Below are 72,089 nucleotides of genomic sequence, written 5' to 3'. Positions count from 1 at the left end.
CTGGATGCCCAGAATCAAGGACATGGGACCTGGACTGGTGCTGTGGACCTGCCACTTCCTATCTGGCAGGAGAGCCTTTGGAAGAGTCTGTAGTAATTAGGTACCTGGCCAGGCATTTATTCACCTAGGGCTGGGCTGGTATTGCTCTTGTTTGTGCCCCTCCCAGGGAAGGTGTGATCTCATCCCATTCTGTGAAGACCACCCTATTGTAAGCTGTAACATGCTTTAATCACTGCCTATCGGTTCAGATCGGTTCAGTCAGAATCCACTGAGAGTAATGTTGGGCATCACTGTGTTAACAGTGCTGCCCGGATGCTGTCAGCAAACTTGAGCAAGCCTTTCCTCCTTGAATTTCCTTCCCCTTTCTCCATGCATGGTACCCTGTGGGCTTGGCCTGGTCCCATGGAAGACAGCTTGCTAAGCTTCGAGCCCACTGACACACCCACAATTGAGTCTAGACCTAGCTCCACCTGAACTTCAGGAGGATTTCTAGAGGTTAAATAATTTCTCAGGGACTAATGAAGCTGTTTCTCATTTGCCAAAAGGAGTCAGTTCTCTTACCTCTAGCAAAAGGGACCCATGGCTTTCAAATTAACCCGTAGCTCCCATGAACCTATCAAGGTCCATGCTAGCCTCCAAACTCCCTCAGACACTACTCACAAGTACTTGTTATACACGTTATACACTTCAAAGTCCATTCTAGCATCCAAGTCCCTCTCACCTCCTCCTTCAGCCTAAACTTCCTTGACTCATGGGCTTCCCTTCCCGAAGCTACTCGTTCTTGGCTCCTGCTGTTCTTACTGTGTTCTCTGTTCTCCATCCCCTGCTCTTCTCCTCTCTCTTGCAGAGAGCCCTGGCTCTGTCCAGTCTCCTGGCCACATTCAGTCTATTTCTTTCTCTCTCTGCTCTGGACTATCCCAGATGCCTTGGGATATTTTCTCCCTTCCCCTTAACCATACCATGGAGCAGTCACATCGCAGTTTCTTGACTGCATAGATCCGGTGCCGAAACCCTCACACACAATGACTCTTTTGGATATAGGTGCTCCTCTGCAGTTGCCTGCTGAGTGCTGAGCTGGGGAGTGAGACTCTGTCTGATCTGGCAATCACTAAAATCCTGGTTTTACATTGATGCTCTGGTTTCTAGGCACTTAGTCTTGATTCTTCTAGATAAACTTGGAATGAGTTTACTACCCCTGCCAAGTGAGGGGCAGTTGGGAGTATTTAAGTGCCTGCCTACCATTGAGCCAAGTAGGGAAATCTGCTCTTTGGGAGGTGTGATTGTGTCCACTGCTGGGACTGGAAGTTATCATTAAATAAGGTGAGACTGGGTGCATTCAAGGTGTTACGGTCCTAGATTAGAAGGTTATGATAACGTTAAAGTAAGCTCTGAAAAACCACTATTCTTTGCACAGGGTCTCCTGGGAACCACTAAAAATGTTTAGTATTTCAAAAAGCATGATGGGAAAAGCTTGTGTTCATGATAAATCTGCATAGCAAGGAAGTTGGGTTTCTGTGTGTGGAGCTGAACTTTTATCAGGATTTGTGTTAACAATGACCGTCTCCTTGGTAGACCTCTTATGGGGAGCAATGCCTGCCTATTTAACAGCACGAAAGGACTGAGATTCTTGGCTAACAACAGCTGTTAAAATCTAGGGATTATGTCAGGTTACAATGAAATACAAAAGATACTGGCTTTGACTAATTGGAGCTCTTGTTAGTTTGAGGTGCTGGTGAAATGCTGGGCGACAGAAAGATAAAGGGTCTGCAATTGATCAGTCAGATCATGTTCTTAGGTTGGTAGAAACAAATAAGCCTCCAGGCTGTTTTTACGGGGTGGCTCTAACAGGGTAATGCTAGTTGCTACAACAAACAAACTAATGAGACAACGTGGGCTGTACAACAGGCTTCTGAATTGTCTTGACCCAGAAGTGACCAATTTTATTTTGGATAACATTTGAAGACAACTAATAAAATGATTAAGGAGACGGAAATCAGGACAAGGTGGTAGCAGCCCAAATGAATGGGCTGAGCCGACAGGCATGCATGCATGGAAACACAGCCAATGTTTGTGTTAGAAAAAAGTAGCTTACTCCATTTGGGCTACCATGGTGTTGTATGAGAGACTTTTTATTTCTTTTTCTTTCTGGAAATAGGGTTTCTCTGTGTAGCTCTGGCTGTCCTGGAAGTCACTCTGTAGACTAGAACTAGACCAGGCTGGCCTTGAACTCAGAGATCTACCTGCTTTTGCCTCCAAGGGCAGGGATTAAAGGTGTGTGCCACCACTGCCTGGCTAGAGAGAAACAGCCTTTTTCTGGAGAGACATAGCACTCCAGAAAGAGAGCCCACAACAAACCAAAGTCATGCTTGCACCGAAGTCCAACTTGGTGAACTAATGGGTGTTTATTGGGCTTACTAGCCAGAGTTTGTGGGAGGAGTTACTTACAGGAGCAGGGATGACTCACATGCAGCTGTATCACTGAAATGCCCAGCCTGGGCAAAGACACAGGAAATCTGCAGTTCTGGAGCGCTACATAGTTGCCAGACAGCTCAAGATACTCCTATTAGCAGATCAAATGGTCATTCTGTAGCCCTGGGGAGGGGGGGGGGACATCTCAGACCTGTTTATCTGATGATAATGTTCCAATTTGGAGGAAACACCTTAAAATGATGACATAAACTCTGAACCTTATTTCTTCACTAAAGAAGATGCTTATCAGTACCCTGACTCCTAGGATGATAAGGTCAATTTTGTTAGCACACAGTAGGATCTCAGTTAAGAAGTCTATGTGTTTTCTATGTGCTACAGTCTATAAGCTGTAATGGCAACTCCTCCTCCTCCCCTTCCTCCTCCATCCTCTTCTTTAATACCACCCCCCCCACCTTCTTTGTTTTGCTTTTTGAGACAGGATCTCACACTGTTGCTCATTCTGGACTTAAGCTTTCTATCCTCTGCCTCAGCTTTCCTGAGATTGAGGTTGTAGGCATGAGTCACTAGACTCATCTACTGTGGGAGTAGCTTCTTGGGACGCCTTTCTCTTGTCCATTCTCCTTGTCTGCTGCCTGCTGTAGCTGGAGTGAGCCTTCTCAAACATGTGACCCAGGGAAAGCCAAAATTCTCATGTCAGTCTAAAACCCCACACGGTCGGATGTCTCTCAGGACCCAGCTCTCTGCGCGCACCCCCTGCTCCAGGCCTTGCATTGTTCTGGAAGCATGACAGATTTGTCCCTGTCTGGGAATCCTTCCTTATATATAGAACCCTCTTCTCTCAAAAGACTGCATGGCCCCACCTTGTACCTGCCCCCAGTCTGTGAAGATGCCCTCTTTTCAATGGCCTTTCACACAGCCCATCTCTTTGCCCACTCCCATAGCATGCAAAAAAGTTATCTCTTTCCAAAGTGTCACCTGCACATGTATTTGCTTGGCTTCTTTATTTCTTCCAACTACATGGTGAATGTTAGGGCCAGAACTCTCTGGCTCCTTTTAGGATTTCAGTCTTCATTGGTTGAATGTGCAACTGTGAGCACTGGACTTGTGTTTCCTCCATACTCTGGGACCACTGCAAAGTAGAAGAACCTCCCCCACTCCCTACTCCCATGCTCTTAGATGGTAGGACTTTGATCTTTTTTAGACACACAATCAAAGCAACAATGAGGAAAACCATGAGAATTGTTGAACTTGAAATGGTTGGTTATCAATTCAAGGTTTGAAATCTAGCACTCATTTTGCAGGACTTCAGAACCGGAAGAATGTCAATCATACCAGGGAGAAGCCATCTTTAAGAAAACAAGTTCTATAGGAAGCTCTTCGAGGGTGCATTCTCTGTTGTCCTAAGGATGACAGCAACAGTTAAGTTCTAGATCTCTGTTAATGAACTTACACATCATAAACAAAGAATGCTTTAGGGTGTTTGGACTCCGTTTCATCATAGAACCTGTAAGGAGCATATAAAGAGACAGGCAGAAGAAGCCTGGCTGGAAAGAGATTGGGAAAGTGAGCATAGGCCAATTACCTGACTACTAGAGATAAGAATGAATGAAGGTGTGCATTTGTGGCAGAGTGTGATAAGCAAGGTATTTAAGGACCAGCTCAGGACAGAGAAGCAGAGTCCATCATGACTGAGTGAACTCTCCTCCACCTGAGAAGCCAGTCCACTAAGCTGAGAACTGCTCAATCTGGTACCAGACATCAAAGACCGGCGACCTCGGTGGACTTGAAGCTTGAATCCAGAGGAATCTTGAGACATCACGAGCCATGGCCCTACACCAGACAGGTACCCTGGTTGTGAGCCTAGTGGCTATGGTCCCTAGGACTTTCCTTCTGCTTGTGTGTATTGCTCTGATATAAGTGTGAAATATATACTTAAAACCAACTCGCTGAGTCTGTCATCATTCCTCCAGGGTTAAAGCCTGGTACGTGCTCATGACATTACCCCAGCTGAGAAAAGCTGTAGGGGTGGGGAAGTGTTATGAAACCTTAAAGCACTAGAGGAGAAAAAATATATATGTATATGGTGGGGACAGAGACGATCAGAAGGAAGTGAAACAGTTCCTCTTCCTGGTGTGGAGACAGATCTAGTTTTCTATTTTTCTGAAGCCTAGGGGTGTGGTGCAGTGTAGGCAGGAGTGGAGAAAAAGGTGGATATGTTGTTAAGCAGTATGGTGTTTGTTCAGTCCTCTTTATAGGCTCTTTCTGTGCCTTCCTCCTCTGCTTATTCCCTTTGATTATGGAGCGGAGCGCAGATTGGTCTTTGGTGTGGTAAGACTCGGGGAGATGCCTTCTGGGGGTATGGCATGTACCACTTGCCCTGGGGAGAGGGTGTTACATAGAAGGAGAGCTAATGGGGTGTGAAGGGCTGCTTTTTTTCATCGAGAACCTGTGTAATGGGCTGGCAAACATTTGCTGCTTTGCCTGTAGGGTACAAGGCTGAAGACAGCAAATGGCCAGGAGGTGTTTTATTTGTTTAGATTAACTGGTTTTGGTCAGGGACTACAGCTAAGGGATCAGTGCTCCCATCCCACACAAGGTCTGTTCTGTAGGCTGTTGATGACCTCTGTGGGAATATACTCCCGTGTGTCGGAAGACTTGGCATCTTTTCCATCATTGTCTGCCAGGCCGGAGATACACCAGATCCCTGGTAAGAGAGCCCTTTAGAAGCCTGAACCTTTCAGAAAGCCCCTTTATCCTCAAAGCTTTGATCTGGGCAGGATTCCTCCCTCCCCCCACCCCAACCCTAGCCTTATTAAGCTTGGTTTTTGGGTAAACATTACAAAGGCTGCTGCCCCTCCAACAGCAAATGGCTCAGGACTTCCTAAACTTACTTTTCAGATTCCCTAGCTACCACTCCCTTTCCTGTTGCTTATCATATGTCCTTGCTAGCAAAATAATGACTTGTTGGAAGTGTTTTGGCGGAAATTTTGGTCTTGACCCACTCAGGCTTCCAGTTTAGGAGAAGTTTTAATCTTGACCTATGGAGATTTCCAACTTTAGGAGCTTGGGTGTTGGAATCAGACAGTTCCCAGTTGCTAAGTGTATTCCTTCAGGAATCACGCTGGCTGCAGTCATGAAGTGAGCCCCACCACATCTCAGGCGCACACAGATGGCACTCAAGTGTCATTGTCTGGAGAATGTGAGGCAATGTGACAAAAACATGTCATTGAATAATTACCATATCTGGTACAAGTGAACTTCTAATGTGTGTCTTGCAGATGAAGTGCGTGGCTCATCAAACTTGGTTCACTGGCTTAGGGTCATAAAACAGACAGGTAGAAAAGCCAGGATTTCAGTCTGGAGTTTTGAAACAATGGCTCTGTTTCCTCTATTGTATCTTCAACACCTGAGATTCTCTCTTCCATCTCCTGTATTCTGTTGGTTAGTTCCTGATAATTTATCCAGATTTTCCATTTTCAGCATTCCCTCAATTTGTGTTTTTTGTCTTTTTTTTTATTCTATTTTAGTTTTCAAGTCTTGAACTGTTTGAATTGTTTCCTTCACCTGCTTGCTTGTTCTTGGCTTTCCTTGCTTTCTTTAAGGGACTTGTTGATTTCTTTCATTTTTTTCTGTTTGTCTTTTCCTCCATTCCATTTTTTATTTGTGTTTTTCTTCCATTTCTTTAAGGGAGTTTCTCATTTCCTCTTTAAAGTTATTTTTAAGGTCATTTTCTTCTCCTTCATCTGCGTTGGGATGTTCGGTTCTTGCTAGTATAGAACTCCCAGTGTCTGGTGGTGTCATATAACTCCTTATGTTGTTGAATGTATTCTTATACTGTTAACTACCCATCTCTTCCTCCAGTGGGTGCAGGTGGGTCCTGTGATTCAGGGGGGGGTCTCTCTTTTTCCGATTGGTATAGGTGGGGTCTGTGGCTTAGGTGGTAGTTCTCCCTGTCCTGATGGGGGCAGTTCCAAGGCTCCAATGGCGGCAAATGTGGTGCTGGATGGTTTGGGGTGTGGGAAGGCTGCCCCAAGGTCTCTGGAGCTTTGGTGGGTGGGGATGGCATGTACGACATGCCTCAGGTAATTAGGGCCTAGAGGTTAGGATCATGGTGATTCTTAAATGCATGTTGCTCGTCCCTAGCATGGACTATTTAGATCAGAATGATTATGACCGAATTTAGGAAGCTACATCTTAACAGGACATTTTGCTCACTTTCTGGAGAACCATTGTTCTCTGCAATACTGCCTCCATGGGTAATGGATGAGAGGGTGGGTAGTGAGGCTGCCACAGGTGATTCTAGCTCCCCTATTGCCACCCTGCTCTCTTTATTCCTGTGCCCCCTCCACCTCTCTAACAGAACGTACTTTGGTGTATTTTGGTGAACATGTTTGGAGTGCAAGCTGCCTTCTGCGTAGAGGGAGCTCAGACAATGAGATGCACATAGCTAGCGGAGAGTGAGTCCCCAACCTAGGGCATTTCAGTGCAGACAGATGGGGGGATGAGGAGGAGCCAGCTACAGACTGCTGGGGTGTGTGTCACATATAGGGGGACCAATAAGATGGAGAAAACCCAGGAGGGTAAAGGATGTGTGTCAAGAAGGAGGATGTACACATGCTGATGGCTGAATGAAAGAAAGAAGGTGTAGACTGTGTGGTTGGCAACATGGAGGCCTCAGTACCTCTAACAAGAGCAGGTTCAAGAAGCTGGGGGATTTTCAAGTGAGAATGGGAAGATGGGAATTGGGGTACAATGACTATAGACTGTATCTCAGAGAGTTTTACTACAAAGGATAACAGGGCCAGGACTAGGAGGTGAAATGGGGTTGAGAGACGGAGGGAGGGGGGCATACACTGGATTTATTCAGAACCATACAGTGGGTTACCTTTTGTAAAGTTGTATCTCACTTGACAGTTACTTCCTTCAGCAAAAGAACCGTTACCTGTTATAACCTTTCCTTAAAGTTTTAAAAGCTTCCCACTTGCACATCATATTCATTGGTCAAGAAGAAAAGAATTTGTAGATCAGTCTTGTTCCTTATATAGTTCAATGCAAATATATTTGAAAACTTTTTCCCCCATGTATGCTTTATCCATGGTTTGGTTTTGCCTGAAGCATTTTGAAAGAAAAACACCCACTACATATACAAGTAATTCCATTTCTCCTCAAAGATTTTCTTTTGTTCAAATTAAGGTTCAAACAAGGTCTAATTACATATTATTATTGTACCTTAAGGATAATTGATTTTCATATGTCTATTGATTTGCTGATAAAAGCAGTTCAGTTGTCATATAGAAATCTTTTTTGTGAATTAGTAAATAGAAATGTCTGTAAACTTCCTTATTTACTATCTTAAGTTACCACCCCTGCCCATATTTCCTGATAACTGGAATTGCAGTTGAAGCCCTGGCAATATATAGATTAAACATTTGTGGTAAGGGTATTCATAGGTGATGCTATGTGCTCTGTGTTGTCTTGCATTGCTGTCCATGTGCTCCATTATTCATGATGCCAAGACTCCGCTGTTCATGGGGGATGACTCGTGGTTTTTTTTTTTGTTGTTGTTTTTTGTTTCTTTTTGATAAGAGAATCATAGTGTGTTTATCTAAAGATGGGTCATCCTTAAGAAAGGGACACTTATTAGTGTCGAAGAAAAGGGGAGAACTTCATGACACAGTTTCCTTAAGTAGGCAGGAGTATATAGGATAAGCGCTGCAGCTCAGATAAAGGTATCCTGGTAGCCGGGAGTCAAGGAATACCACAAATATCACACTTCACAACAAACCTCATGCAAGAGAGTTATTGGAAGGGGGAAAAAACCAGGAGGGTGGCTGCCTCTGCTTGGGCCAGAAACAGCAGCAAACTGAACAGGATACAGAACTTACATAGAATTTCTTGGGAAGGGGATGGAACTTTTCACCTTGGAGCTTTCCAGGGTGGAGATTGGTGGGATTTCATGTCCAGAGATTAGGCTTTTTACTCTGTGGGGTAGGGTCCAGCAGTTAGGGTAGTTAGAGTGTTTTGTGGGTGGTATAGGGTAAAAAGGCCAGCCAAAGAAATATATCCTCACCCTGAGACGAGAGCCAATTCACTGGCCCTGAAACCAGAGCCAAAAATTTTAAAAGGGCCAGTGAAAGAAACACTTTGACTCTGAAACCAGAGTCAAAGAAACACATTCTGCTCTTGACCAACTCAGCAGGAAAATCACCCAATCCCTAAGCAGGAAAACCAACCAATCATTAAGCACAAAACCAACCAATCCCTGAGCTTGAAATCCGACCAATTCCCACCCTAGAAATCTTCACCCTGGAAAAACTCTGCCCCTAACAAGCCCTGTGCCTGTTCAGTTGGGAGCTGCCTCTTTCCACCCTGCCAGAGGCAGCCACCCTCCTGGATTCTTCCCTCCTAATAAATCTCTTGAATGAGGTTTGGGTGAGACCTTCACCAGAGTGGAGCAGGGCAGAGAAGTTGGAGCAGAGCAGATCCATATCTAACACCCCCCCCCAAACCTTCCCCTAGCAGAGTGAGTGGTTACACTCCAGGGGGGACCTGAGCAGAGTTGTTTACATTGGGGAAACCATTCGCTGGAGCAGGCTTGTAAGCTGCTTTGCTTGTGATATTCCTTGGCTCCCGACTGCCAGGGTACCTTTGCATCCAGGGTTCAATGCTTACAGGTGGAACTGGCGGTTAGAGGTCCTTCGGGGAGGGGTCTGGACACTCTTGTGGCCTGAGGGCCTTACAAATGGAATCTAGTAGATAAGTAGTAGTCACTGTAGGTGTTGAACGTGGCCAGTTCATTTGAAATAACAAGAGCAATATGAGTGAACTCAGGTAGCGTGGGCTATGACTGCAGCAGAGAAAGGTCTGTACTGGGACACTCTGCTTTTCTAGTGAACAAGGAGCAAGTTTATCAGCGTGGAGTGAGACTAGGAGGGGAGATGAAGCAGAAGACGGCAGACTGGCAGTTGTGTACTTTGGAAAGGACTGTCATTGCTGGACAGCATAGGCCATCAATGATCAATAATGGGAAATGAAATCAACCAAGATCATGTATGTGACTGGTGAGAGACAGAGCATGGCCCCTTGCCCCAGATCAAAATGATAACAAATCATGTGCTTTGGTTTATAAACTCAGGTCAGTGCTTAGCATGTATCCAGCACTAATTGAGTCATGGCTTTCTTTATCATAGTAGTTAGTTGTTGTCCAGAACCAAGGGTCCTGCTCTCACTTTCGTAGCTGGTTGAAGATCATCAGACTAGCCGTCTTGTCAGGGACAGTGACTACTTTTGGAGGACCCTTCTGACCCATGGTAGATTTTCATAAACAGTCTCAACTGGTTTGCTTTTGACATCAAGTTAGGTATGGCTTTTAATCCTCTTAGGAGACTAGAATTTCTGAGGAAATGCAGTTGACATGAGAAAAGCTGGGGTAGGAGGCTTCTTCTGATGTCTGAGGGTGTTACCAATAAAAAAAAAAAATCTCATGTTCCAACAGCTCATGTGTTAAGATTGGCAGGGACCTTTTATCTGCAGGCAAGAGGTTCATCCAAGGGTCAGGGCTTTCTGTGGGGGTTATGAAAGAGCCTCTTCCATCAACAATGCCTGGAATAAGAAAAAGTGTTTAAAGAACTGCCTCATCCAGCAAATATTTACTGAGTTCCTACTATGTGCTCAACACTCACTAAGTGTCTGGAGTTACTCCCTGACAATAGCACTGGAGAAGACTCTCGTATATCTCTTCTATCTGTAGTGAAAAGAGGCAGCAATCAGTTAGTAGGCATGCACATAAAGGAAACTTATGAATAGAGGGGGACCTGTCAGAGACATTTTCTCATTCTCATAGGAGACTGCCACAAATCCAGTTATTCCCTGAATTGGTAAAGAAAGCCCCAAACTTTTTATCCCTCCCCTGAGCTGAGGACTCAACCCAGGGCCTTGAACTTACTAAGCAAGCACTCTATCACTGAGTTAAATCCCCAACTCAGCCCTGTACTCTTTGGTAAAGGATGAAGTGACATCTTCTGCATGTGTTTCTGTCATGCCTGGAGCCTGCTTTCTGTCATGCTCCTACTCATGACAACAGCATCTTCTTTCAGCCAGAGTCTGTGATCTTCAATGGAGCATCTTCTCCATTTTGCTGGCAAAGCTGGTGGTCAGGGTACCATGGTAAACCCTTTGGGTGTGGCTAGTTCTCTGTGGCTAGTTTCAGTTTCCATTTTACAGGAAAACTAGCTGTCTTAGGAGACTCTGTAGTCCAAGGTTATGCCAGCATGCTTGCTTTTTGGTTTAGAATGCTAGATCCCCTGAAATAGGCTTTAAGGCCAGCTCAATATTATGCAGCCAGTTGAAGCACAGGGTGAAGTGTATTTTCACTATTGTCCCCAAGAGTTTGCCTTAGTTACCCAACAGACAGAATCAGAATAAGAAAGAATCCCAGCTCCTCATCAACTTTCCCAGCCTGACTTGTGACTGCACTCGTGGTATAGATAATATATTCTGTCTCCATTAAAATATTCTAATTGTTTTCTTCTTTGAAGCTACCAAAGTTCACATGTATTTATATTCATTCATGTGGATGTAACTTTAAGGGGTGTTTAGAAGTTAAGTCAATAGATTTTCACCGTTATATATAGGTTTGAGATTAAAACCCTTTTCTTTTTATACATATATTGCTTTGTAGAGTTCCCACTCTTTCCTCATTAATTCTTTTTTAATCAGCACAACTGTAGGAGGCAGGAACTCATTTTACACTTGAGGAGACTGAAATGCATATTTGCTCCTTTTTGTTTACCCAGCCCTAGATTTATGGCAGTTTGATCAATAGTCAGAAGACCTCAGTGCTCGAGTACTTTCTAGAAGGGTTAAGCTATGTACTTCTCCTTCAGTGATCTGACAACTTTATTGTGATCTGCCCAGCAATGCATAAGGCTGTTTTCAAGACTGCCAAGTGCTGTCAAGTCTCCAAACCATTATTTTTAATGCACCTCCCTTAAGATCAACCTTAAATATCATACATGTCTCAACTGTTGTTTTTAATTTATGATTTATCTGTTCGAGGTGCTTGCCTCTTTCTTTTGGGAGGCTTTTTGCCATATTAGTCCTTTATTTTTATGTTTTCTTGCAATTAAAATCATTTAGCTTTCCAATTCAATAAGTACAGAGTGAGTTCTGCTTTTAACTTTTAAAACATTATATATGTTATGCTAAAAATAAAGCTTGGCTTTTTTTAAATGCACTGGAGATCAAACCCAGAGCCATATGTTTACCATACAGATATCCTACCATTGAGCTATATTCCTTTTTTCCTCTTGAGCTATATTCCTTATTTTTTTAATTATAAAGAGTAATTCATATCTATTTTAGATATTGTTGAATGGCCATAAAACTTCAAAGATGGAAATGGTCCTTATTCCACAGTCCTAGGCACCATATTTTCCTAGTGCTTTATTTTCTTTTAAAGTATTATTTCTGAATCTGAATAGTATTTACAGCTCAGTAACCCATATCATTAAATATTCTGCTACAAATAAATAATTTTTAAAAATCATTCTGGAGTGTTTTTGGAGGGGTGAACCTTTTTGCTATTTATTCTTAAGGGGAATTGAATCGAATACTTCTTCCCAGATGGTTTTGTAGTGCCCACTTTATCTTTCTAAAGCATCCCTATCTGGCATGGTTCTTTTTCTAGGCTCTCTACATGGTACACGTATCTGGGGCGTTGCATCTGTAATTGGTTTTTACTCTTTCCAGCATACTCAGGGCTTCCTGGGATATGCCATAGCCCATAGCTGCAAAAGCGCCTGTCCATCCTGTTAATATTTAACACCACTCTGCTAGAAAAATCTCTCTAATCTCCCCCTTTATTTGTATTTCAGATGGTTTTTGATCATCCTGAGAAAAATGAGCCTTGGCCTCCAGACCTAATCAAGTAAATCTCTTTCCCATGGAGAATAATACCAGGGTTCCTGGGGACCTGGAGGGCCTGCAGCCCCAGAGGGATTAGCCAGAAGCAGGTAAGGAGCTCCTAGAAGTTTGAGAAAGTGGAGGGTGATTTCCTGAGTAAAACGGCATGGGCCTGACTCTGCTAGCAAGTGGCTTGGGTCTTCCTCATCTCACTATAGCTTCACCACTTTGCCTCTGTTTCTTCCTTTCCTAGTCTTCTAAGAACTTAGTCTGTGAGGGCCAAAGAGGTGGGGATAGCAGGCTTCTCCAACTCTATGCTACAGATAGAAGGTCTGAATTTTCTATAACTGACAGCCTTTTATGAGAGCATTTATGTGCCAACCATTGCATTTGACAGTAAACACGCTTCCAGTAGATAGAGCAGAGCTCTTTACTTACAGATATTTTCTTTATTGTTTATCTAGTGTTGGCTTGGTCTCTGTGGGTGGTAATGTGCATGGCTGCAGTATTCTTTTTTTAGAAGTTTCTTCCTGGTATAAGGATTCATTGGATTCAGCTTTGCTGGCTCACCAATCTCTTACTTAGCATGACTCTGTTCTGGGTTTGGTTCTGGGGCAAATTATTCAGACATGATACCAGGAAGCATTCTCCTCTGAATCAGGGCTTAGGCTCAAAACCCAAGCTTTGTAAACATGGCTTGTTAACAAGCAGGGGTGTGGTGAAAGCCAAGGGCAGTGAATTCATCAGCTGCAAAACCTGGAAGCTTACAGAGTAAGTCTGGAGATAGGAAAAATCAAATCATATACTGTTTTCCAAAAGCTTTTGGGGAAAAAGTCAGTCACCACTCTTTTCCCTGAGGTAGGTGTTAGGTGAGGCCTTCCCCTGTGTCTATCTTGCTCAAAGAGTTGGCAAGTGAGAATGGGCCCCCTCAGCTCTGAGTGGCCATGACTAGAAACCCCAGCTGGCCTCAGGTGAAGATAATATGGAGGGACCACACAAGCACTGATGGAAGGTTCCAGATGCATGTGGTCAGGAGGTGAAGGGCCTGTCAAGGGCCATGAGAAATACAGCAGGATAACTAATATTCAATAGACCGACCTACCACATGAGTGATAGGGAACTGGCAAGGCTGTGAAGTCAATGGTTGTGGAAATCAGTCGCTTCTGTCTGTAATTTCTCTCATGAGCCACTTCATCTCTTCCCTAAGAATAGCTTGAGTATTTCCCTGCGTGTGTGTGTGTTTATCTCCTATGTCTGTCAGGAGAATAACTTTTCATGTGGCTCTATAATCTTGATATACAGAATATATACTGGGTATCTTATATTCATGAATAGGCCCCCGAGAAAGGAATTTCTTCTCACTCAGGCATCAGCGGTAAGAACGCCCCACTTCTTATCTTGAGGCTGGAAGCAGCAGCCTCCGGATCTCACACTACATAGCCTTAGCTTTTCCTTTTGATATAACACTGAGAAGTCCCCTTTAATCAGCTAACATTTGTCGAAATGCTAATGTAGATAAAATGCTACCATTTTTCCTTCCACAGCTTATGCAAGTTGCCATGGCTACTGTGCCATTGCGTACCTAGCTGCTTGGAAAGCAAAAGCCAGCACATAGAAAGCACAGAGCTACAGTACCCCCCCCCTTCTTTTACATTTATCAATTACAAACTTCTAGCTTAACTAACCACACAAATTAGTTTTACACTCTAACTCCCTTTCTCCCGTCTTAGAAATTGTAGCCCCTTACTGCAGTAACCCTGGACACCTCTTAAGCTATGCCCAGATGTTTTACAAGTCATTTCTCCTCTGAGACTTAAGATGCCAGGTCTCATCTGCCTTCCTGGCCGTGAGGTATACATGCCTGGTATACTTGCTATTTCTGGAGAACTGCTAATTGTGTTTGTGTGGGTACAGAAACTAGAAACCTTGTGGGATCTAGGAGAGCTTCTAGAGATAACTTTTGGAGAAAACTTTTGAAGAGAACTTTAGGGGAACAGCTTTTTTTTTTTTTTTTTTTTTTAAGAATAAAGAGTCATGACAAGAATGATATGCGTATGAAGTGGTTCCTTCATCCTCAGACCCTTTCAATCAGCTCTACCCTCTTGTTGTGTGCGTCTGGCCTGAACCCTGAGAGAACACCAATACAGGCCAACTGAGGGCTCTGAGACTATCATTGGGGTCATCTGTGAAAACTCCTTTTCCCCAAGCATCCCAGGGAAGGCAATGGTGGCCTCCCCTGAGCCTCCAGTCTCATAAGTGAATTGGGGCCCTCGCTGCCATCGTCCCTCCCTGAGAACTGTAAGTCACATTCCAAGTCACCATTTCCGTGTCCCTCAGATCCGAGTTCAGAATTGCATGCACTTCCCAAAACTACACACGGAGCCTTTGGGAACATCATACTGGACATTATAACACTTAATTTGTCTGAAAGAGCCCCTGGTAAATGGAGCCCAGCAGTGATGCCTGATGGAGGGTGCTTTGCTATGGCTGAGAGTTTCATCTATGGGCACTCTAGTTTCTGAGTTCCCACGGTCAGTGCTTAATGTTCACTGATATTGATGAAAGCTATCAGTCCTTCAGTGCAAAGACTACACCAGTGGTTCTCAACCTTCCTAATGCTGTGCGACCCTTTAATACACATCCTCATGTTGTGCTGACCCACAACCTGCAAACGTGCTATTATTATGAATCATAATATAAATATCTGATGCTCAGGATATCTGGTATGCAACTCCCAAAGGGGTTTTGACCCACAAGGTGAGATGACTTGGATTAACCAATACAGACTTACCCTGAATTGGAATCTTGGTTCAAGCAGTATGGTGAGCTGATGATATTAGAGAAGACTACTCATGCCTTACTGTCTTCATTATAACACAGAGTTGTAAAAATTTACTTTGTAGTGTTGGTGTGGTGAGACATTGAAGGTAAAGTACCTAGGTAGTAGAGTTTCTTTTTCTGTCTATCCTGGAACTCACTCTGTAGACCAGGCTGGCCTTAACTCACAGAGATCTGCCTGCCTCTGCCTTCTGAGTACCACCGCTGCCAAGCTGTAGTAGGGTTTCTTTTCTTTTTTTAATTTATATGGTTTTCCTGCATGCATGCATGTGTGAGGGTGTCAGATTCCCTGGAACTGGAGTTATAGATAGTTGTGAGCTGCCATGTGGGTGCTTGGGAATTGAACCCAGGTCCTCTGGAAGAGCAGACCGTGGTCTTAACCTCTGAGCCATCTCTCTAGGCCCTGTAGTAGGGTTTCTTAAATGCTATCTCTCCTCTAGTTACTCTTGAGCTGTCATATGGTCATATGGTTAGTGCTAATGAATGAATGGGGAAATTTACTTTTTTTTTTTTCAGTGATATGACAAGCCCTCAGTCCCACCTTATGATGTTGCATCTGAATTCTTATCCCTCTGAGTACATTATTATCACTTCCAAAATATCCTCCATTTCACCTTTCACTCACCTGCAGCATCACTGCCCACATGGCCCTCTTGTCAAAGGGCTGCTCTCCTTTTTCTGCTCAGTCACTCTCCTGCCTTTGCTCTTAGGTAGTTCCAGCTGTCTAGCCACCCTTTCATTTAATGCTTCCAACACACCACAGACAATGGGGCAGAGATGACTATCTGTAGATGCTTAGGGACAGATATATTGACCTGGTCAAGGTCACTAAGAAAGGAATCAAGAACCCAGGCTTTATAAATTTCCCTCAAAAATCTCAAACATCCTTGGGAACAAGCTTGGTGGGAAAGGACTTCAGACTTCCCATGTTAGCAACACCCCAGGGGCAATTGCTTTCATCGTAGTGAGTATACTCAGGAGAAGAAAGAATTTAGTGTTTTCCAAAGGATACAGACTTTGTTTGAGTTCAAAGTGCTCCCATCTTCCATTTAGTCACACAGTGGATTTTGAAACAACAAAGTAGCCCTTTACCCAGATAGGAAGGGACTCTCTTGGCTATCTTACCAGGATTTCCTATCCACTGTCACAGAATGATCTAGCTACTTGAGTACACTGAATGCTGGACTGAGGCTAATTCTTGTCTAGAAGTACCAGACCATAGGCCTTCCAGAACTGTGCCACCATGCATAGGGGATTTCTCTGGCTCTTTTAACTGACAGAGGACTTCCGAGAATCTGGGTCTTGTGTATAGACTAGTCTCTCTGTTTCACAGAGAGCTTGGGCTGTAAGAGTGGAAGATGTGACAGGCTCTGCTCTAAGCTTCTTGAGTGAGCTAGAGCAGAACACTAGAGGTCAAGAGTCATGGTGCATAGACTAAGCGGGGAAAGATGCATAAACGTTCAGGGCTCAATGAGGAGTTCGGAGGAATGCTGTCAATATTCAGAGCCTAAACTAAGGCTCTTTATTCTTTTCCCCCTGGCTTTCTCAAGGCTGCGTCTCTGTTGGGAGGCAGTTGGGGCTGGACTTCAAGTCTGTTTATGCTACATCCTTGGCTTGGCTCATCACCACACTGCATGGCACTCTGGATATCCTCTCCTTCATCGTTCTTCCCTTTGTTCTACTTCTCTTAGGCTTGGTTCCTGCACGCAACCGTGGCTCTCCTGCTCGTACCTTTCATTATGATTCACACCAACTTGAAGAAAAAATTCAGCTACTTCATCCTGGCCTTTCTCCTGTTTGCACTCATCTGTGTGTGGAAGAAAGGGAGCTATGAGGCTCTTAAATTGCAAGCCAAGGAATTTCAGGTGACCAGGAGCCTGGAGAAGCTGGCCATGCGGTCTGGTTCCCAGTCCATGTCTTCAAGCAGCAAACAAGACCCTAAGCAGGACAGTCAAGTTCTCAGTCATGCCAGGGTCACAGCCAAGGTCAAACCACAGCCCTCCTACCAGGTGTGGGACAAGAACTCCTCATCCAAAAACCTCAACCCCAGGCTGCAAAAGATCCTGAAAAACTATCTGAACATGAACAAATATAAAGTGTCCTACAAGGGGCCAGGGCCAGGAGTCAAGTTCAGTGCTGAGGCCCTGCGCTGCCGCCTTCGAGACCGTGTGAACGTATCCATGATAGAGGCCACAGATTTTCCCTTCAACACTACTGAATGGGCGGGTTACCTGCCTAAGGAGAACATTAGGACCAAGGCTGGGCCATGGCACAGGTGTGCCGTCGTCTCCTCCGCAGGATCTCTGAAATCCTCTCAGCTGGGCAGAGAGATTGGTATGTAGAGTGTTCTCCGAGCAGCTGATGCTTCTGGGTCTGGTTGGGGAATTTCAAGGCCCTTGAACAAGAACCCGTGCATAGCTTAGAGGAACAGCAGAGTTGTCCCAAGGCTGTGTTTTCAGCTGTCTTTCTTGGAGTGAAAATGCCCCCAAAGATGTCTAAAAAGACGGGGACCACAGCTTAAACCTTTTTTTTTCCTTTTAATATAGTTTTAAGAATTGAGAATTTCACATGTGTATACAGTATATTTATTTTAACCATATGCAACCTGTTCCTTCCTTTTCATTCTTCTACATCCCCTTCCCAGTTTCATGTCCCTCCCCCCCTTTTCTTTTAATAACCCACTTAGTCAAATGAGTGCTGCCCGTATGCACATGGATGTGGTCTTCCACTGTAGCTCCATCAACCTACCAGGTTCCACACCCCTAAAGAAATCTGAGTCCTTCACATGGAAGCCATGAGCTTCCCCTAGGGGTGGGATCTCAAGTGTCATTGTGTTTGTCACTCCCCCCCTCTCCCCATGCTGACTTGAGGTTATTGATGGTTTGTAGGTCTTGGGTAAGTAATTGCAGACTCTGGGAGCATATGAGTGCAGTGACTGCCAATATCTGGAGGTTACTGCTTTTCCCCAGTCCTCCCTGGCCTCTGGCTCTTACAATCTTTCTATTCTCTCTTCCATGACATCCCTTGGAGGTCTACTGTATTTTCTCCATTAGAATATTTTTCTATCTGTTTCAAAAACTGGTGCTCAATGGAGTGTTCCATTAAAAAAAAAAAAAGTTGTGCTGCAAAAAACAAAAACCCTACAGCTGACCTTTGAAAATGTTTGTAGCATAGAACTTGACTTTGTTTTCAGTATCTAAGTGTCTGTTTGTTTGTCTAAAATCGTGTGGAGAGCAGGCAGCCATGTGCCACAGAGTTTCACTTCAGGCTTTGGCCATCACCATCTATCAGACAGGGTCTTTCTGTGGTTTGCCCCTGCTGGGTACCCCAGGCTAGCTGGCCTCCTAGCTACTGGTGATTCTCCTATCTCCGTGTCTGGCTTCAGGTGGGTACTGAGAATTTGGCCTCATGTCCACAGGCTTGCATTTTACCCCCTGAGCTGTCTCGTTAGGTGTGATTCTGATATGTGGCAAATTCTTTTAAGTCTCACCTGGCTTAAAAAGAAAACAGGATATATATATGTTTCAGCAGAATTTTTGTGTGTGTGTGTGTGTGTGTGTGTACATGTACTGGGTATGGTATGGAGGTTAGAAAACAGCTTTGTGGAGTTAGTTCTCTCTGCCACCTTTATGTGTATTCTGCAGATCAGACTCAGGTTACCAGACATGGGCACTACGTGCTGTTAGCTGATGAGCCTTCCAACTGGAACTTTTAAATTGCGTGCTATAGGCTAACACCAGGTGTTGTATGAATCCTTAAAGTTGCCTGCAAAGCTACCAGGAGGTACTTGCAAGCCTGTCTGCCTTTTTTCTGGTCATGGTCCTGATGCTCAGAGCATTCTGTGATTGAAAGAGACCACAGGTCCAAATACACTTCTTTGCTATTCATGAAACTGCTAACAGCTAATAAAGAGCCAAAGTCTGTTCACATTACAAACCTGCAACTGAGAGCTAACTAACGTGTACACAGCCATTTACTTCTGTTATTTTGAGAGAACTCTGGCTGTAGAGAAAGCCTTGCCATCAGACTGGGGGCCTGGAGAAAGTGAGGTCATATACTCCTTTTAATTTCCTCTGGTGACTGCCAGGGCCTGAAACCAGACATAACTTTCAGAGAAGGAATGCAGACCCAAACAGGTTACTCTGAATCCCTAAGTCCATTGTGATTCTAACGAGGCCCCCCAAATGGCCAGCCCTACCCCAACTTTAGCTTTTGCCCTTTTGGTTTCTTTGGACTTATTTCCAGAAAGTAAATGTGATTGGATTCTGTTGTGTGTAATAGAATCAATTTCCCATTTCTCCTCTTCGTTTGCTATAGAATAGTGGCATGGCTAGGATGGTTAGATGACTGAAGTTCTTTCCATCAAGTTATTGTCTGGCTAAAGTTGTGTTCAGGGTTAAAGCAGAAGCAAAAGTCCTTGTAAACTGGAGCCGCAGCTTCATTCACAAACTCATCAACACCACAGAATAGCAGCCAGAAATACTAAGGCTTGAGACTTGCTGTAGAATTGAAGCTATTGGGCATGTTATGACTGTTCAGCCTAATGATGCTTCATTCATGATACTTCTAACAATATAGCCCAGGTCATCTGAGAGGCTACCACTTTTATCCAGTGGAGGAATATCCCCAGGAACTGGATTAAACCCTTGTCCAGGACTTTGGCGAAGTGGTTCTTAACCTGTGGGTGGTGACGCCCACAGGGTTGCATATTAGATCTCCTTCATATCAGTTTACATTACAATTCATGATAGTAGCAAAATGACAGCTATGAAGTAGCAATGAAAATAATGTTATGGTTGGGGGTCCCCACAACATGAGGAACTGTATTAAAGGGTCAAAGCACTAGGAAGGCGGAGACACAGCTTTGGTTGTTCACCAGAGAGACGCCTCAATGTCTTTTGCCTCCAGTAGTCCCATAAATCAAATTACGGTGGCTCCATCATCACGGGTGCCTTTTATTGTTGCTGATAGTGGATTTGCATGTATAAGCTATGTAGATAAGTTAGGAATTTTATTCTAAATAATAGCATGTTTTTCACATACTATCACCAATAAGTATGATATATTGTGTACTCACTGTGTGCTTGGCATACCTGCTTTCCTTTGTTTGTTTGTTTGTTTGTTTGTTTGTTTGTTTTTTGAGACAGGGTTTCTCTGTGGCTTTGCAGGCTGACCTGGAACTAGCTCTTGTAGACCTGGCTGGTCTCGAACTCACAGAGATCCACCTGCCTCTGCCTATGAGTGCTGGGATTAAAGGCGTGCGCCACCACTGCCTGGCTTGCTTTCTTCTTTTTAAATTTCATTTTTGTGTATGGGTGTTTTGCCCACATGTATGCCTATGTACTGTGTGCATAATTAGTGCCCATGGAGGCTAAAAGTGGGGCATCAGATCCCCGGAACTGGGGTTACACACATAGTTGTGAACTGCCATGTGGGTGATAGAAATTGAACCTGGGCCTTCTGGAAGAGCATCCATTGTTCTTAACTGTGGAGCCATGTCTCCAGCCCCTCAGTTTCAAAAACACGTTTTTGTTGATTGAGAATTCCTGCATGCACACAGTTTATTTTGATCATATTTACACACACACCCTCTCCTCTCAGATCTATCTCTGGCTCCTCCTAACTTCTAGTGCTCTTTTTGTTTTAATAACTTGCTGAGTTCAGTTTGTGTTGCTCATATGCTCATGGGTGTGGGGTCATCCACTGCAGCTGGTCTACCCACTAGGGGCTACACCCTTAAAGAAAACTGATTCATTCTTCCCTATAAGCTCAGCTAGGGGTAACCTCACACCCTCCACCCAAGACTTCCCCAACTCCTCTCAGGCCCCAAGCTGGGATGTGGGGCCCAGTGTCTGGAGAAGGGTAAAGGGTTAGGCCAGAAAGATCCCCAGGAATCAGTGCGGACCTATATATCTCGTTTCTTCTCTTCGTCTCCCTGTCCCTAGCCCACTGGTTCTCAACTTGTGGGTCACGATCCCTTGAGGGGGGAGTGTGAATGACCCTATCACAGGGGTCACCTAAGATCATCGGAAAACACAGATATTTGCGTTATGATTCATAAGAGTAGCAAAATAACAGTTATGAAACAGCAATGAAAATATGGTTGGGGATCCCCACAACACGAGGAACTGTATTAAAGGGTCGTGTCATTAGGGAGGTTGAGAAGCACTGCCCTAGCCAGTTCCCTGCCTATGCTGGACTATGCAGTAGCAGTGCTTTCTCCTGGCTGGGCCTGACTGTTCTTCCAGTCTCAGTTCTGAACCGCCACATTATCAAAAGCCTGGGTGTCTGCGGAACGTACAATAGTCTGTGATAGACATAAATTGCAATGTGTACCTTTTCACGCAGTAAGACACAAGGTCCTTGTGTGTTTTGTCCATATCACTGTCTGCAGTGTCTAGATCTGTGCCCAGCATAGCATGGTCTTCAGTCGGTATTTTCTGCATGAAGCAATGATCATCTTTTCCAATGCTCAACATCAAGGTCCTATCCAAAACTTTCTATGATGAGGATCCTCCGTCTTTCCCACCAATCCCAGCTCCTGTCCCCTTCCCACTTGCCTCTGGGGGTTGAAGTTCTGGACTGTGTCAATGGGTACGTCCTGCCTTCTGACTTATTTGAAACCAGCTCAGGGGAGCATTGGCTTGCATCTGAGAAGGAGGAAGGTGGAATTCAGCTCAGTTTCACTTAGTGCCCCTAGGATGACCTGTGATTGTGGTTTTTCTGGGATCAAAAATCTCAGCTCCTGTCAGACGGTGGGACTTCCTGACTCTGGTGTTGCTGTTTCCCTGCAGTCCTGGGAGATCAGGGCATGAAGCAGAATGGAGGGGAGCCATTGACTGCCCCCCTTAGTCTTTGCTGGCGGGATGTTAGCAGAGGTGGCGCTCCTCTCCTGCAGGGTACAGCTGGTGACAGTGTCCTTCCTGGGATCCTGAGTCCCTGCTCCTGCTGGTGGCATGCCTTGGGGTAGAAACAGCTCCAGGAAGGCCTGGGTGTTGGATTCATTTCTCAAACTCAGCCTTGTAAACAGCACTTTCATTGCTCCTGGGATGTGTGATTGGGAAAGTAGCCAAAGTGCAGTTTCTGACAGGTCTGTGTCTCCTGTGGTTTCTACTGTTTACTTTTGACCCTGTGCCTGGTTCTAAGGAACCTATCTGTTCTATCTTGTGGAAGGGTGGACCTGCTGCCCTCCTGGCAGAGTACTGTCTGGAAGCTGATAAGATTTGGACTCTGCTCATCTTGTGTCATTCCCAACCATTCCAAAGGCATGTTGTCTAGGAATTAAGCTCTGTTGTTCCTGTGAATAAGGTGTCTGGATTCCTGTGGTTTCAAAAAAATAGATATGAACTGAAATAAAGAGGAAGACTTTCATTGCTTAATTCTGGAGGCACCCTCCTTCGCGGTCATTTGCCATGGATCTGAATGCATTTGTTCTTCTCATTTTATCTCAGTAGATATTGAACAGCTGTAACCAAATCCTCATACACAATAGAGGGTGTCCAATCTGGTGCAGATTTTGCTAGTGAACCCTAAACTTGTCTGAGCAAGCGAGGATGGGGTGGGCTTTCATAGGATCCAGAGGCTTGGGGTTAGGATAGCACCTAAACGCCATTGCTTCTCACCCCATCAGTTTGGTCAAATGTTAGGTTCAGAAACTTGTGCAAACCTTGCAAATTATGCTTAAAGAAGGTAGGGACCAAGTTATGTGTTTTTGAGGTGGTCTGTCTGACTTTGACTAGAGTTAACAAAATATATTATTTCTAACAAAGCACTTAATTAAAAAGCAAAGCACAGCTGCCCTGCAGTTTGGGAATTGAAGTTGCACTATGACTTGCTTGACTCATTTCTACCTCAGCAGATTTGTGGCTTTGTGGGTCTCAGGTTTCAAAATGGGACAGATACTTCATGGCTGTCCTGGGTGACATAGTGTGTCCCACCCAGGCACTTAGCTAAGCACTGTAAGCTTCTCAGAGTGCAATGGCTATGTTGCACATGTGAAACAAAGTCAGCACAATGTAGCAGGGCTAGAAACATGATTTATGGGTGATAGGTAGGGTGTGTGTAGTCTGTTCCTTTGATACCCGAGAAAGCATTCTGTTATAAATGGCGTGTTGGTCCCATTCATTTTTCTGTTGCATCTCAGCACACTGGTGCCAGTGAATGGCCCTCAAAATTAATACACATTGTAGCTCTTGCAATGGCTGGCAGACAGGTGATCATCTTTGTGAGCTTCTCTGAGTCCCACACTCACACTATAATATCACAAGATAAAAACGGCGTGTATTTTGGTCGCCCCTGTGCCTTCCTTCCTCTTCTCTGTCTCTCTTCCTACATATCGCTAGCACTCACCCCCTATTTCCGTTTCCTGTGGTTTACAGATAATCATGATGCAGTCCTGAGGTTTAATGGGGCACCAGTAGCCAACTTCCAACAGGATGTGGGCACGAAAACAACCATTCGCCTGATGAATTCTCAGGTAAGAAAGCGTTCTTTCCTATAGGTTGTGCACATGATGGAAACAACTACAGTCTGGGCGCCATTGCTGAGTGTACCCACATCTAAGCTGTCATCTTAAGTTTCTTCACCTCCTCCTGGGTCCCAGATATGTCACTGAAGAAGGGACAGTAATCCCCTGGCCAACCTTGCGATGTGTCTATATAGTCATCACACTGATAGTGTGCGCTGATGGAGCTGCCTAGGGTCTAGGGAAGTGGGGTTCTGGTTTTCCTTGTTCCCATGCAATTGTGCCTGTAATTTTGGACAAGAGACAGCAGAGCACAGGGCATTCAGGGAAGAAGGGGGGAGAAGGTGGAAGGCTGGGCAAAGTAAGCAAGGATACACACAGAGTTCAAGGTGGCTATAAAACACTGTGCCAGCAAAGGACATAGTACCAGAGCCACAGGGGCCTATATATAGACTGTGTATCAGAAGCCATGCATTACTTCATGGCTTTCCTAAGTCCTTCCCTAAAGTATTTCTGAGTAGCGGACATGCTGATTTCTCAAAACCAACAGGAACTTTAGGCATGTTCTTGCCAAAATTCCTGTTAATAAATATAGTGATAAAAACGGAATTGAGCACAGCCTTTAGCCAGGCACAGCACTGAGCACGTACAGTCCCAGCCACCTAGAAGACTGAGGCAGGATTAAGATTCCGTAGATAGATAGATAGATAGATAGATAGATAGATAGATAGATAGATAAAGTAAATAAATAAGTAAACAAATTCTGTGCTGGGACCACCAGTCTAGCAAACCTCACTGTTGGCAGTGATATTTGTTCCTTCGTGAGCAAACACAGGAGCCTTAGCTGTTGCCCTGTGGGTATTTAATCTTTGTCTGCCTCTTAGGAGTCTGAGGCCTGGGCAGCATCAGAAAAGCCCTGCCAGCAGCACTCTGCTGGTATTGGACCTGCTTCCTCTCCTGCAGTAGGGCCCCCAGGGCTGAGTGTGTCCACATCAAAGCTGCTAGCTTGATTAGGTTTCCTGACCTCCTGCATCCCAGATATGTCACTAAAGAAGGGACAGTGATCCCATGACCGAAGTTGTGATGCACCCATAAAGAAAGGAAAATGGGTGCTTCTTTCTCTTCACTTTCTGACTCGCAGGAACATCCAGATGGACCCCGCACTGCTTCCTGCACAGTGTTCCTTCTATTTGAGACCCATGGTGGAAAGAAGTAGGACCAAGGAGCAGAAATGCTGTGCATGCAAACTTATTTCTTGTTTTTTTTTTTCCTTGTAAAACTTTTTTGGGGGACAGTATCTTGCTATGTTGCCCAGGCTAGCCTTGAACTCTCAGTTCTCCTTCCCTTTCAAGGGCATACAGTCATCTGCTTGAATCACCATGTCCAGTTTTAAACCTTTTGGTTATTATCATTTCAATTTTAAAACAGCCATCACTTTCTATCCTGGCGACATCTGGTGTCCAGATATCTTCAGTGTCTCTGTTGTTCTACCTAGGGATCTTTCTTTCTTTCTTTTCTTTCTTTCTTTCTTTCTTTCTTTCTTTCTTTCTTTCTTTCTTTCTCTCTCTCTCTCTCTCTCTCTCTCTCTCTCTCTCTCTCTCTCTCTCTCTCTCTCTGTTGTTGTTGAGACAAGATCTTTCACAGGGATCTGGGGCTGCAAACTAAACTACACTGGTTTACTTGCAAACCCCAGGGATCTATCTCTGTCTCCCCAGCCCTGAGGTTATAAGAGCACACTGTTATATCTAGTTTTTCTTGTGGGTGCTAGGAATGGAACACAAGTTCAGTAAGCATTTTACCATCTCCCTAGCCCCACACTTTGGGTTTTTATATCACTTTGTTTAGCAATAAAATAGATAAAGAAATTGTTTGGTTAATAAGATTCTCTGATCTTGACTCCAAAAGGAGCTGGATTTGGAAAAATATGGACACTTGGCTGGCCTAAAGAAGGAGGGTGGTCAGATTCAGGTTGCCTGGTAGAGCTGGATGAGGCTGTGTTTCCCAGCTGCTCAGATTAACATGTCTAACAATCTGGTATGGAGTTAGGGTCTTTTTTCCCCACCCTCTAAAATCTCCTTATATTTTGCCCTTACATTTCACCTGATTTCCTTCTCATGCTCCAGACACAGGAACCCTGAGTTGGGACATTTTAGGGAACACTGATATCTATTTTCTGCTCCCATGCGAGATGAACTAATAACTGTGCATACATGCATCCATTCATTCAGTGAGTGTTTAGAGTGTTAGGTACATGGTAGCAGTCAGTTCTTGGCCTCTGCAGTGAGCTTGCCTGAGGGATTGACAGAATCGTCATGCATAAGTTACTCTCTGAAGAGGAGAGTAACAGTATTTTCCTCATGGAGTCATTGTGAAATACAGATGAAAAAAAGTGGGAGGTACTTAGTATTAGGGTTTTGCCACAGAAGAGTACACTACGCTGCAACAGATCTCAGACAAGAGAGGGGGCAGGTACGAAAGGCTGCTTCTGAGCCGGAACAAGAGAGAAAGACAGAGAGAGGGCCACGATGGCGTGGAATTTATAAAGAATATGCGACTGATGGCCACAGGGGAAAAGTGTGGCATTTGGTGACTGATGGTGACATGGCTGCTGGTGCTGGGTCACTGAAGGCAGGCTGGGGGAAGGAAACTCACCTGGTTCTGGAATGTGGCCAGTTCCTAACACTTATGTCAGTACTTGGCATGTGGGTCCCTCACTGTTAGCTGCTCTTACTATTTCTATCTGCAGACACAGAGTTGGGAGTGAGAGCGCAGTCTTTCTCTGACTCCTCTCAGATAAAATCAAGTCTCACACAAAGAAGCCGAAAGTCGCCACTGAGAACTTCCCGGGGTGGGGGTGGGGGGGTCATGGAGCTAGTAGAGCCCTGCCAAGGAGGTCCCTGCACTCCAGGGAAGTCCCGAAGGCCTCCTGCAGCAGGTGATACTCATCTGTGTGTTTGGGGAACCAGTGAATGATGAGATGGGGACATGGCAACAGCATGGGTGAGACCCTGAATGACAGCCTGCTAAGGACATGGAAGGACTTGGGAAGAGGGGGTGGCAGTAGGCGGTGGTTTTAGAGAAAGGTAGTCAGATTACTGAAGAGTTTTTCTGCCATGATCCCATTTGCATTGTGTAATTAATTCACTCTCTGGCCAGAGGAATTATGGTGCCCAGAGGGACACAGTTAGGAGGGTCCTGCTGCCTGTAAAAGTGCTTGCACCAGAGTAGAGAATACATTCAAGAGCTACTGAGGCAGGGGAGCCTGAGGGGTTCAGTAGATTAATGAAGTATTTTAAGTACACCAGTGTTGTTTTCTTTCAAATAGTCATTACTCAGGGTCATCTTGCCCACCTGGCAGAATTTTGTTTTTCTCAAGAAGAGAACTACTGGGTGCTGCCCCCCGGGTGGTCTGTGAGAGGCTTGGTCTTTGATATGGGGATAGGCCTAACAGATGGTTGTTAGGTCAGAGATGTCTCCTTTGTTACAGGAATGGAGTCTAATGGCAGGTCAAGCCTGGTGAACAAGGAAGGCATTTACATCTTTGCATCTTAAGTCTTGCTCTGATAGGCCTCTGTAACATACTGCTTATACAGGGTGTATTTTGGAGGCTGTGCTCCCGTAGCTGAATTCTACTTTGTGTGTGTCTTAGTTAGGGTGTCTTTTGCTGTGAAGAGACACACATGACCATGACCAGTTCAGAGGTTCAGTTCATTATCATCACGGTGAGGAGCATGGCAGCACACAGGCAGACATGTGCTGGAGAAGGAGCCGAGAATTCTACATCTTGATCTGTGTCGAGCAGGGAAAGAACTGTGAGCCTCTGCGCCTGGGCTTGAGCATCTGAGATCTCAGAGCCTGAGCCCACAGTGACACACTTCCTCCAACCAGGCCACACCTCCTAATAGTGCCACTCCCTATGGGCCAGGCATTCAAGCAAGTGAGTCTATGGGGCCTTTCCTATTCAAACCACCACAGTGTGATTTAATGTCTGCTAAGAAAGTCTATGAATAAAGCCTTTATAATATCACTCCTATTACTCTGAGTTTCTTCTCCATAACTATGACCAAAACACTTAAAGGGAGGGACTTATTCTAGCTCACAGTTTTAGAGGGTTCAGCCATGGTTATTTGGCCACTGTGCTTTTTGGCCCAGAGTACAGCAGTGAGAGCATGTGGGGGAGGAACTTAACTCCATAGTTGACAGGAAGGGCACAGCTGGGACAAATGGTTCTTCGGAGGACAGTTCCCATTTACCTACTTCTTCATCTAGACCCCACCTCCCAGAATTTTCAGAAGCTCCCAAAATAGCACCACCATCTGGGAGTCAAGTTGCCAGCATATGAGTGTCTTTTGTGGCTACTTCCTATCTAAATAGTGACAAGAGAAGGGTGACATCCTACACTTCTAGCTGGGGTTTATTTAGGATGTCTTTTAGGTGTCTGTAAAGAGATATCAGGTAGGTCTTTACCCAAATAGGGATGGAGTTCAGACAGTTCTGGATGGGAGAGTAGCTGGGACCTGTCTGCATATATGTGTGGTAAGGAAACAATGGAATTGATATGTGTGTGTGTGTGTGTGTGTGTGTGTGTGTGTGTGAGAGAGAGAGAGAGAGAGAGAGAGAGAGAGAGAGAGAGACAGAGACAGAGACAGAGACAGAGACAGAGATAGGGAGGAGAGACTGAGAAGGGTGATACTACCAGGAGCTTAGGCTAACTATGGAGAGAGAGGAAATGAATATGGAGCTGTATTAGATGCTGCTGAGTGGCGTCTGTTCTCTTTAGCAAGAGGTTTTAGTTTTGTGTTGTTTTGAGAATTCTCGTTCTATATGACAGTAGAGAGATGGGGCTTGAAATGTCCACGTTCAGTGCATAAGTGTTCGATGTCAGCAACCCGGACGCATGCATTTGTGTTGTTTTGGTATACCTGAAGAAAGACCTGAATAAATGCAACTGTATTCTCCACCGTTAGGGTTGTCCCATACAGAGTAGCTGAGAGTAACTCCGACCTCCGATTTGCTTGAGATTTTAAAGGCAAACACCTCAGTTGTGTGATGAATACAGAAAGGTGGTTGTGGACATCTGCAGGAAGCAAGCAAGCGCTGTATGCAGAAGTAGAGAGATAGCAGTTAAGGCTTGGGCTTCTCCTAACCTTGAGGTGAGGGACACCTTGCATAGAAATTTTTGGAGGGTCTACGTGACCAGCGACCAGTTTACACAAGATAATCTTAGCATTTAGAGATTTTTCCTAAGAACACTTTCACAAGATATTATAACTACATTCTTCACCCATTCTAGCAGAACTAGTTGAATTATCAAGTCAGTCTGGGGAATTTAATTTTAGGGCCCCTGGTATCTCTAGTGTCTTTTTCTTCTGATTGGCTGGGGCAAAATAGAAAGACGTAAACATTGATACAAGTGAGCGTCAGGATGCATAAAACAAGACAGAAAAATAAACACCTGCTTTACCCAGGTAAAATTTGATAACCCTAAAGTGAGCTTTCCAATCAGATCCCAGGCCCCATCTTGAGTAACCCTTTCAGCAAGTTTTTGCAACTCTGATTTTTTAAAAAAAATTAATTGAATTGCTACTGTCAGATGAAAACAGCACATTTCTCTAACCCCTTGGCATCATTTTCAGTGCAGTAACAGTAGGTAATCAATACCAGCCCTGTTATCTAGAATGGCCTGTTCATGTTCTTTTTGTTCTGTGGAGTTATAATTTAAATCGTTAGCTATTTTACAGGCCATTCAGCTATTGTATACACCCTTATCATTGTATACAGGCAGACTGGGGAGACCTATTGCAGAGAGGGTGATAGCTACAGCCTCAGGTTTTGAGACAAGGGCTATTTTATCATCAGTCTTCAGTCAGGGGCTTGCTCTGTCTCTGACAGTGTCTTATTGGGCTTTTTTTCTTCCTGGACTGGTGGTCTCGTTAAATATCAGTGGGCATTGTGAGACAACTTTACAGGAATATAGCTATAGGTATATTGTTTATAAGTGAAAAACTGTCCTTCAGGCAAAGGAATATGGCAGGCCCATATAGGATGTCCTTGGCGGGAACAGTTTTATTTGTTCCTTGAGGATGTATAACATTTCTGGCTGCAATTTTATGTTTTAGCACATATGCCATTTGGATGTACTATAACACAGAGAATATGGAGTTCTATTGCATCTAGTCTTTGTCATTAGAAGTTCTTGCCCATTTGTAAGATTCTTTATAACTGACAGGATTTGGGATACCTGTTGAAGAGTTAACCTGGTTAGGTTATCAATGTCCTGGACAGCTATACAAATGGGTATAAGACAAGTGCCTAACATATGTTCAGCATTTAATTTTTCTTTTAGACAGAAGCCAGTAGTATTTATAATATGAGCTAATTTTACCTAGGTGCTATAATATAAACACCATCCTATCATATGGAGTTTTATTTCTATTTCTTTTTGTCCTAGAATTGTGTAGTCAAGACACAGAAAATAGTAGGAAGGGGAACCAAGTTTGATAGTAGTCAGGTTTTTTGTGTGTTATATGGAAATTATGGGCTGGGATCTGCCTCTGGGAGCCAGGTGAATTTAATCTTTAAAGGATTCTAAGAATGAGATACTGGCCGGGAGTGTCTTGTCTGTTGCTCACTTGAGCTGGATGTGGTGAATCCAGGAGTGATCCCAGAAACTTTAACAACGGGATGTGGTAAGAATCGAGAGACATGGTCCCTCCCAGTGAGGCTCAAGTGTCCTTGGATGATGTCTTTTAACTCAGACAGTGCCACTGGCCCGGGAAGGGTCAGGTATCAGGTTGGGTTTCTCTTCACAGTTTTGCAGACATGCTGAAGAACCTGTTGCAGGGCCTAGAGGGACTGAGAAGGGAATGGTTACAAATTTCAACTGATCTGGGAGTTGGTGGCACATGCCTTTACTCCCAGCACTTGGGAGGCAGAGGCAGGTGGATCTCTGTGAGTTCAAGGCCAGCCTGGTCTACAGAGTGAGTGTCAGGATAGGCTTCAAAGCTACACAGAGAAACCCTGTCTCTAAAACAAAAACAAAAACATAAAAAAGAAAGAAATTTCAACTGAGTGTAGGAGAGGAGGAAGTCTGCCAAAAGGGATTTTGAACAGAAAAAACTTCCCTTCTATAAGGGATATACCTGCCTGTAAGCCAGTAAATGGAAGGAATAAAGGGTTTTTATTTTTCTTTTTTTTCTTTTTTTGGTTTCTTTTAAGAGATGGTGTAACCCACTACAGTGGCTTTGCACAATGTCAGGATTTATTGAATAACAAACACTAAGTTCATAAGCCACAGCAGTGTTAATGGTAGCAATTTACCAGATACTCCTGTTTTCTTTGGCAGCCCTAGCCAAAGCAAAAACGGATTGTTTTATTCTCATTTCAGCTACTAACATAAATTCTCATATTATACATTTCACTTCCTACAGTAAATGTTTCTACACACACACACACACACACACACACACACACACACACACACACACACAGACAGTGACTGACAGGATTAACAGGCTGCTGTGGTGGAGTTCAATAGGTTTATGAAGACTTAAGAGAGGAAGCTGATATGCAAGGAGTGAGATAACTAAACAAACCCAAGCTGGAGAAAGTAACAGTGTTAAGTTTCCGGGCCAGGGTTGAGCTATAGAGTTCAGTGGAGCTGCACAGGCAAAAGGGCAGGACCAGGTCGTGATGAAGGAACAGGCAGATGGGAAAACAGGAGGAGGGTGGGTGGATGACAATTCTGGTTCTGTGTTAAAAGCAGGACTGATTCAAGCAGCAGCTTCTGGTACAGCGGTGAGTTCCCTGCCAGTTGGTTCCTTGGCATACACACTAGGTGGTCAGCTGACAGGTTGGTGGGGGTTGTTGCCATTGTAGTGTAGTGTTTCCCTTGCTATGGTCTGGTGTGGCCAAAAAGGTTTCAGTCTGGTTTACCTGAAGTGACTTTAATATTCCTGTGTACCCTTTCATTGTCAGTTCACCCTGATAAATTGACAGGACGGTACCCTTTCTGTTCCCAAGAATAAATGATTGTATCAGTCTGTGCAAGTGGTACGGGGCATGTCCACACCGGTGCAGAGTCGTCCTCCCCTTTAAGATGGTGTCGAAAATTACTTGCAAATGGATCCTGTCTGGACAGTGCACAGTCTGATAAACCACCGTTTTACACAATACACACGAACTTGGAGTAGGGCACAGCCATTTTTATTCTTTTCATGTTGTAGATGGGATTGAGCTGAGTAACTTTAAAAACCAGTGCAGGGGGAAGGGAAGTGGCCAAACCTGGCCCCCTACCTAGATGGCCTCTGTATCCTGTGTTGATGACACTCTTTTAGGTCTTGCCAGTCTTAGATGACTTAGAGATTCAGGGAAAGGTTTGGATGGTAAGATGTGGTTAATTTAGGTCAATCACTACTGTTAGCATTTAGAAGCCCTCATCTCTCATCCTTAAGCCCCAGGACAGACAGCTGTGTACACAGTCCTAGATGAGCCTAGATAGAGATCAAATCTGGCTAATTGAGGTTTCTTATCACAGAGAAACCGGTTCTGGGTAGATGGCCATCATCATTACACTTCCTCTTCATTGTTAAAAGCAGCTTCCCCTCTGGCTAAAGTGGCTGGGGAGATTTTAAAGCCCACATATCCTCTTTTACCCTTTTGGGAGACAGATGTTGAAAACTAGTTCTTCTGAAACATTTTAGTTAGCTTTTATTATTACTGAAAATGCATGAGAAAACCAGTCAATAAAGAGAACACTTTGGTGCTGGAGAGGCCACTCAGTGGTTAAGAGTGTGTACTGCTCCTGCAGGGGACCCAAGTTCAGTCCCCAGTATCCATGCCAGGTGGCTCTCAACTGTCATTCTGGCTCATGACAGTCTGACCTCTGAGGGTACCTGCACTCAATAATACTCACCTCTATACACAATTTAAAGTGATAATAAATTCTAAAGACAAGAAAACATTTACTTTGCCTCACAGGTTTGAGCCTGTGGAGAGCGACAGCTCATCATAGCAGGGAGCAAAAAGGCTCACTTTGTGTCTGGAACCTGGGAAAGAAGGGGCAGTGTCTAAGTGCCCTCTTCCAAGACATGATCCTAATGAACAAGGGGATCTCACCAGGCTGTCCCACTGGTAAATGTTCCATGACTTCCAAATAGAGCCATTGAGAGGAGCTGGCCTTTAGCATGGGACTTTGAAGGGCATTCCAGATGTGCATTATATCATGAGATACCTAGAAAAGTCACCATGTAGAGAAAGGGCACAGCACAGAGTAGGCCTGAGAAGACATTAAGTTTATATCCTAAGCATACTCATTGAGTATTACCAACAGGAAGCAGAACCCTGCCGGAAGCAGCTAACCTTGAGGAAAAAGATAACCTAAAAAGCCAGTGCTGTTGTCCTTTTGCTCATAACTCCACATTGCTGCATAATTTAAGAAACTAGTGCATTAAATTATTAGTTTTTGTTTTGGGGACATACAGTGTATGATGACATGATTATTTTCCCTCCTTGGCTGGAAGGAGTGAACATAGTTGCTAAAGAATCAGGGATGTGTGTTGTTAAAATTAAGTCGCTGAAGATTTAGACCAGAGTGCTGTAACTGTAAGATATTAAATGCAATCCCTATAGTGACTAGTTTTCCTTCAATTGTCTCTTACTTTATCTGTTTTCAAAAGAGAAGACTTTTTGAATGACATCTGCCTTTTAAAGTTTACTGAGACTTAGTGGTATTAATGCTTCCAGGCTAGAATAAGATCACTACCACAGTTTTCTAGCCAAATTTGAAGCAAGCTTTATTACATACTGGCCAGGAGATGGACACTGGCCAGATCCATACCCAGGAGACCAAGGGTGTGTCCCCAGATTACATTAGTCAGAGGCTTTTAAAGGCAAAACCCGAAAGACTATGTGTTTTCCAGCTTCATCCAATCAGGGGCAAGCACATCCTGATGGACTTCCTGCCTGTGGACCTTCTCACTTGCTTATGTTCAAGCACCCTGATGGACTTCCTGCCCATATCCTTCTCCCCTGCTTGTGCTCAAGCACATCCTGCACAGTTGGGGCAACCAACCTTGTTTACAGAACTGAACAACAATACCCAGTATTTTAGAAGTTATCTGACCTTGGATAACTAGGGCTTACAGGTTAGAGCAGGGGTTCTCAACTTGTGGGCTATGACCCTTATGGGGCCAAACGACCCTTTCGCAGGGGTTGCGTTAGACCATTGGACAACATAGATAACTAATTACATTGAGATTCATAACAGTAACAAAATTACAATTATGAGGTAGCAACAAAATAACTTTATGGTTGGGGGGGTCCTCACAACATGAGGAACTGTATAAAGGGTCACAATATTGGGGAGGGTTGAAGAACACTGGTTAGAAGCATTTTTGTTGTATAGGCAGGTGGGGAAACTTAATTCTGTTCTTATCTGGAATCTGTTTTACCTGTGGAAGGTGGATTCAAATTCAGATTCCGTGAAGCTTACATGAATTTTTTAGTTTACAAGAAGAGACAGCATTTTTAGATATATTAGCATTATCATTGTTTGTAATCTGTAAGGAAATCCACATTGTAAAGAAGGCAGCAGACAGATGTCTGTAAAACAGCGGGAATAGACTCATGCCTAATAGCAAAAACTATGGCTTTGGTTAAAAAGCATGAACATTCTTTCTCTGTCCAGAGAGCTGGGTATATAGATTGGACAGAAATGTTTTTTAGCCCAATGAGCACCACCTTTAAGTCTATACCTAGTAGACAACCAAAGAAAATTTAAAATCTTGTACTTGTGACTGATAACAGTAGTCAGTGCTTTACCAGCTTATCATAAATCCACTGGTCAATGTCAGAACTCTGACCTTTTGAAATCTTAGTGTAATAATAGCATAGTGAAAAGGAAAGAAGTCTAAAACATTTCTCATTTTTCACATACCTTAAATAACTTTCTTAGACCTTTAGAACTTACTTAAGCTTCCACGTCCTCAGAAATTACTTTCTTAGACCTCTGCAACTTTAAACCCTTTTCTTTCCATCTAATCATTTTCCAGAGACATGAGAAGTCATTACTGAAAGCAGTCATTGCAAAGCAAGTTCGTGTGTGTGTGTGTGTGTGTGTGTGTGTGTGTGTAATAGAGAGAAACAGAGAGAGAGAGAGAGAGAGAGAGAGAGAGAGAGAGAGAGAGAGATGTTTTTTATCAAAATGAGAAGCACTTTTAAGTATACACTTAGAAAACAACCAAAGGAGATTTAAAATCTTGAGCTTGTGACTGTGATATAGTAGCCGTGCTCTACTGGAGCTAGATTAGTAGATTATCAGAACCCCATGATGAACTATGAACTGTGAACTTTTGAAGTCTTGATTCAACAGTAGCATAGCAAGGGAAAGAAATTTGAAACATGTTTCATTCTTTTGTACACCTTAAATCACTTTTAAAAAAAAATCACTATTTAGTCTTTTTTATATCCTCAGACTTTTATAGCTGGCATATACACATTTCAAGTCACTTTCAAATCACAATTTAAGCTTTCACGTTCTCCTATAAACGTTACACCTTAAAACACCTTCTTTCTACCTAATCATTCACCAGGAGATACAGGTGGTTGATTACTAAGGACAGTCATTATAGAGTGAGTTCCTTTAATCTCTTTTCTGAGTCTGGTAACAAGTTAAATTGTGTCTAGACCTAATTGTAGCTATAGGAGAGTGAGGCCTGAGGCTTGAATTTTGCACTCAAAGAACTGAGAAGGCAGCTGAAGCCTTGGTTGCTGCTGTTAAACTGTCAGAGCTATCACCAGCCTCATCATTGGATACCATCAGTTCTGGGAATGATGCATTTCATTTGAGTAAGCAGGAAGTACAGACCAAGCACTATAGATACTAACCAGGTTATACCGGAGATTCCCAGAGTATACTGCCAATTTATATTAGAGGCTTATAAAGGTAAACCCACAAGGTTATATACTTCCCACCTTCATCCAGTTAGGGGCAAGCATATATCTTGACTTACATCCTTCCTGGATACCTCCAGCATACATGTGGCCAAGCACATCTTGTGCAGTTGGGGCATCCAAGCTTTTTTACAAATGCAAAACTGCATGACTTGTTATCTTACATGAACAACAACCCCCAGCATCCCAGGAAGTTATTAGTCCTTGAGCAAATGAGGCTTACAGGTTAGAGACATTTGTGTTCTATAGATCTCTTAAGTACAGTAATTTAAACTTAAAACATAATGTTGACCCTCCCAGTATGTCACACAGCTTATAATCAATCTACCCTAGAAAACATCCCATTTGCCCTTGAGAAGAATGTATGCTATTGATTGGAGAGCATCTCCACATGCCTATTAGATCCAGTTGGCTTATTGTGTGATTCTCCTCATTATCTTCTGTTTGTTCTGTCCTTTACTGAGAGTTTAGTATTAAAATCTCCCAATATTCTTTTACAAGTCTGGAAATCACACAGCCCACTCTTAAGTGACCAATGGATAAAATATATCACAAAGGTGTTGTGGGGTACCTGAAGAGAAAAACTGATGAGAGGCCTGAATGAGTTCAAAAAAGTCTTAACTACTGGCAAGACTTTCCCAAACAAATTACAGGATGCAGCCTTGACATCCAGTTGGTTCAAGTTTTGAAGGGCAAAAATGCAATTGTGACACATACAGACAGGCAGCTCTGGATCTCTGCAGCAAGCAAGTGTAGTTTACTGAAGCAGAGAGTCAGCAGTTAACCTTTGGCTCAGGGTCACAACGCATTGGAATTTAGGGCTGGTCCCAAGGCCAGTTTTACCCAAGATTGTTTTAGCACATAAAGTAGTCTTAGGAATACTTTTATGAGATGGCGTAACTATAGTTCAATGGCCCACAGGAAATCAGGGATACTTAGAAACGATTTAAGACACGATGAAGCATATAAAACTTCACTTAAAGTACCAGTAAAGAGAAACTTTTACCACTGAATTCTTGCAATAAAAGATGAGAAAGGGGGCTGGAGAGATGTGGTTGAGAGCACTCTTGCTCTTCCAGAGGACTCAAGTTCAATTCCCAGCACCCATATGGCAGCTCACAGATGTCAGTAGCTCTGGTTCCAGGGGATCAGACACCGTCACACTATTGCACATAAAATCAAGTTAAATAAATTAAATAAAAGATGAGAAAGACTTCCAGTTAATATAACTTTACCACATAAGAAGAAATGCAAGCTAAATATGAAGCTAGCAGAAGGAAGAAAATAACAAACATAAGAGATTAGAGAGAACAGTAAAGGAAACAAGGACCCCAAAATTGGTTCTTTGCAAAATTCAACAATATTGGTAAATCTTAGCTCAAGCAACAAAGGCTAAAAAGAGGGAAGATTCCCACTACTAAAACCAGAAATTATATGGAGCCATTACTATAGTTCTGCAGAAATTTTTTAAAAGATTATAAAAAACTATACTGTGAACAGTTACACCAATCAAAAAGCACAACCTAGATAAAATAAACAAATTTCTAGAAACAAAACCTATCAAAACTAGACCATAATGAAGCATAAAGCCTTCAGTAGTTAACAACTAGAAACAAAACTGAATCAATATTTTAAAAAAATTAGACAAAGCCTACGATCCCACAGCTTCATGGTGAACTATCCTGAATATTAAAGTGCTAACAACATTCCTTTTCAAAAGTTTTCCCAAAGCATGAAGAGGAAGAATGACTCTAACGCATTCTGTCAACACTGCCCTGCTAGTAGAACCCCAATGACACCAGAAAGCATGAATGCTAGATCAATGTATTTCATGGACTGTCCGAAAGTCCTCAATAAAATGCCAACAAACCAAATTAGATGGCATTTTAAGAGGATTATAACCATGGCCAAAAGGAATTTATTTCTGGAATGCAAGGATGGTTTGACATAATATGCCAAATTAATAGGATGAGGGAAAAAACGATAACTTTAACAGATGGGCAAAAAGCATCTGACCAAATTCAATTCTTTTCATGATTGAAAATGCTCAGTAAACTAGAAATAGAAGGAAACCACCTCAACATATTAAGTGCCCTTTATGTAAAACAGGCAGACATCATACTCAATCATGAAAGGCCAAAAGCCTTACATTAAAACCAAGAAGAAGGCAGGACACCTGTTTGTGCTCTTTGTATTTAGACATCACTGGAAGTCCTGACCAGAACAATTAGGGGGAAAAAAGTAAAACGGATCTAAATTGAAAAGCAAGAAACAAAATTTTATCTGTTTACAGAAATTATCATCTTATACATAAAATACTCTAGATTTTAGCCAGTCACCCCCCCCCAACTTCTGTTAGAACTAATAACTCTTTTGGTAAAATAACAAATAAAATTCCACACATAGAAAACAGTTGATTTTTTTTTTTATTCAACATATATGAACAATGAATGTGCTGGCTAGTTTTATGTCTAGTTGAGATAGCTAGTAATATCTGAAAGGAGGGAGCCTCAATTGAGAAAATACCTCCATAAGATCTGACTGCAAGGCATTTTCTTATTAGTGATTGATGGGGGAGGGTGCAGCCTGTTGTGGGTGGTGCCAGCCCTGGGCTGGTAGTCCTGGGTCCTATAAGAAAGCGGGCTGAGCAAGCCAGAATGAGCAAGTCAGTAAGCAGCACCCATCCATGGCTTCAGTATCAGCTCCTGTCTCCAGGTTCCTGCCCTGCTTGAGTTCCTGTCCTCACTGCCTTCACTGACAGACTCTGATGTGGAAGTATAAGCCAAATAAACCCTTTTCTCCCCAAGCTACTTTTAGTCATGGTGTTTCATCACAGCAGTAGAAACCCTAACTAGGACAATGAGCAAATCCACCCCTACCCCTCCCTGCAGCTCACATCCCTTAAAGAAAAAAAAATCAAAATATAGAGCCATAAAAGGTTTGTTTTTCAATTGTGTACTGTCTTTTTTGGTACACTTAACACACTATCACTCCTGTCTTTAGTAGGCCTGTTCTCCTGGTATTTTTAATAGCCAGTAACCTTGGTGGTACAGAATGGGGTTGGACATTGGCATGAAACTCTAAAGCCGTTTGTTGTTGTATACTACCTTTCTGTATGGGGATGGTACTTTTTCTCCAGTTGTCTCTGGTATGGCTTGTATGAAAACATTGTTCTGTTACCTCAACATCACTTTGAAACTGCAAAGCAAACAAAGAAACAAAATCTTGAGCAGCAACACGCCCCCCCCCAACCAAACCAAAAGCTTAAATGCAACTGTTTTTTTTTTTTTTTTTGGCATTCTGAATGTTTCTAGATAAATTTAAAATGAAAAAGAAAAGGAAAGAAAAATCTAGAAAAGGAAAAAAATGGGCTTGGTGGCATAACCCTAGCAGCCAATTAGAAAGCTGAAGTAAGAGGAGGGCAAGCTTGAGGGCTCACTGGGTCACATAGTGACCTTGCTTCCAAAAATGAAACAAAGCAAAAAATTGAGGGAAAAATGTCATTGGAGACGGCCATAAGACGGCAGCTAATGTATGGCTCCACTTAGCAGAGCAGACATAGGTCACCCCTGGAGATGTGAAGGAGAAAGGTGGGTGGTTGCTAAGATGCCGGGAGGGAAAGAATGGGACTTACTGATGAATGGATACTGTGTTTCAGTTTGCAAAGAGCACACAGTTCTGGGGCTTGATGGTTTTAATAATTGCACAAAAATGTGATTATGTTTGAGCTTGGTATTCTAAAAATGGCTAAAATGAGGTTATGTTGTGCAGATTTTAGCCAAGTAAAATGTGTTTTGATTTTTTCGCATGGGGGAGAAACCATCTGATAGAGGGAGACATGGAATATACTAAAACAGGAGTATGATTATTGGGGCAGTGACAGAGCCCTCCCAGTGGAGGACCACCTGCACCTGAGGGGAAGATGCTGGGAGCTGAGGACAAGAGGAGACTGGGGAAAGCTCTGACAGTGTCATTGAGAATGTGGGCACTGGGGAACAGGCAACTGTGACGAGAAGGGCAGGGCTCACAGACCACGTGGATCAATTCTCTTCTAAGTTGAACCTGTGTTTGCCCAAACCTTCTCCATTTCTGTATCTTTGAGGTAGAGGTTTGCATTGTGCACAGCTGGCTTGTGACAAAGCCACAGGAAACAAATTGATGCCTTTGTCATTAAGAAAATGACTTTTATAGAAAAGCGTGCCAGACCTCAAAGTTTTGGTTCAGCTGACCCATTTATAGCCTGTGCCAGGTGTGGTAAGATTCAGCAGGAACATGATCTATTAAATGTGGGTCCATACATAGACCCAGTTTAACTCTCAGTTTGAGATGGTTTCTGTGAGACTCAACTGTGCACCTGTTGTGCTCAGTGGGTCAAAAGAAGAGTTGTCAGGACAAGAGAATTTAGTGGCTTCTGTAGAAACATCTGGAGACCCAGGGAGAGAGCTTTGTTCCTGCGGTGAGCCACAAGTATGCTGACAGGTTCATCCAGGACACCCCCAGGTAATTATTAGGATTGGTCCTGAAGTAATAGCGGGCCCTGTTTATTAGACACCATCCAAGCTGCTCCACGTCTTAGCTTACTTGATTTTTTTATGACGTGTAAAGCTTGATCATTGTGTTACCCAAGGTCTTTTAAGCTCAAGTAGTGGGAAGGAATTACTGTGAGCTTTGCAGAATGTAAGCAATAGGAACAGGGAGAGGAGGATTGGATCTAGTCCATTTCCCGGCGCTACCTGAAACCCCAAAGCAGCTTTTGTGTTTTTTTGTTTGTTAGTTTTACAGCACTGGAAATGGACCCAAGGGTTCTGCATGTGCCCAAAAGTGCCCAGCACAACCCATCTCCTAGCCTCTAGGGCTTTCTTTAAGTCCCAACTTTCTTTCCCAAGGTGTGGGTAAACAAGTGTTGTCAGGGAGGGGGGGCGGTATTTCCATCATGTATAAACACAACTAAGGTGAGCTTAGTGATTTCTCTTTTAGCTTATTGTTTACAATTTTATTTTTTTAAATTTATTTTTACAAAGTAGCAGGTTTCTTTATAGAAGTTTTGTAAATACTTTGCTGACTCTCCCCGACCCCTGCCCGTCCTGTGTCTCTACTTCCCATGCTTGCATAAGCCCTTCTACCCCTGGTATTTCTTCTTCTATTTCATGTCCTATGTATTCTGTTACCATCCCCACTCCTTTCCTTTAGAAGTGCCTCTTCTCCTTCTTGTTAACTCCCTTCTAGTTTCCCAGGCTCAACATGCACTCACTCCCACAGAAATATGCACAGAGAAATATTAGAAGCTAGGATCACATATGACAGAATCCACAGTTGTCGTTCCAAGTGGGGTCACCCCACTTAATACAACATTTTCCAGTTCCACCCAATTTTCGGTAAATTTCATACTTTTGCATCTGAATAAATCTCCACTGTGTACATATATCACATTTAATCAGTAGATAGACATGCAGTCTGGCTAAGAACAGAAAGGGGCATTCTTATCTTGATCCTGATTTAGTGAGCTGTTCCTATTTCTCAAATGTTGGCATGAATGTGTCATATGTAGCTTTGATTATGTTGAGATACATTCCTTCTGTGCTTGGTCAATGCAAGAAACGCTGCTTTCCCCTCAGATGGGACAATAGATAAGTTTCTTCTGGGGACAATATGAGGCGACCAAAGTCCAGAAATAAATCGCATATTCCAGGATGTGAACAGTTTCATGAAGTTTGTATAATAATTGAACAAAGAAAGTCCTAAATCAACATGCTTTTCAACACATTGCTGTAATGTCAGGTAAGCAGGTCACAAATAGCCATCTGACAGAAATAGCAGCTCTGTGCCCAGGCTCTTCCCCTACCATTTCTCTGTATAAATGAAGGCCAGAGGGGGGCGGTGGAGTGGCCTGTACAAATTATATCGAAAGTAGTAGCAGAGCCTGCATAAAGGATAGCCCCTCTGACAGCTGGCCCAAGGCACTCCCCTGGTTTTCTAAGGACATCCTGGAGTCCTGGCCCTCATTCTTTACCTTTTGTTTACTCATTTTCCGTATTACTTACCTCCCTATTCCACTATGATGTGAGACCTGTGAGAGCAGATACTTCTGTCATTTCCTTCATTGCGATAACAAAGTGTTGAGAATAAGACCAGTTACATAGTCAACACTAGTTGCATAGTTGCTCTGACTTCCCTCTCCCACAGTGGTGCGAGATCTGTGAGAGCAGATACTTTTGTCGCTTTGTTCATTCCAACAACAAAGTGTCGAGAATAACACTAGTTACATAGTCAAACAAAAGTTCCATAGTCGAACACTAGTGACATAGACACTATGGTAAGCACCAGTTGAACTTGTATTCATCCTTTTGTTGTTGTTCTCTCATTGTAACAAAAAGCAACTTAAGCCAGGGGTTGGTGGTGCAGCCTTTAATCCCAGCACTCGGGAGGCAGAGGCAGGTGGATCTCTGTGAGTTCGAGGCCAGCCTGGTCTCTAGAGTGGGTGCCAGGATAGGCTCCAAAGCTACACAGAGAAACCCTGTCTCGAAAAACAAAACAAAACAAAACAAAACCAACCAAACAATAAAAAGCAACTTAAAATGGAAGGGTTACTTTTGGCAGGAAGTTCAGAGGAATGTAGTCTGGCAGAGTAGGGAAAACATGGTGGCAGAAATGGCTTGTTCCTGGTCCATGGCAGTGGCCCAGAAGCAAGGCAGGAGGTACTGGTCCTTAGCGGGCTTTCAGCATTACCCCTTTTAGTTCAGTCTGGCACTCTGACTCATGACACGGTGACAGCCTGGGTTAGAGTGAGCTTCCTCTTCCGTTGAATGTGTCTGGAAACCCCCTCACCGACATACGAAAAGATGTACCTCTTTAATGCCCTGTTATTTTTCAACCAGTGAAGTTATGACGTTCACCACTGCAGAAGTACAAGCCGCTAGGTAACCTGCTCACATAGGGATTGGCTTTAGAGTTCTTTTGCTGATTTTAGCACTTTATCTGGAGATACTTTAAACCTTTGGGGTACTACAAGACTACATCAAGCAAACAAAGAGTGTGTATGCTGTTATCCAGACTCAGTTATGATTAGCAGTTTATGCTATCTGTTCCTTTATGGTAGTTTGTCGAGTGACAGACTGATTCGATTTTATTTTTATTTATTTATTTTTTTTTGGAGACAGAATCTTCCTATGTGCATAGCCCAGGCTAACCTCAAACTCACCCTCTTCCTGCCACAGGCTCCCCGGTACTGTAATTATCAGCATGTTGTACATACGGTAGACATCGGTCCCTAAGTACATTGATTGGTATGTGTTGCCCAGTAGGAAAGCTCCAGTTCATTCTCATGTCAATCCTTCATCTCTCTGAATCTAGGTTCTGTTAATTTTATGATATCTTTCTTTTCTAGTACTAACCCTGAAAGAGATACTGCATTCTGCAATGTTGTCCTTTTAATCCTGTTTAATGTGAATATATTCAAAGTCTCCCCCAAAACAAAAGCAAACAAAACAAACAGAAACAAAAAACAAAAATTAAAAAACAAAACAAAACAAGAGGAATCTCACCACTGAAGCTGTATGTGGCCCGGTGTGTCACACAGTTCACCCTTTAGTCCATTCATCTTTACTTGCAAGTATTCATTGTCATGAGTCACTGGTCTGGGTGGGGGCCTCTGGCCTCTGCTCCACCACTGATAATGGGCTCTCACTGGAGCTCCTTTTTGGATATACTGTTGTTGTTCTGTGTCATGGAGATCCTGCAGTTGTAGATTTGTCCCCTTTACACGCTCCAACAGTTCATAGTTGAAGTGGACACACCCATAGCCCTAGTTCTGGGCCTGGCTGGTAGCTGGGCTGGTCCCATTGTCACCACCTGGGTGAGTTCTCCAGCACTGCCTTGGCCAGCCCACCCAACTGCAGCCTGCAGCAAGTAGTTGGTCCAGTTGTCCTGTCCTTATGCCCTCTGGTCCGGCTCACCCGTGATCACACCACCAGGGCCAGTTCCACCATCTTGCCCAGGCAAGATATAGGGCCCAATGTCCTGATTGCTATGGGGAGCATACGAAGGGGGCGGGGTCAGCTCTCCTGCTCTCTTACCTCCAGGGCCAGCTCACCTGCACCACCACCAACAGGGTCAGTTCCAGTACTAGCTCTTGTTTCCTTGTGATGTACACACCCTCCCATTTTCTTCTTCTTCTTCTTCTTCTTCTTCTTCTTCTTCTTCTTCTTCTTCTTCTTCTTCTTCTTCTTCTTCTTCTTCTTCTTCTTCTTCTTCTCCTCCTCCTCCTCCTCCTCCTCCTCCTCCTCCTCCTCCTTCCTCCTCTCTCTCTCTCTCTCTCTCTCTCTCAGCAATTTTGTGCTTTCTGGTATAGTGAAATGCTCCAGGAGATTTGTTCAGCTTTAAATATTAATTGGGTTGTGAGTGTACACATGAGACGTTCTGGATCAGGGATAAGTTCCTTAGTGAATACTTGACAGTGAAGCATGAGGCGCAGGCATAATGGTACACACTTGGAGTCCCAGCTACATGTCAGATTGAGGCAGGGGAATTGCTTTGGCCTAGGAGCTGAAGGTCAGGACAGGTAACAGAGAGATCTTGCTTCTAAATAAGAAGTAAATAAATGAGTTGACCCTGTTGGCCTAAGTTTTTGCTGTTAAAGATGGTGCGACAAAAGCCTGGTCCATTGTCCTGAATTACTAGCCAGACACTGCTCAGGCAAGGACCCCCCGCAAGTGGTTTTGTTCTCCTAGCTTGTGAAAGCCAGGTGTGACTGCCCCTGACCCCTCTTAATGGGTGCCTTAATTAGACCCCACACATTAATTTATAAATAAACTCACCCAGAAGTGAAGTTCACAGACCTTCCACTCTACCTTGGAATATAAAGACCCAGGAAACTCCCTCACATCAGTCTTCTGGCCCCAGAGGACTCTCCCTAGACATGCATCATGAGCAGGGCTCTCCCTTTTCATGCACTGTGTGTGACCTGTGACTGTTTGCCTGACTGGGTACCTAAGAGAAAATGTCTGGATCAGAGCAGAGCCCCAAATTCAGGACACAACTAAAGATTTGATTCTCATATGAAGAATTCTGGGTGGGGGGGATATAGCTTTTTTCAGGAGCACTGAAAGTTCAGAAGACTTCCTCCTGCTATCTTGGTTGCAGAGGGACTTCCGTTTTCTTCTAAGCTTCCTTTAATCTCCCATGTTCTTTTTATTAATAAATGGCTTTGGAAGCAAAGCTCTGACCCTGGTGTGCTCACTCATGATGGAGTAGTGTTTTCAAGTAGGTAGAACTAAGAAACATATATGCACATACGTACATATCATATACAGTTTATACACATAAACGCATGTTCATATATAGACATGTGTTTTATGTCATACAAATATACAGTGTATACATATTTATACACATGCATATATATATATATACACACACACACACACATAGGTGTGCATATACATATGCATACACATGCTTGCCTTTATCTTTGAAAGCTTCAGGTACTTATGTTCCTTCCTTGATGTTCAGATATATCTTTATATCTCACAATGAATACTCATAAGGACACACACACACACAGACACACACACACACACACACACACACACACACACACACACACACTCTCTCTCTCTCTCTCTCTCTCTCTCTCTGGTGGCGGGCTTCTTGCTGTGTCCTCACTTGATCTTTCATTCAGGGCATGCACAGAGACTCTGGTGCCTCCCTCTGGTAAGGTCATCACACTTAGTGGATGAGAGCTCCACCCTATGGCCTCATTTCACCCTCTGTCCCTCCCTAAAGACCCTGTCTCTAAACACAGACACACTGTGAATCAGATTGTCATCATTTGGATATGATGGGACACAGCCCTACACAGAGAGAAAGTGGTCTGGGAAGAAAACAGTCCCAACCAGAACTAGTTGGAGGTAAGGTCTGAACAGTGGAGTTATGTGTAATCATAGGTGTGTGTGTGTGTGTGTGTGTGTGTGTGTGTGTCCTACACTTGTTTTTTGCACATTAGTATTTGTTACTTTATGGTTGGGAAGGTTGATTTGAGCAGCAGGACATATCTCCCCAGAGTAACCTTTTCTTGCTAGCTGTTTCTCTAAGCTCAGTTGCTATGGGAATGATTGGGTTTCTTCATTATGGTTTTACTCTCTCCCATCAGAATCCCTTGAACCAGGTCATACTGCCTTGCCACATAAGTACAGGAGCCTTACTTAAGAGCTTTGCTCTTTTCAGTATTGGCTAGTACCTCAGGAAAGGCCTTATAGGATGTATGGTGTGTGTGTGTGTGTGTGTGTATACATGCTTAGGAAGACTGCCTGAAGCTGGCTAACCTTTGAGATACAGATGGGAAGGACCTACCACTTGGCTCCTGCCCACATCTGTCTTTGTATTCTAACCACATTGAACAACTTATAATCCCCAAGCAGACAACTTACTTAATAATGGAAATTAGGTTGTCTATAAGTGCATGGAACCACCTAATCTCCCCTCACCCCAGACTTCCTTAATGAGACCAAAATGTAATCCTCTGTCTTACGAAAGTTCCTGGGTAGACATTTCTGACTTCCACATTATCTGCTGTGACAAAATCCCAGGTCCTTCTTCTTTTTATTTTGCTGTTGTCAGCATGGGACATCATGATGACCACTCAAGCTCCATACATCACCTCCACATTTCAGCCAGCAGGAGGGTGAGGGCCACCTCCTGGAAGCCATACTCTTTACATACTATTAGTTACAATTAGTGATACGGCTGTTTAATTGCAAGAGCAGCTGACAAGTATTTATTTCAGATAAGGCTCTTGTAGGTTGCCACACAATGAAATAAATATCCGAGGTGTTACCAAGGAAGGAAGAAGAGTTCGTGTTGACAGCTCATCATCTTCACCAGATTGTATCAAGAATCTGCACTTGCTCTCTGTGTTTGGGGCATTTTTGTTCCCTGGACCTCCATGACATGGCATGTTAACATTTATCATCCCTTAGTGCCTAAACACCCCATTGTCATTCTTACCCTGTCTCTAGTGTGATACTATTGTATATTTAGCCATTGTTTCATTGTTTACTGTCTCTATCAGGCTATGACCACCTGGAGGGCAGGGACTGTGTGTAATACTTGGCTCTTTGGCCAAGGATCTAACTATACAAATCCCGATTGACGAGAGTCGATTGCTGATAGCACCTGTCTCATAGGAGAGTATGTCCTTTGGAAGATTACATCTGCAGGCTTGCAGGGGGCCTCCATCTGTTAGAAGGGATAGGGAAGTTCATGACATTGCTATTCTTTGTACCGTACAAAGATCTCCCTTAATGTGTCATTACCAGACACTGTAGTGATGCTATGAGGTCTCGGCCCTAACACTAATCACTGAGGTAAGGAGGGATTGTTGTAACTTAGCTCCTCTCATTTTCAGTCACTTCTCAATTTGGTTTTTACCATATGCACCGCTCACTTTTTTGTTTGTTTTTCTTTTTTGTTTTTGTTTTGTTTTGTTTTGTTTTCCGAGACAGGGTTTCTCTGTGTAGCTTTGGAGCCTACCCTGGCACTTGCTCTGTAGACCAGGCTGGCCTCAAACTCACAGAGATCCACCTACCTCTGCCTCCCGAGTGCTGGGATTAAAGACGTGTGCCTCCAACACCCAGTGCACCACTCACTTTTAACCTGGACAACCTCATGTCCCAGCTATCAAATGAATGTTTGATCGTTGATCTCATAGTGTGTGTGTGTGTGTGTGTGTGTGTGTGTGTATGTGTGTTAAAGGGATGTGGCTCTCCTCGTTATTAACCTTTGGGCTAATCTTTCCTATCTACTCATATTCCAGATTTGATTCTTAAAAGCTTATTTTTGAGATTATAATCTAATTTCAACATTTCTCCCTTCCCTTCCCTCCCTCCAAACTCTCTCACATACTCCTCAATCTCCTTCCAACCGCTTTTTTCACTAATTGTTATTGCATGTGTATATGTATTTGTATATAAACATATATTCCTCAATATACTGTTGAGTCCATATGTTACTTGCATGTGTATTTTCAGGGCTGACTGTCAGTGGACAACCAGTTGGCGTGCCCCCCCTGGAGAAGCCACCTCCCATGCTCCCAGCTTTACTCAGTTACCATAGTTCTTCTTGTAGGGTTGAAGTCTCCAGACAGACATGTTTGTTGACATCCTCCTCATCCAGCTCACGTTTGGGCAGTCTTGTTGGTAAGGCTTTACAGGTGGAGGTTCTGGTGTTGCTAGGAGACACACTCTCTCAGCAAACTCCCTGATCCCCTGGCTCTTACAATCTTTCTGCCCCCTCTTTTCCATTTTCTGAGCCTTGGGTGTGGTTGTGTTTTGTAGATAAGTCTGAGCTCCATAACTCTGCATTTTGATTGGTTGTGGTTTTCTGCAGTGCTCCCTATCTGTTACAAACAGAAGTTTCCTTAATGAGGGGTGAGAACTATACTATCTGTGGATATAAGGACAAACGTTTCTAGATTGTCATTATGGGTTATGCTGGTTGCAGATTCTCCTTCAATAACCACTACTCCACTAGCACTGAGTAGTTGGCTAAGTTTCTAGTACAGGCATGGAATCCTGATTGTTGATCCCTCTTAATTCCAATTAGAGAGCTGTGGGTTACCAACAAGGTTTGTGTGCCACCACTATACCCATAGGGTTATTGTGCTATGTTGGTAGTCGATGTGGTTCACAGGTTGTATAGCTGGGTGGGACTGGTGATTGCTTCCCTCCTTCAGAAGCTTACATGGTACCTTCTGCTACCATGAAAGCTAGTCCTCAGCCAGGGGCATTCAGGTCAGGTCCAGCTCAGGACCTCTGGGCTCTGTTTCTGAAGTTCATGGTTTCTGCTGTAATAGAGACTTACCTTACACCTCTTGGGGGTAATCAAGGCAGCAGCAGTAGGCTGTATGTTTGGGGAATCTCTTAGACAGCCCTGACCAACAACTCAAAAGTGGGTTTCTCATGTCTGGTATTGACATTTTTGTTAGGTAGTCTTTTGTTCTTGGAGTGAGCACTATCAGCCCAGATGAGGAAAGTTTGTTAAAATTATATATGTATTTTTATACACAAAATTAGATGTATTCTAGCTTTTTTTAAAGGTAAATGGTTAATAGTGTGATTTCTTGTGGCCTTTTCAGACATCCTTATTGTCTGTATTTCCCTGTATTTACCTCCCCACTTTCCCAAGGAGCCCCCCCTTTTCTATTACCTTGATGAGATTACTTGTGCCCGGCTATTCCCTTCTCCATTACTCCCCAACCCTGATACCCTGGCATGGTCCTGTTTTACTTTCCTGGTTTCTGTATTTATGCCAAGCTGTGTGCTCACATCTGAAGATTTGGAGCTAGGAACATTCAATAAGAGAGGACACGTGACATTTGTCTTTCCGGATCTGGGTTACCTCACTCAATAGTATGTTTTCAGTCCTATCCATTTCCTTGCAAAGGTTGTGGTTTCATTTTTCTTTTCAGCTCAATAGTATTCCAAGGTATATGTGTCTATTCATCTGATGAAGGACATTTGGGTTGTTTCAATTCCCTAGCTTTTGTGAATAGAACAGCAATGAATATGGCTGGGCAAGTATCTGGGAACTATGAGGCTGAGTCCTTTGGTCACAAGCAAAAGAGTGGTATAGCTGGATCATATGGCAGACTTAAAATAGCTCCTTTGGGGAGAGCAGAGTGAGTATTAGTGGTAAAGGCAAGGAAACACCTGGGCCTTTTTGTATCCAAGTCTTATCTTTTATTATTTTGATATGTAATGCAATTAACAATTCCATGCATACATTCTCCCCAACTTAGATTCTTTCTTGGGATAAATTCCTTAAAGTGAAATTATTGAATCTAAATATGATGCTTGGCTTAAGTTTCTTACTATGTTTTATGGAAGTGCCCCATCAAGGTTGGCACACTCACGTTTCTGCAGCCAGGGAAGGATGGGGAACTGGGCTGTGCCTCATGCTCACACTAGGTTGCAGTTGAGCATCTATTTCTCTGTCTGGTGAGAAACTGCATCTGAAGATGGTAATTTTTTTTAGTATACTTGGTCCCTCCACATGAGCTGCTGACTTCTGGTGTTCAGCCAGAGACACAGTGACTTTGTATTGGTGATGGAGAAACTATGGTCTGTATTGGCACCTATGAGAGACAATGTAATCAGACTAAACCCTAGACTTTGTGGATGGTTGAAAGGACTTCTGTGGATCCTTAATTATTATATTTAATAAGGACTTAAAATCCCACTCTGACTTCTCCTGTGGGACAGGAATATGAGCATTGGAGACCCAGCGTGACCAAAACAAGGCAGTTGGTTTATCATTTTATGAATTGGTAAGACCAGGCATCAGCCCATAGTGGTGGGCTCACTGACTGAGTTCAGAGAACAGATTTATAGTCCAGAGAGCCTGCCTGATTCTTTGTCCCTTTCCTTCCTTACTGAGTAATCCCGAGTAGTCCACACCATTGCTTTATCATTCTCTCTGCCATTTGTGTTTGTCTGTTTCTTACCAAAGATAGTGGATGGGCTCATTGTTGCATCTTACGTCATGTTTATTTAAAGCGTATGAGGCACATGACCTTGTCATGTCCCTGGCGATTAGGTAAGCTTGACTGTTAGTAATTTGGGGTGGGACTGTAGCTGGACTGGCAGACACTCGAAGGGATCCAATATTCTCAGTGTATCTGTAACTGGGTCCAAGCTTGCCTGTGACAACTTGGAAAATGAGCCATTAGTTTTCATTTCTCTACCCCTGGCAAAGTATGGCTATAGGACTATGGTTCTGTACCATTTTCACTGTAACCCTTTATATTCAGAGTCTGAGTGGAACCCTTTCTCCTCTATGGCTAACAGCTTGTTATAAACACAGTTCACTTGAGCATCGTTCCTGTCTTTCCTTGAAGGTAAGCCTAAACCAGCATAGGGTCTCATATCGGGCGCTGGACCTCAGGTAGTACCCACCTGGTGATGTTTGTGTCAATTGTTATCATGAGCCAAATATTTACACATAAATACTTATGCTACATCTTCTCTCTTTCTCACTGCAGTTAATCACCACAGAAAAGCAGTTCCTTAAGGACAGCTTATACAGTGAAGGAATCCTAATTGTGTGGGACCCATCCTTGTACCATGCAGATATCCCAAGCGTAAGTGGACCTCCCTTCTGCCCTGAGATTTCCTCATGTTTCTTGGTTTTTAAAGTCCTATCTGACTGAGCCACTCCTGGCTGTTTGAGTTTTAGGCAGTCCATTATACACTAGCACACTCAGAACCCCCCTCCCCCCACTCCCGTCTAACCAGCCCCTCTGCATGCCTTCTCTGAAAGGTCATTTGCATATTTTCCTGTGATGGTACATACTGGGAGTGATGGGGACTAGACCAGTGATAATGTGGAGTAAGAGTTGTGGTCATCAATGTTTACTTACTGTGTTCATCAAGGCAACTTACTCCTGATGAACCCTGGGGGGAAAAGAACAGTTACTGTTACTCCTATCAATAATGTCACATTTCTGCTTCTCACATCCGATGTTGAGAATTCTTCTCATTTTACTCTTATAATGCTCTTAAGAAGTAAGTGGATGTGTGGTGGCTCCCATTTTATAGACAGGAAAGCCGAGTGTAGATAGGGAAGACCCGGGCCAGGGCTTGATTTCCTAACTCAGTGGCAGAGATCTGTAAGATCAGTTGTTTTAGGAAAGAAGATGTTTTAGGAAAGAAGGTCTCCCAGCCTTGTGGAACTGCCCTCCCATTTTTTGACATATATGTAGGTTAGCCTCTCTTGGCATGGGTTATTGTGGCCCCAGGAGAATGGCTTTACAAAGCAAGACAGAAAGCACTTTTCTTTTTTTTATTTATTTAATTTTTTATTTAATTTTTTCAAATTATAATTTTACATGTCAATCCCTTCTCCCTCTTCCCCCTCCCTCCAGCCTCACCATCCCCCTCCCCCCTCCACGGGGGCTCCCCAAAGTCCACCACATCATCCTGGGCCAGGCCTAGGCCCTCCCCCATGTGTCCTGGATGAGAGCATCCCTTCATTTATATCCTTAAACCAATCGTTTCCCCATTGTTAAAAGAGCCACACTGAAGCCTAATAGCCACAATTCTGCTCTCTGTTCCCCAGAAAGCACTTTTCTTGTCACACTTAATCTTTACATGTCCACTAACAGCTAGTAGACTGTGGCAGCCACAAGTGCCGTCCCTTCTGAAGTCTACAGTTTCCCACTGATCTCACTTATAACCCAAGTCTGGCCTGAGTCAGGTGAAGGACTCTTGAACCATAGATGCAACAACCTGGACCCCAATTTCCTCTCCTTCAATAGTAGGGGACTTAGGTATACTGGTCCTGACTACTGGGGAAGCTGAGGCAGGAGGATCACTTGAGACCAGGAACTCAAAGACAGCCTTTGCAAAATAGTGAGAACTGCTTAAAAACAAACAAATGAACAGCAATAAAAGACAGTTTTTTAATAAAAGATGCTGCAGGACCTCTTCTCAGCTGATACCATTCCCAGACTTGGTGACTCTGAAGTACGAAGCCTTTCCAGGGTCACCAGACTATGTCCTGAACACTACTGTACTACCCACGAATGCCGTGATTTGGAGAAGTTTGTGATGCGCTGCAAAAGACTGATCCTCTGGCAAGAATGTTTGTGCAAGGAGTCTATTTATTTGCTGATCCAACCATTTCCTTTTTCTCCCACAGTGGTACCAGAAGCCAGACTACAATTTCTTCGAAACGTATAAGAGTTATCGCAAGCTGTATCCCGACCAGCCCTTTTATATCCTCAGGCCGCAGATGCCATGGGAACTGTGGGACATCATTCAGGAAATTGCTCCAGACAGGATTCAGCCAAATCCCCCATCCTCTGGCATGCTGGGTGAGTCTGGTGTGTGGGGTGATTCCTGTGATTCCTGTCTTATAGAAGAGTTTATAGAAGAGTTTAGCTTTCTTCTGGCTTCATTCATTCACTGGGACAGTTGTTCTGTTTGTAAGTTCCATCTCAAATAAGATGTGATTTTCCTTCTGAAGATGTCTGCTGAGGGAATTTGGTCAGGCATCTCAGGCCACATTCAGTCTGTGCCACAATGAGGAGACCCTTGCTATTGTCAGGGAGAAGAACCCTGCTAGCTGGACAGTCAGAGATAGTTCTGTGGAGGAGGGAAGGGAGGGTTTGACATGGAGCAATAGGGTAAAGGGAAGCTTAAGCAAAGAGAAGGAAGTGAGAAAATAGGACCTTGGATGGGGTGAGCAAGACCCTTGTCTTGCGCTTACAATTTAGAGAGTATGCCAAAACTCATTAATCAAGTAATATTTTGATGTGATATCTTTAAAAATCACAATGCCAAAATTTATAATGAACAAAATGCCACATAAATACAGACAGAACTAGTAAAACTGTTTTGCAGAATCACATTTGGAACCTGAGTCAATAGTACCTCTCCCGTTGTGTGGATGTCTTAGTCACAACCCTGAGAGAAGATGGGCGAGCTTGCCTGTGTGGGGTCATGTAGGAAGTGGGAAATTGATGTGGGATGGCCTAGGGGTTGGGGTCCTGAATGTTGGTCAAAGCCTCTCTTCTTACGTTCCTTCCACACCCCTCAGTTCTCACCACCCATCTATCCTTCCCCCCCTTTCTCATTGGATGGAGCCCTGGGACATTTCCACGAGCATACAGGCTGTCTGTGCAGAGGCATGGACACTCCTTCCCTGGGTACCTATAGTGGAACACTTCGAACCAGATGGTTCCAGGGACCCACCACTGTGCAATGTATGACATACTAGGCTGTTAGCTGTGTTTTGCTTATCCTTGTGGGTTTGGCATGGTAAATGTTGCTGGAATAAAGGAGTAGCTTTTCTATTAGAGGCAGAGATGAAAAGAAATTAGTGCCCTTGCAGTGTGGCATCCCCTCTGTAACCTCTGCTTCAGGTAGGTGCATCTGGGTTCTTCCTGGAGCTTTTAGAGCAGAAACAGTTGGCATGCTGAGGAAAACACTTCCTGTTGCCCCATTGCCTTGCTGTTGTCTGTGTTGTCCCTGCTGTACCTGTTCTCCCTCCTAAGTACACTGCCCCTTCACCCCACACCAGTGCTCTCAGGCTTTACTGAGGAGACATGGCCCTTCCTGTCCTTCCTAGGGGTGCTTCTGTAACGCCTGCATCAGCGCAGAGCTGACAGCTTTTCTTCCTCATTGAGCCAGGAGCAATTGGAGAGCAGAAGTGTTTTTCCAGTGTGCGATTCTTCTAGAACAAAGCTGCTGCCACAGTCTGTAGCTTTACCTTTGGCTGAGAGTTGCTCCATCTTAAAGATGCCCTATATTAATAGTTACTGAAAAGGGCTCCTTCAGTTGGGGTCTTAATGAACCCTAACAACGACCTACACAGTAGAAACATTGCCTAGATCTCCCTCGTAGAGCAGGTGAAGAGCCTAAGGCACATAGGGATATTGTTTCTGCACAAGACAACTCAGCCAGTTGGGGTCAAGTCTGGGTGGTCATATGAGTCCCCTGTACCTGGATGGGCTTGCATCTCACTGCCCTGCCTCCCTGGACAGCACCAGTGTGGGCCATGCTTTGGCTCTGCTTTCCCTTATCTCATCCCAACTAGGGGGAGATGGTTTCTGTCCTCAGAACTGTATCTTACAGGTATTTCATGAGTCAGTCATCTTAATTGTTCCCTGTGAAGCTTGTGGCAGGGGGTCACAATGCTTGGAAGTGCTAAGTACAAGTGGTAGCATTGTTTCATTCGTTGTCTCCTTCACATTGGCTTACTATAGCTTACTCCATTGATAAATTCACTGACAGAGTCCTTTAATCCTGTAGAACGGCGGGAGGTTGATGGGTGCCAGGCCGTAGCCGTGGCTTATCAGAAAAATCCAGACTGGGAATCATAGGAATAGATGGGACTCTGGGTGACTGCTCACCTAATTCAAGGTGCTGCTTAGCAGCTGCAGTCCCTGGGCAGAGTTCTGGGTTGCTCGTGGTTGCTGGCCATGGCTCACCTCTGCTTCCTTCTCTAGGTATCATGATCATGATGACACTGTGTGACCAGGTAGATATTTATGAGTTCCTCCCGTCCAGGCGCAAGACTGACGTGTGCTATTACCACCAGAAGTTCTTCGACAGTGCCTGCACGATGGGTGCATACCACCCGCTGCTCTTCGAGAAGAATATGGTGAAGCAACTCAACGAGGGCACAGATGAAGACATTTACATTTTTGGGAAAGCCACGCTGTCCGGCTTCCGGAGCATTCACTGCTGAGCACTTCTCTAGCTGGGCACTCTCCATCTTCTCCTTCGGTCATTTTATGGCTTGTCTCCTGGTTACCCCTGCTTAGAGGAATGTTTTTTGTTTTGTTTTTTTCCCAAGTCTATTTCTTGCACTCTAGGGAATTTTGTTGGCAAGAACTCTGGAGCTTCTGGAGCCTGATGGCAAGAGGGAGACCCAGCCTTTCCCAAAGCCAGAGTATAGGAGCTCAGATTCCTGCCACACACATTCCTCCTTAGACGGCGCCATCCCCTCTTTCCACACGGGCAGGGGAAAGAGTCTCATTTCTCCCCAGGGTTGCCAAAACCAGATTTTGTTTTTCCCAACTGAATGATGTCATCTTCACAAACCAGCACCCTCCATGGCTTGAAATCTTTATGGAGGTATTGATTCCACATCTTCATGAAACTCTCCCAAGGCATGATTTGGGCCAGATGCAGGGTGGCTCTGGAGGAACGGGGGTGAAGCAAATCGTTGGTACAGGACATGGAAGCATGCTCAGTTACTCCAGAGCAAAGTCATTCCCAAGGGTACTTCCCTGGGGACATGGTCCTGTTGTCACCCTGTCTATGCTGATCCTCAAGCCTGGTGCTTGTGAACAACGGCTCTTGAGTAGTTCCCCTTCCCTCTCCATATGGAGACAAAAGGTACAAAAAGCTCCTGTCCTCAACCCGGTCACTGTTGAGAGGAAGAGACAGACACCCAATGGGCAGCTAGAATGCAAACATTCCATGTGCTCAGGGCACTGGGCTTTAGAGAGGGAGCACCTGCTGTCTGTATACCCAGGAGGAGCCTGTTCTACCGTGTTCTTATAGAGGTGTGGCATTGGGAAAGAGACACATGTCAAGCAGATGTCACCTGTGTCAGAAGAGCTGTGGTTTCCACTCTCCCATAATTATTCCCTGACATTCTCTAAGTCCTTTTAGGACATAGGGACCCAAGATATTTTTGTTAGGACGCCCCTACCCACTCTGGCAGCAAGTGCCACCCCACAGTAGATACAAGATGAGTCAGATAGACTGGGACTCTTTATTTTTTTAAAAAATGTCTACTTCCTAAGCTTCTAACTGCTTACATTCCCTTAAAGCAGTCTCCCCTCCCAGATTACTTTTAATTGTTTTCTGTTTGACAGATATCCTGACCCCAACTTCTTTGACCTCATGGGCTGTCCATGGAAGGTCTCTCAGGGCGTGGGGACTGTGTTTTCTAGGACTTAGGTTAGAATCTTAATCATAACCGATTCTCACAAGGTGTGAGGTGTGTGATGCTGATTGTCCTGTCCTCCGCCAGCCCCTGCAAGGGGGTGACACTGGTCTCTGGGCAGGAAGCACCCACTGTGTTCGGCAAGCATGTTCTCTGAGGCCCACTCAGCCCCTGGTGTGGAGTCGTTCAGTGACTTGTTTAGTGGTTAAAAAAAAAATAATGAATGCAAAGGAACGCAGGCCACTAAGATACAGTCCACTGGATGCCCAAGCCTGGCCCTGTGTGCTCACAGGGTTCCAGTGTTTGAGCCTCAGATACCTGTTTACTGCTGACCCCTTGCCTTATGCAGACAACAGAAGCCTGAAGTGAAAAGCTCTGGGTTTCAGGTCGACCCTCACAGACTCACTGCCACTTTACAAAAAATCTCTTCTTTGAACCCTTGTTTCCATATCTGTAAAATGGGGGTGACAATCCTACCTCACAGGGCTGTGTGGGGACTACAGGAAAGCATGTGGCCGGACTGTGTCCATGGTGCATAGGAAGTAGGTACATTGCTGTCCTTCCTCATTTACCGGGCCTCAGGGCCTGCTCGGTGATTCCACCAGGACTGGTCTTTGCTGCAAAGTAGGGCAGTGGACAGGAACATGGCATCCTTTCTACTGTGAGGCAACTGCCCTGTTTGTGGCTCCCATGAGCCTGCCCCTTCTTGCTGACTGTACCTCAGGACTATTTCTGCTTGAGGGTGCCCGGTGCATTGGGCCGCTTAGCTGCTGTGTGGGATGAAGCTAGGGCATCCCTGGCTTCCTCCACGTTCTGCTCTCAGACACATAACTCATTAGGACTGGGGATGGAGTGCCCAGGAAGCAGATGTTTTGTTAGCAGGAGGTACTTGTTGATGTGGGGGATGGACTACACTGGGTAGATTCTAGTTTTTAACTGTTATTAATGTAGGGGAATAAATTAAGTGTCATATGATTCTGGCATCTGTAAAACCTTCTCTGTGGTTTCTAAATGTGGAGTGACTACACGGGGTAGATTCTAGTTTTTAACTGTTCTTAATGTGGGGGAATAAATTAAGTGGCATATGATTCTGGGGTCTGTAGAACCTTCTCTGTGGTCTCTAAATGTGGAGGCCTAAGTGAAGGAGACTATGACGTGGATGTGGATGGTATGTATTGTTAGTTTGATTATGTTTAATATTGGCCACAGGTAGTTTAGAATCTGTGATTGACAGGAAAGCCTCTGTCTACATGGGCATTGACTTCAGTCGCCATGTATGCATCCTAGCTTATAGGATCCTTCTGCCAATCAAATCTGCTGTTGTTCTTCATTTGAGGTGTGAGTCAGTGCATCAGAGACTTTAAAAGCATACCTGTTCATTCTAAATTATCCAAAGACTGTACAAATTTTAAAATAAATGTCTTTTTCAAAAATCTGTCTCGTCCACTATTGTGTCCCAAGAAGACACATCTGCCCCCCCCCAACTCCTCCAGGAGCCTCTGGCCTTAGTCTTCCTCTTCCACACTCCAGGAAAAGGTATACAGGTGTATGCATTTATTGTGAAGGGCAGAATCTTGGAAATGTTGAAGGTTTCTTGATTTTTTTCCCCCTGTTCACTCTTGCTAGACACAGGTAATGAAGCTATCGTTCACCTTACCCCTTGGAGAGAGGAAGGCACAGAAAGGAAGGAAAGGCCCCTGCTTGGAACCCTTAGATTCCTAAGATAACATCTCAAGGGCATAGCCGAGAGTGTTCAGAAAAATCCTGAAGAAGAGCAGGGTTTGAAAGGGGAATCTCTTTTTCCCTGAACTGGCTGCTTTCAAGATAAGGGCATCCCTCCAAATCCCTAACCCGGAGTTTCTAACCCCAGGACTTAGAATGGAACCTACTTGGCAGTGGATCATGGCAGATCTAATTATTTAAGATGAGGTCATGCTGCAGGAGGGTGGGCCCCTCCTCCACTGTGACGAGTGTCCTCATAAAAAAGGAGAAATTTAGAGACAGGCACACACAGAGAAAAACACTATGTAATGATGAAGGCTGAGGTCGGGGTGATGTGCAAGTCATGGAATGCCAAAGATTGCCAGAAACTCCACCAGAAGCTGGGGAAGCTTCCTGGAATAGATCCTCAGAGGGACTAACCTCAATCTGGCAGTTCTGGCTTCTAGATATTTTGAGACAATACACTTCTGTTGTCAAAACCACACACTTTGAGGTACTGTATACATTATAGTCCTTAACAAATCAAGCCTAATGCCTCCTCCCTTCGTGCCCCTCCACCCCCCTGAAGCTTCCTGGATTGGGGATGGGAAAGGACCACAGGCTGGTGCCTGCTAACAGCCAGGAGTCTAGGGAATACAGCCATAGATGCTGAGGTGAGTGGAGCTTCTCCTTCAGGAAGACAGGACCCTTGGCAGCCACTTCTGGTCACATCTTCACCCACGTCCTCCTAATTGTCCAGAGAACCCTGATCCTTCATCCAAAGATTTGGCTTTGTGAGCTCCCTGGCCTCTTGCATCTCCATAATAATAGAGAAGCATTGTGTAGATCCCACGAGGATGGGAGTTGGAAGCAGAAGTTACAGAAAAATATTTCTATTTGGGCAAATTTCCACTGGCTCTGTGCCTGAGGACCTTCCCGCTGGGCTGCTGAGCTGGTGGGTGGGTCTCCTCCATCTGAGTCTGGAAGCTGCTTTCTCTGGAAGTTCCTCACTCTGGGATCCGATTCTATTTTTAGGATATTCATGTTAATGATGAGGTGTGTGTGGAAGTGAGGTCCCAGTTGCTAATTGTAACAAGGAAGAAACACCTCCATGAGAGAGGCCTCACCTGAATCTCCATGCCCACTCCACCTGTGGGGCTCTCTTCGCTGACAGCCCAGCCCTCCGTGTCTGAGAGAATGGTTTTCTGTGCCATCTCACAAACTGTTAGTGCGTGGAACCCACACAGCTGTCTGGCCCCTAGCCAAAAGGCAGACTAGGAATGGGGGAAGGGCATGCCAGGTCTCGGGGACTGTCACTACCTTATTCCCAGCTTTTACCCTCAGCACAGCCTCTAGGATGTGCTGTGATGTGCACTGTGACACCAAGCTGGGTGTCCTCTCTCTTGGGAGCAGGAATGCTCCAATCCAGAAAGTTCAACCTGCAGGCTGAGAGATTGGTATCAGCTCAGGAGAGTGGAATGGATGCTTTCATACTCATACTCGGGCTCCCTCGGGATTAATCAGCAAACAATTTTTTAAAATTTATTTTTATTTATTTTATTTGCATTGGTGTTTTGCCTGCATGCACATCTGTGTGAGGGTGTCAGATCTTGGAGTTACAGACAGTTGTTAGCTGCCATGTGGGTGCTGGGAATTGAACCCAGGTTCTCTGGAATAGAAGTCAGTGCTCTTAACCACTGAGCCATCGCTCCAGCCCCTGTCTCTGTCTTAAACACTGTCTGACTGGAATTCCAGTCAGTTAATGGAAAGAGAAATGTTGTTCAGTCTAGTGAGCACATGGGCACCTGCTGTGTGTCTGGCACTGGAAGATAATGATGTGTCTCATGGCTTCTGCCCTCCATGAAACAGAAGCCTGGGAAGATGGGCCTGCCCTGCCTATATATGGGTGTTTTCAGCAATGTTAACCTGGGCACCGGTGCTATACTCTTGAACACATTCATAATTGCTCCAAAGAAAATACATGCAACTGCCAAATGGAGAAACAGGGAAGTGTGGGTCAAGTTCAAAGAGGAGACTGAAGAGCAAAGGGACTCTTGTTAATGAAAAATAAGAAAGCCTTGGTGGACTCCAATTTTGAAACAGCAGGATTTCCCTTTCTTTCCCTCCTTCTCATTCATTCATTCATTCATTCATTCTTTCTTTCTTTCTTTCCGTCCTTCTGATCTTCCCCCTTTCTTCCATTTTCTTTCCCTCCTTTTTTCCTTCCCCCTCTCCCGGTGGGCTGCATGGAATCACACTGCCTTTCTTCAGGGAGGCAGGAATTGTCTTGTTTCTGCCATGCTGTGTACACCAGGCTATCTGGCTCGTGAACTTCCCATTCCACTATAGGAATTCTGAGATTACAAATACATACCACCTAGTCCAGATTTTGACATGAATTTCCAACACTGAACTCTGAAAATCAGGTGTACATAGAGCCTTACCCAAAAGCCATCTCCTGGCACTCTTTGTGCTTATCTGAATGTATATTTTCTAATATTCTTAGCACCCACTAATACTTTTTCTGTCTGACTAGTCTGTGGTTGGTGTTTCCTACCAAAATATTTAGCTCGGCTACTGTTTTCTGTATTTCTGGGGACTCTACTTATCTTATTTCTATGTCACTGTTAACCTCATATTGTTTATGAATTAAAAATACATTATCTTTTCATTAAGTGTAGATTAAATATTTTTAAAAAATAAATATACTTTCAAAAAACTCAACAGATTAGATGTAGAAAAATACACCCCATATAATAAAGGCTACTGATGGGAAGCCTACAGCTGACATTTTCCTCTGTTGCAGATAATTAAAGTCTTTCCTTTAATATCCTGAATCAGAAGAAAACAGCATGCTTGACACTTCTCTTTAGCACAGTATTGGACATCTTTGACCAAAATGGATATACTAGGCCATTCAATAACAATTCAGTATTCTTGCATGATTAAAAAATGTCAACAAATTGACTATTCCTCTTTAATTGTTGGTCATTTCGTGTATTTCTATTTCTTCAGAGTTTACCTTTTCAAATGTAGTTACTTCTTTCTGTGCTCTATTTCCTGTCTTTTCTGTTCTGTCATAGGCACCTGTGCACTGAAACAAACAGCAACCCCTTCCAGTCTCTGCATGTGCCCTCTAATTCTGGTAGGTCTTCACTATTTGGTCTCTCCTTTGGTTTCTGCCATGCTACTTAGTGGTCCACAATCTAGCTATTGTACACTTTGCTACTGTGTTCTCCCAGTTGGGCTGGGCTGTACTGTGTTCTCCCAGTTGAGCTGGGCTGTAACCTACAGTATGAGACTGACTCCAACTACAGGCTAAGCTCTTTAGTCTAGTGAAGACTTCTTCTCTGTCTCAGACTGCTTCTTTGCCATCTGTGGGTAAGGCTGGCTAGGGAATGCATGCTGGGTTCCAGGACTCAGCAATGTCTCTGGCTTCATGACTTAACTACTCAGAGTGGGCAGAGCCAAAGTCTAGGCGCCACATACATGTGTGGGTGTAGGTTTCCCTTCCAGCCTATGGTAGACTTAAGCAGTACACCAAGACTGGGTATAATGGCTGCTTCACCACTGGGTCTGGGTAAAGCTCAATACTCCCTTTATGATTAATTGCTTCTCTGACCCTGTTTTCCGTCTTAGGGAAGGTTGGTGTTTGATTGGGTTAAAGCTTGAGAACTGGGGTTGTGGAGGGATGGGGGTTGCCTTTGTGAATGGAGATCAGCTTGGCCCTATTCCCTGGTTTGGGGATCTTTAAGGATAGATGTGGAAGTCAGACAGGTGTGAGCCAGGGAGACCACTGACTGCTTCTACAGAGTGATGCCACTGGCTTCTCCCTGCTGACATGAACGAAAGCTACTGCCAAGACTTGCATGCTAGTTTCTATGAGCCTACCCCTGTTCTTTGTGTCTGACAGAGCATTGGCATTCATGAGGCAAGAGCATAGAATGGTGGAGAACTGAAGTTTGCCTCCAATTCTCTCCTCCCTCTGTGATAACCATGAGACCCAGGAATTGTTTGTTGGTGGAAGCTTACCATCTTGGAATAGAGGCAACACAGTAAAAACGGCTCTGCTGCTTTTACCCTGTGTGTGGATATTTTATGTTTTGTAGTCAAAATGAGTGAGTACCTTTGCTTTGTTTTGCAGTTTTGGCTATTATCTCCTATGGTGGTTTGAAGGACAATGGCCCCCATAGACTCATATGTTTGAATATTTGGTCCCCAGTTGGTGGAACTGTTTGAGATTAGGAGATGAGGCCTGGTTGGAGGAGGTCTGTCATTGGGGGTGAGCCTTGAGGTTTCAAAAGACTTACACCATTCCCATTATGTCTGTCCCCGCCCTTACTAATCTCTGCCTCCTACTTGTGAATCAATGTGAGCTCTCAGCTATTTCTGCTGTCTTGCCTTTACTCTTCCATTATGGACTCTCATCCTCTGAAGCAGTGAGCTCAAATTAAATCCATTCCTTTATGTATTGCCTTCATCATGGTGTCTTAGCATAGCAATAGAAAAGTAACTAAGACATTTCCTCAAAGATTGTCTTGTTCTCTTTCCCCCTTGTGAGGTAATTACATGAACGGTAAGGTAACTTCAGGTGATCCCATCGCTCAATGGTTCTTTCTGTTTTCAATTATCTTTTCATTGGTCTCACACTGGGTAGTTTGTAGAATTTGTGTCCTTGTCTTTTTCCCCTGACTGAAGATTTCATCTTTTCTTCACCTTCTCAATATTTAAAACATAGTTTTAGCAACTTTAAAAAGCAACTTTGACTGCAAATTTTATCAAGTGTATCATTTCTAGCCAATTTAAACTGATTTTCCTCATTGTAGAAAATATTTTCTTGCTTCTTGGCATATGTGGTAAATTCTAACTTCTAAAACTTCCATAGTGTATTCATTGTCTGGGTGCTGTGCTGTATTAGAACATTTTCTTATAAGTGTATATTACACATTGAGTGTGTTCCCCACCTTCTTCCTGTTTGCTCCTCCACTTCCTGGTACTCCCTTTGTACCCCAGATGGTTTTGCTCCTACTCTCATGTCACATACACATACATGACTATATGTATCTATATGAAATGTAAGAAGCAAAAATGAGAGAAAAGCACAATATTTTTCTATCTAAAATTGGTTTAATTCACTTACTGTAACCATCTCCAGCTGTAGTCTCTTTCCTGGAAACAGTACATCTTTATTCTTTATGTGTCTCCCTGGTAAGTTTGGACTGGATGCCAGGCATTGTAAATATTTTCTTTGTGCCTACTGTGTACTTTTGGATTCTGATAAATATATTCAGCATTGTTCTAGGATGATAGCTAACTTTCTTGGCAATTATTTGTTGTCTCTAGAAACTAATCCAAGCTTGTTTCCTTCCCAGTTCTCAGGGATCAGTGTTATTTACTGCCTGGTTTTGGGTGCCCGACCAAATTGTTTCATTCAGAAGAATTCAATCTCTTTCAACCGTCAGGCCTTTGAATGTCTTCATTTGAAACTGAAATGAATAATTTTGCCACAGGAGGTGTACTTCAGTGGGATTGGTCCTTTCAGTCATCTGGATGTGTAACAGAGACAGGATGCAGGGATCCTTTGGGCATCCGTTGGGCCTCATGGGTCAGGAACTTCTAGTCATTTGCCTATAAGGGGGCAGCAAAGCCGAGCCAAACCTGCCTGGCTCAATTTCAAGAGACTATAGAATGGGCGGGGGAGGATAGTGATTGTGTAGTATCTCTCCATCCTGAGAATGTAGCAAATAGAAGATCTGTAAGTTCTAATTCTTGAGACCTATGTGATTGGAAATCCTAGCGTGGTATGAACAATCTAACACACCAATAAAAGAATATGGTAGCGTGAAGAGGAAACCAAAATGTCTGGTGCCTAGCATTAGTGTCAACAAAAGAAACAGAACAAAACAAAAAAACAAGGAACACAATGGCTTCCATGAAGACAAAATCCCCTCAGAACCTTGCTCTTAGCTCCATGTCAGTCACAATTTGAGAGGACTGGATTTCCAACTATGGGAGCAGGGTAACAGAAGGACCTTGGGGAGTAAAAATGGCTCCGAATAGAGAAGTGCATAGGGTTTATTTGTGTTTGCATGCAAATAGGTCAGCCAGGATGGGGACAGGATGCGGACTGGGCAGTGGACCACAAGTTGGCTGTGGTTGGTTTGAATAAGTGAATTTTAAGTCTTTAGTTCTTTCTGGATGTTGTGTCTAAGCTGCTTCTCTGTGGCGATGAGGGCTTGTTTTGTTTCAGATGGCCAGATTTGGCTCTGTGGAAACCCACAGCTCGGCTGAATAAATTGGGACCAGGAGTAAGAGCCTGGCATTGCCAGAGGCTCTCAATGGAGGCTCCTCAGATGTCTCTTTTAAGCTTTTGCCAAAGGCGGATTGTGAAAGCCTTAAAGCAGGTGGGGAAAGGCCGCATGAAATTCTTCAGGAAGCTCTGAAAACCACTTGGCTACGCTGCCTGTGGCACCCTGGTAACAGGATGGAAAAGAAGCAGGCTTCATGCATGGGCGTACTGTTCAGAAGATGGTTGGAAGTCAGTTAAACCCAAGAGCCCAGGCTAAGAGAAATATTTGCAAAGCTGTGTGGAGGACCCCAACACAAGTGTGAAGAACATACTTCACAGGAGTAGTGGGATGACATACTGAAGTGGCATTCAAAAAGAGTTCCAGGAGAAAACAGCCCACAGGGAATCCCCGTCTAGCCTCTTTTCTAATGAGATCGTCCAACCATGCTTGGTTGCAGCACCCCAGATAATGCTGAAGAAAAGCAAGTTGCATATCTAGCTTTGGGACTTACTTTCACCCTAGTAGAAATAACTAATTCATCAATCAGATCATGGTAAATGCCATCAGAAGCCACACAGCTATATTTCACAATTATCAATCAGCTAAAGGAACAACAGTCCTGCCAGCCTGCTTCCCAAGAGCTATGCTGGCTTTCCAAATCTGTCCTTACTCAGTGACTTATAGCTGTGAGAGTCTCTAATACCCCTAAAGTGCATTAAACTCTTAATATGGCGTCCCCAACACTGCCAGACACAGTCCCATCCTTTTCCTTTAGAACTCTAAAGGTTGCACAGTTGATTAGCATTGATGGATTATACATATGAATGGGGATCAGTTCAGTATTTCAGCATGTACATACAGTACACACGGGACTAATCTAATTTCCTGTCTTCCTGGCCTCAAGTTACGATAATCTATATTCAGGCCAATTTTCTTTAGCTACCACAAATGGGAGATAAACACAGGACTTGTCTCTTTGGGTCTGGATTATTTCACTTAACATTGTTTTCTTCTGTTCCATCTATTTAGATGCAGATAAGATCACATTTTTTATTGTTAATGCTTGGTTTATTATTACACATATCATTTGTTCAAAATTTATTATGCTTTCCCCACTTACATTTTCATATAAAATAATTTTGCCTGATATTTCTTTTTTTCCAACTTTTTTTATTTGAATTAGAAACAGGATTGTTTTTACATGACAATTCCAGTTCTCTTCTCCCACCCGTCCTCCCTTATCCCCTCTCCAACTAAAACCCTATTTGTCACAATCTTTTCTGCTCTCCCTGGATGGTGAGGCCTTCCATAGGTTGTCATCAGAGTCTTTCGTATCCTAGGCCCACCCCTGTGTGTCTTGGCTCAGGGAGTATTTCTCTATATGGAATGGGCTCCCAAAGTCCATACCTATGCTAGGGATAAATACTGGACTTCTACAGGAGGTCCCATAGATTTCTGAGGTTTCCTCACAGAAACCCATGTTCCTGGGGTCTGGATCAGTCCCATGCTGGTATTCCAGCTATCAGACTGGGGAACAAGAATTCCCGGATGTTCAGGTCAGCTGTTTTTGTGGGTTTCACCAGCCTGGTCTGGACCTCTGTGCTCTTCACTGGTCCTTCTCTGCATCTGGGTTCCAGTTCAGATCGGTGGTTAGTTATGGGTGTCTTCTTCTACTTCCACCAGCTGCTGGATGAAGGCTATAGGATGGCATATAAGTCAGTCATCAATCTCATAATCAGGGGAGGGCATTTAAGGTAGCCTCTCCTCCGTTGCTTAGATAGTTAGCTGGTGTCATCTTTGTAGATCTCCAGACATTTCCCTAGTGCCTGTAATATTTCTCTGTAAACCAAAAATGTCTCCCTCTATTATGATATCTCCATTCTTGTTATCATGTATTCTTCCCCTGGCTCATACTTTCTGCTCCCTCATGTCCTTGGCATCCCTCTTCTTCTCCCCTTCTCATTCTCCTAACTCCCTCCCCCTTCTTCCCGTGCTCCCAATTTGCTCAGCAGATCTTGAACTTCTCCCCTTCTCCAGGGGACCGTGTATGTCTCTCTTAGGGACCGCCTTGTTTATTAGCTTCTTTGGCAGTGTGGATTGTAGGCTGGTAATCCTTACTCTATGTCTAAAATCCACATATGAGTGAGTACATACCATGTTTGTCTTTTTGTGATTGGGTTACCTCGCTCAGAATGGTTTCTTCTAGTTCCATCCATTTTCCTGCAAATTTCAAGATTCCATTGTTTTTTTTTTTTTTTCTGCTGAGTAGTACTCCATTGTGTAAATGTACCACATTTTCTCTATCCATTCTTCAGTTGAGGGGCATCTAGGCTGCTTCCAGTTTCTGGCTATTACAAATAGTGCTGCTATGAACATCGTTGAACATGTCCTTGTTGTATGAATGTGCTTCTTTTGGGTATATGCCTAAGAGTGGAATTGCTGGATCTTGTGGTAGACTGATTCCCATTTTTTTGAGGAGTCGCCATACTGATTTCCAAAGTGGCTGTACAAGTTGGCACTCCCAGCAGCAGTGGAGAAGTGTTCCCCTTTCTCCACATCCTCTCCAACATGAACTCTCATTGATTTTGGCCATTCTAACAGGAGTAAGATGGTATCTCAGAGTTGTTTTGATTTGCATTTCCCTGATGGCTAAGGATGTTGAACACTTTCTTATATGTCTTTAGATTCCTCTATTGAGAATTGTCTATTTAGTTCTGTACCCCACTTTTTAATTGGGTTGTTTGGTGTTTTGGGGACTAGCTTCTTGAGTTCTTTGTATATTTTGGAGATCAGCCCTCTGTCAGATGTGGGATTGGTAAATATCTTTTCCCAGTCTGTCAACTGCCATTTTGTCTTGCTGACTGTCTCTTTTGCTTTACAGAAGCTTCTCAGTTTCAGGAGGTCCCGAGATCACATTTTTTCTTTTTATAAATACATAATATTCCAGTGTGTGTATAGAGACCGTGTCTTTTATTCTTTTGAAATTTCATACACATATACAATTTATAGATAATACCCACCACCCTTTCACCTGTTCTAACTCTTCTTGAACCACCCCATTCAACTTAATGTCTTAAAAATATATTAACAAACTTTAAATAAGGTAATAATTTAACTATTAGTTAATTTATTAGAATAAATTAATACAGGGGTGGAGAGATTGCTCAATGTTTATGAAAGCTGGATGCTCTTCCAGAGGATCCAGGTTCGATTCCCAGCACTCCCATGGCAGCTCACATCTCCAAATCCAGTTCCAGGTGATCCCAGTGCCTTCTTCTGACCTCAGTGGGCCCTGTATGCACTAGGTACACAGACATATATTCAGGCAAAACACCCATACACATAAAAATAATAAAATAAAAATAATTTAAAAGTAAGTTAATTACAAGAAAATTATTAGCATTTATAACCCCTTAGTCCCCTTAGTCCATAGTGCTGCCCATATATGTAGGACCATTTCACTGAAATATGGATGATTTACAACTGGCCACACCCCTAAAGGAAACAGACTCTCCTCCACCCCCCACAGCCATCTGCCAAGGTCTCCTCAGCCAAAGGTGAATCCTCCTATGTCCCTCCACCACCCTGCTGGAATGCTGACTGTCTTGACCTGCAACATCCTGCAGGGCTTGGTCCTCAAAACCTGACTGGGGTTTCATGGGAATGCAGATATGATAGACACTGAAAAGAGACAGACACACATTAGGACAGCTGGCATCAGGTGGTCTGCACTCATTCTAATGGAAGTCACCTGCTATGTAACCCAGTACTCAGAGCATTTGTTAGGTACAGCACAAGGCAGAGGGGTTAGCTAGGCTTGGTGCGAGGTCTTTGTAAGGGACAAGTCTGCAGCTGTCAACATCTGGTAGGAGGAAGTGGTGGAACGTGTTTTCTTCACATGCTGTCAACATTCATGCTTGGACCAGGGGAAGGCTTTGGCATTTCCAAGGGTCTGAAGCATGGAGTCCTTGATGTAGCCATGCTTGTGTCCATAATACACACTCACCCTATGCCCTACGATGATCTTGTGCAGGGAGCCAAGCACCTGTGAGCTCCTAGGTGCATCAGGCATGCCATGTCTAAAAGAGACTGTTTCCCAGCAGTCCTCCACAGCCTATGGCTCATACAGTCTTTCTGCCCCTTTTCCCACAATGCTTCCTGAGCCTTTTGGGAAGGGGGTGTGATAGAGATGTCTCATTTAGGAATGAGGAAGCTACAGCCAAATGGTTCTCTGTACTTTGGCCAGTTGTGATTCTCTGTGTTAACCATCACTTCCTACAGAAAGAAACATCTCTGATGATTGAGAGCTGCAATAAATCCTTGAGCATCAGGATAAGTATTTAGAAGGTGCTCTGACACTATGTCCATTTAAGAAAGCTGTAGTCATAGTGTTTCCTCAATGCTCTCCCCAGTCACAGGCTCTTGGTCAAGTTTAAAGTACCAGGGATGACTTCTCACCAGTGCTGCTGGCCTTAAATCCAATCAGAAAGCCATTGGTTGTCCCTTTAATATTCAGACCATTATTACACCAATGAGAATATCTTGCCAGGCCAATCATTTTATTTCACAGGATGCACAGCTACTTAAGAGTGCTGATCACTTTTCTAGCTAACAGGGAGGAAGCTTCCAGGTCAGTACTAGCTTGATTTCTTCACTTTCTGTGATCCAAATGTGTAATAGTCTTACCATCAAGTCTGGTAGGCAACGAAGAACAATGTTGGTGCCTTATATTGTATTGGGAGTTTCTGCTCCATTTCCCAGCAAAGTAAGGGGAGCTATCCCACACCTAACACTGGAACTTTTGTTTAATTACTGATAGTTTCTGGGAGGAACATTATCCCACCATATATCATATTTTCCTTATCATCTCATTTTTTTTGATGAGATCTACATTTATTCTACATCTTTCTATTGTGGAATGTAGAAGTGAAGTTAATCCTTTGGCATGGGACATTTTTCATTATTATATTTGTTCACCTATTCATGCATGCACCTGTGCATCTTCCTGACTATTCATTTATTCAACCAATAAATATTAGTCTACACATACTGTGCTCAGACATGGTAACCCAAGATATAGTTACAAAAGTAATAGCGGCAACATCATTGGCAGGCTCTTGGATGGGACTTGTCAGTAACCATTGAGAAGTTGGTGAGCTGGTCAGTAGAAGTCATTAAACTCCTTAAGGAGACATTGTCATCACCATTATGCAGACAAAAAGACAGAGGAGTTAGACATGACCTCAGTTTTCAAAGGCATTTACAGAATACACAGATGTCCAACACTATGTGTGGTGAGATCCATACATACAGTTAGGTCCAAGGATCAACCCAACTCTGAAAAATGAATGGCAGAGGATGAACTAGGACAAAGGAATATGTCTTAGGTTCTTTCAAAAGTCCATGTTGAACTGGGAGGTTGTGATTAATTAAAGAAGTACCCTCCAAAACAGCTTGTCCAACCTGCAGCCTGTGGACCTTATGTATCCTAGGATAGTTGTTAATGTGTCCCAATACATTTGTAGATTACAATGTTATGCCTCAATTCCAAAAGTTTAGACACTTATGCAAAGGAATCAATAAGAATTGGGAACATGCCAGGTGTGGTGGTGAATGTCTTTAATCTCAGCACTCAGGAATCAGAGGCAGGTGGATCTCTATGAGTTTGAGGCCAGCCTGACCTACAAAGTGAGTTCCAGGATAGCTAGGGCTGTTACTCAGAGAGACTCTGTCTTGGAAAACAAAAAGACAAAACAAACAAACAAACAAACAAAAAACCCATACACACACAACCCACCCCCAAACCCAACAAAACCACCACCAACAACAACCAAAAAAGGAATTGGATGCATAAACCCAGCAAAGGGGCACTTTAGATGAAATTCCAGTCTTAATCTGAATACAGGAGTGTAAATTGCACCTTAACCTGTCTAGAAGCAAGGAAACTGAGCTTTTGAGTTCCTGTCAGCCAGTAATTGGCAACAAAAACCTTTGCATTTGTGGAGGTGTGAAATCCCAAGTCCCCAGGTTCTTTGGGTACGACAGTCAAGTGGTGGAACAAGCCTACATGGCTCTGTGTTTGTCAGGGCTGTCTAGAGGGACAGGACTAATATGTCACAGGGGTGATTGATTAGGCTGGCTTACACAATATGGGCTGGATAGTTCAACAAAGGCTAGAAATGTCTTGGAGAGCCTGAGAACCCAGGAACTGCCCAGTTCACAGTCTGGAACCCTAGGCTGCCCCAGTCTGACACGAAGGCCTAGAGGATACTTGTAGAGATGCTGGTCTTTCGTCAATCCCAGCAAGCCACAGATGCTAGGTGCTGATGCCAGTGGAGGATAGTAGCTGCTGTAGCATGGATTCACTCAGTAGGATGAAGTGAAGTCAGACAAGTAGGCAATGATCTGATCTCTTTATACCTGGACCACTGCAGGACCATATTTCCCATTCTGGGTGGGGGGCCTTCTCCCTTCAGCTGATCTTTCTTGGAATAACCTTTACAAGATCCACCCGGAAGACTTTCTCCTGCTTGTCTCCATATCCAATCATATTGGCAATCTAGATTAACCATCACAAGTTCCTATGCCTAAGATCGATCCTGTTAATATCTTAAATCAAACATGCAGAGCTGCCGTGTGGATACACAGAACTGAAAAAGAGTGGTGCGAGGGTTTGGAGACATACCAAGTGTCTTGTGGTAGTTTGCTTGTCTATCTTGTATCTCTTACACAAACTGGCTTCTCTCCACCCCGAGTTAATTCTATCTTTTCATACCTTTCCAAAATTCTGGTTGGGTAAAGATTGAGGGGAACACTTACAAGGATTACATTAATGGTGTAAACCACAGCTCTCAACATTGCAGTTGATTTTTGGTTGGTATTTAACTGTCATTCCCTCCTGTTACCTTTTTAAATTTCTCCTTGTCCTTAGCTACTACTAGTAGTGATGGTTCAGATGGTTTCCTGGGTGCTGTGACTTGGGCCTTAGAACTGGGAGTTCTGAGCCCATAATTGCCATGTTTTTCCATGGCTGCTGTAGTCACCCATTTATACTTGATGTTAGCCATGAGAAGTTTCCATTAAACTGTCTAAATACTGAGCACACTTCTCCCCACTTCCTTTATGCAGTACAGCTCTACCTCATGATGCTGAGAGTCAGTTGCCCTGCTAGTATGGATGTCTGTATCTTTTAGTCTACAGGAAGTAACCAGTTAGCCACTAAGCTTTGAGTTTGATGTGATTCTTAATGCATCTTCTGATGGAATTATACCTCCTAGGAAATAGAGTATTAGACCCACAGAGCATGAGTTCGAGGGACAAGAAATACACATTACCCAAGTGCGGGAATGACAGTGATTGGTCTTACCACTCAGTTTTTTGCTGAATAATGGTATTCTTTGACCGCTCCATACCTGTATATAATGTATTCTGATCACCCTCCCCTGATTTCTTACCTCCCCCAACCCTACAAAGTATATTGTCTGAGTAGTCATTTGACCACCTCGGATTAGATGGAGCTTTCCATGATTCGGTATTTCCCAGATTTGGATTCACAGAGAGAATAACATCCAAAACGTAATCATTAAAACTCACTGTTCTTTGCCATGTTGACAGAAGAGGGCACCATTAATCCAAAAATACTGAAATTCATCCCAAGTCCATAAAGAATTGGGTAGAATGAGTGAGTGCAGGACCATTTAAAGGAGCTGGCAACTCAATGCACCCTAAACTAGGAACAGAGACTAAATATATATATATATATATATATATATATATATATATATATATATATATATATAGGTATGCCAAAAGCAAACAAGGCTTGAATCAAGTAACTTCAAATGCATGTTTGGAAGTACAAAGAAGCTACTTTTAATCAGAAATTAAATGATAAATGATTTGAGGGAAACAGGCAAGCAGGATGAAAAAAAAAAGACTGCTACTTGAAGTTGGGATGAAAACAAAAGAAAATTAGAAACTAAACTGAAAGAACAGACCCTTCCTGCTCTATCTCTAAGCCTCTTTTCAATAATTGAGATTAGGATGGAGCCAGAGGT

At 43.7% G+C, this 72,089-nt stretch overlaps 1 protein-coding gene across 1 annotated transcript; it reads left to right on the top strand.

Moving 5' to 3' along the window:
• Positions 1 to 16,910: 16,910 nt before the first annotated feature.
• St6gal1 (ST6 beta-galactoside alpha-2,6-sialyltransferase 1) lies at positions 16,911 to 54,830 on the top strand (the record flags this gene model as incomplete). Its single annotated transcript, NM_001246815.1, is given in 5 exon segments — positions 16,911 to 17,505; positions 23,550 to 23,647; positions 50,622 to 50,720; positions 52,280 to 52,454; positions 54,591 to 54,830. Coding segments are annotated over 5 exon segments (1,207 nt in total), but the record flags the coding sequence as incomplete, so codon positions are not given.
• Positions 54,831 to 72,089: the final 17,259 nt, after the last annotated feature.

Source organism: Cricetulus griseus, chromosome 4 (genome assembly GCF_003668045.3).
Source record: "Cricetulus griseus strain 17A/GY chromosome 4, alternate assembly CriGri-PICRH-1.0, whole genome shotgun sequence".
NCBI classification, from domain to species: domain Eukaryota; kingdom Metazoa; phylum Chordata; class Mammalia; order Rodentia; family Cricetidae; genus Cricetulus; species Cricetulus griseus.
Note: the sequence above shows the minus strand (reverse complement) of the source record. Positions and strands in the feature narration are given on the sequence as shown.